Raw genomic sequence first — 72,089 nt, forward strand, 5'->3', positions numbered from 1 at the left:
GGGTGACCGAATGTAGCCCAATCCCTGGTTCTATCTACAGAACATGGCTCATTCATCCCCAAATAGTTACTGGTATTTGGGAGCTACAGAAAGCAAATTAATTACACTCCTGTGACATAAACATCAGCAACAAGGAGACATAAATAACACAGGGATTGAACCTGAAAAGGACTGGGGGTGGGAACCTGCGTAAAACATACTTGAGACAAAGAATCTGCACACAGATGAAATCTGATTGAAAGCTGGGAAAAACAAAAACTGGGTTCCAGTTGGAAGATCACAGGACTCCCCGGTCCCCCTTGCTATTAATGCAATTACAAGGTATGCTTGTACAATCATTGAAATAATAAAGCCTTGAGAGGGTGGGGCTTGTGGGGGTTTGGGCAGGTTAGGTTCCTATTGAGGATGCAGGGCCAGGGAATGTAATCCTGTCAGGGGCTCCAGGAGCCTCCTGCAGGGCTGCCTGGGAAGATGGGAGGGGGTGCTATTCTAGGGATCTGAGGTGTGCAGTTTTTAATCACCCTTCAGGGTCCTTGCAAGTTGAGAAGAGGAAGAAGAATGTGAAGGGAGCAGGTAGTGCCAAGCAAAACTGGAATTAAGACGAGATAAAGCACAAGCACAAAGTGAGGTCTATGGGAGTTTCACCCACAGAACTATGCTCCTGCTTTGAAAGTGTGATAAGAAATCAAGAAGCTTTCGCAGATATACATCATTAGAACTGAAGGACCAGCATTCAGCAAATATTTGTTGAGAGCTAAGGCCTAGTCCAGAATTCTCAAATTCTAGTATAAAAATACCCGCATGTTTGAAATCCAGATTCCTAGGTCCAGCCATAAAGACTCTGACTCACTTAGTTGCGGTCCAGCCATAAAGACTGTGAATTATGATCAGGCAGCTCCTGCGACTTTGGATGGGTGGCTCTTACACTGTCCTAATGGCTTTATAAAAACAAAATGTGGATTCTTCCAAAGTTAGCATCCAATCGGAGACTTGACAAATCAAAATAAAATGGAATATTCTTTTGCCACCTTTTGTTTGTTGTTTTTGCTGTCGTTCTGTTACACTCCTAATCTTATTCACCTCTGGCCTGTTTACTGGAGAGTAACATAACCCAAAATCACACACCTGTCAGAGCAACAGTAGATAGATTCTAAATCTGACTTCTCCAGTAATTTGTCATTACTTAGAGCAAAATCCTACTAGTAAGTGAGTCTCCTTGAAAGAGAGAAGGAGGGACAATTCAAGAGGGAGGTGATTTGCAAGTGATCATTTCCTTTCAAAATTTCCTTTCAAGATTTGAAGATTAAGGACCTTTCTTCTGAGGAACATATTGATGGAGCCCCACGGATTCAGAAGATTCATTAGGGCTATGCAGTAGCTTTAAAGTTTGTCCACGAACCCATCCTGAAAGTACATTTCAAGTCACAACCTATAAAATACACAACAAACACGCTACGTAGTATATGTATTTGTGTGTAGTGTATGTTTATGTGGGAATGTACGGACAAATGGAAACATTTTATAAGACACTACTTACCTTTACCATGTGAAATGCATTCTGATTCTTTCTACGCTCTGCCTTTTCTTCTCTCTCTCTCATGTTTCTTTCTCTCCCCCACCTTCTTTAATAATAGGACAGCATGAGTGATTTTGTCCTGCTGTTTGAAAACTGCTGAGGTAGCCTCTTGGAGTAGAAAAGAAGGGAGAGGAGTTGGAATTGGAAAAGAAGCTTGCTCACGAATTTGTCCTTCATTCTTCCTCAGGCAGTAACTCCCTTCGTCCATCCACTGTCTATCTTGGCTTAGATAGTATCCACATCCTGTAGAGACTTCAGTCTTAGAGTTGATATATCAAAGCAGGAAAAATGCTCAGGGGAATATACTGATAAGAAAAGGAGTCTTTACTTCCTACCAGGTTGGCCTCCTCTCTGTCTTGCATGTGGCAGTCTCATTTTTCTTTTATTGCCTAACCTGTAATTCTAGTTACCCACCGAACCATTCTCTTTGCCTATTCCTCTTCCCTTCAGGGCTGCCAGAGAGGTCCACACTTTTTTTCCTAGACCTTGAAAGCTACTGAAGGTACAGGGAGAACCCTCCATTCCTTAGTGTCCAGCTCAGGGCAGGTGCAATCCACTTCAAAGGAAAGAGAATCGATGTTCTTATTTATTTTCAGCTAAAGTTCTTATTTCCATCATGTGTAAATGAACTAAAGAGACTCAAATGACCCACGATCCCCACAATCAACTTTCTTTATCCAGGTAGCAAGCTTCATTTTCACTGCAGCCACTTTACTATGTGTAGTAAAAGCATTCACACTTTTCTCTGCTCTTGACTGTGTTTAGTCTTGAAAAATAAAAGAAGCCAATTTCATGAGTAATTTTTCATCACAGGAGGAAATAACTCACCCTAGCCCAGTCGTGGGCAAACTACGGCCCGCGGGCCGGATCCGGCCCGTTTGAAATGAATAAAACTAAAAAAATAAAAGACCGTACCCTTTTATGTAATGATGTTTACTTTGAATTTATATTAGTTCACACAAACACTCCATCCATGCTTTTGTTCCGGCCCTCCGGTCCAGTTTAAGAACCCATTGTGGCCCTCGAGTCAAAAAGTTTGCCCACCCCTGCCCTAGTCCCATCTTTGTTGTGACAGCTTTTTATCTCCATAAAGTAAAACAAAAATCCCTGACTGATTGGTTGGGTGTCATCCTGTGCACCAAAAGGTTGCTGGTTCTATTGCCAGTTAGGGCATATGTTGGGTTGGTGGCTCATCCCGGGTAGAGGGTGGCTGATAGATGTTCCCTTCTCACATTGATGTTTCTCTCTTTCCCTCTGCCTTTCTCTCTCACTAAAAATCAATAAAAATAACTAAAGAAAAACAACAATTCAACCCAGATTTCACTTGCTACCAGTTTCCTTCCCATACACATCTTATGAAAACATGTATTCAATGGCTTTTTAAAAACCATCAAGCATTTTGCAAATTAATTCTCTTCTAAGACAACTTCATTATAAATAGAATTTTTACATAAAATTATTAACCTTAAAGTTTCTATCCAGTTTTAGAGCAAAGAACTGATTTTATCCCAGTTCTTTTGAGTACATTGCCATCCACTGAAAGCAAAGAATCTATAAGCACTAGTTTGAAAAGGTTCTCATATTGGGGCAATATGAGCATAAAAAATAGCAATAATGGGAATAGGTTGAAATAGATCAAATATATAAAAATCCACAGGTTCCTTGAGATAGTATAAAAAAAGAAAGTCATTGACCACTTCTGGAGTTTGCTAGGATACCAATTATTCTGAAATTAACAAAGAAAAAAAAATCAAGCATTAAAATTACTTTATGATGTTGTTTTATACATATTTACAGCCTCTGTGTGACCAAAGTGGATTTGGTCATATTTACAGTATAAGGCTTCAATATACTTTCCTGTGATGGAAACTTTTGTCTTCTAATATAATTTTGAAACTAACCTTGCCTAATTTTGCTTTTCCTATAATTTCACATGAATGAAATTATTAGTATAGTCTTCTGTATTTGACTTCTTCCAGACAACATTTTGTTTTGACATTTATCCATGTAGGAAATTTTGTTCCTCTTTAGTGCTGAGTAGTATTTCATTGTATGTGTTTACCACACTTTGTTTACCCATTCAGTAGTGCTTTTCCTATAGCTCTTGAAATGATCATGCTGGCTTTTTCCTTTATCCTATTAATATGGTGAATCACATTAGACGATTTTCAGATGTTAAACCAACTTTGCATTCCCAGGATAAACCTCCCTGGTCATGATGTAGTATCCTTTTAAATGTTGTTGGGTTTGATATACTAAAGTTTTTGTTCAAGATTTTTATGTCTGTGTTTATAAAGGATATTGGTCTTAGCTCTCTTTTCTTTTTAAGAAAGAAATGGCCATGCAGTGGCTTTTGGTATCAGGGTAAAACTGATCTCATAAAATAAATTTGGAAGTGTTTTTGTAATGCCCATTTAATGCCTAGCAGATCTTTGAGATCAAACATCAAACTATGCATATTTAAATCATGTATATGGAAATATATGCTTCAAATATAAAAGAATCTGTTATGACCTTGTTCATTCTTTTTTAAATTTCCATTACCAATATATCCTATTTATTTTCAAGCCTAGTTTGAAATAGCCTGGATTAGTGAGTGATTTATCACAGATTTTTTTTTAATTGTTGACAGTATTTCAGATGTCCCCCATTTTCTCCCACCTTGTCCCCTTCCACCCGGCCCCCGCCTCTCCCCAGGCCTTCACCACACTATTGTCTGTGCCCATGGGCTATGCATATATGTTCTTGTAATCACAGATTTTAGGAAATAAGAGCTAAACAATTTTAGGGGTTAATGTCACTAGATATCTAGAGGCGAAAACCAAGACCCTTCAAGATTGCCAGACTTCCAGAACAGAGCACCTTCCCACACTTAGAGGTCTCCATCATATAACATTCCTTACAAGCCTTTATGAGTCGTAAACGTATAATGTGTCTGCTGTGTATATACTTACATTAAAAAGTTAATGTGTCCATCCTTAATATTTTTCCTCCCTAGGAAGGCCCGCCCACACTGGCACAGTCCAAAGAGGGAGCAGCAAAACAATGAAACTCCAGGATCCTGTGGCTTGGGGTTTACTAGTAGAACTGGGCATGCTCAGTCGCCAGGCAGATTTTTCCCCGTGAATTGGAAACTACAACAGCGCCTACTGAGCGCGCAGAGGTGGGCGTGCCCTCGTGGAATTTAGAACGTTGTCGCAGCCAATGGGGCCTCGCGGCCAGCTGCCGGCGCTTCTCATTGGAGGAGCGGGGAGGCCAGCGAGTAGAGGGCCCCCTGAGGGAGCAGTGGAGGTGCAGGTCGGAGAGGCCGTGCCCCGCGCGTGAGCAGCAGCAGCGGCGGCGGCAACATCCAGCGGCGGCACCAGCAGTTCCAGCCCGTGGCTTTACTTTTTAAGCTGCACGAACATAGTCATTATGCCGAAGAGAAAGGTAAGTCTTACAAAAAAAAAAAAAAGATTTCAAAGGCCTTCAAATTGTGCTTCCAGCAAACCTTGTCATTGCCATGGCTTGCGCGGAATGCGCCCGGTACTAAGTCGGCGATTGCAAATCTCTTCGCTCCCTACGCGTGTTTTCAGATGCTTGTTGTGGACATGGCTCTCCCTCCGCCCGTCCCCATCGGTCTCGGAATGTTACTTTCTGTCCGGCGACGCGGTTTCCCCCCTTTTTGAACTCATTCTCTGCGGAATGGTTTCTATTCTCCTGCAAGAAGCAAAAGCGGTTTACCTTCCCCTTTCCAGGAGGGGAGTCTCCTCTGCAAACTGCCCGGTTGTAGTTCGTGTGGAGGAAAAGCGGCGGGAGGGGGGAACGAGGACGCGCACGAGGAGATGGAAAAAGATAAGTCGGGCAGATGTTGGGGTTCTTCCCAAGGGGGCCGTGCCCGCGGCGGGTGCGCCGCGAGGGCTCCGGCGGCTCCGGCAGAGGGAAAGCCATGTTTAAAATAGCGCTCACCCCCCTGCTCGCTCCGCGGCAGACCCGTATGTACCAACTCCGGTGTCAATCAGGGCCGGGGACGCCGAGGCGGGGCCGCAGTTCGCGGAGAGCGCGGCGGAGTTGGCGCCGTGCACACGGGCGGCGCCTGGCCCCGGGTCACCCACCGCGGCCGCCAAGGGCAGAGGCCACCCGGTCCGTCCCGAGACCCAAACCCACCGTCGGGGAAGGCGGGGTCCGCCCTCTCCGGCCCCCCTCCGTGCGCAGAGGGAACTGGGGTCACCCTGGTCTCAGCCGCTGCTTGCCGACTATTATGTCCCCTTCCGCGCGGGCACCGGACACCAAGTATCTCGCACGCGGACGTCTCTTTCTCCCGAGTCCGCGCTGCGACTTGTCATTGTCCCGGGGAGGGATGGGAAGGCGTCCCTCCGCCCGGAGAAAACAGGTGTGTGGCGGCTTTGCGCCCTCCCACTGCCTGCGCCCATGTTCCCCACAGTGGCCGCCAGTGAGGGTACTACCTTGGAAGCATAATTACAAATAATATCCTGTTTGATCCGTTAAAGACTGTGGACTGATTTGTGTGTTTAAGTGAATGCATTCCTTAAAAATATTGAAGTTAAAAAAATACAGCAGCTTTTGCATTATCTGTCCTTATTGAAAATTTGATGAAAACTTGTCTCTACTCCTTTTTAAAAAATCATATTAATTAAACCAGTTTTTTTTAAAAATCTTAGTTTATTTTGCACATACTCTGTGCCTCTTACTGTGAGAATATTTGACTTGCATTATCTATCTCATTTAATCCTCAAACACCTTGAGGAGTGTTATCACCATTGTCCTGGGCATTAGAAACTTGAAGTACCCACTGTCTCACCAACCAATAGCTAGTACCAAAGATTTAATTAGATTCTGTAGGTCCAAATTTCTTACCTTCAGACATTATTTACTCATTCTCTTCATTTAGTGCTGGGTGGGTCTAGAGGAATTTAGGAAATCCAAGATACTTCAAGCCTAAGAAGATGGATGGCTTGTTGAGAGTGCTAATACTTGAGATTCATTATTTGAACTTAATTTTTATGGAAGTATTTTTTTCCAGCCCTGTTGTATTAAAATAAGGATATTAAAATGATTCACCATTTTCAGCATTTTATCTGAGCTTTAATGACAAGGCTTGGAATTCTAGTAGAGTCAAAGGAACTACTCATCAAGAAATGGGCTACAGGGTCAGTTGGTGCCATTTCCTTTCCTTAGAATTATTAACAAATTTAGATGAACAGTAGGTTAGATGTGCACAAACTCTTTATGTTTAATGGACCCTGACATAGTAGAATCCTTGTTCAAGAGTCAGAGTTGGTGAAACCATTATTTTTTCTTTCCCTCATTGTCCACCTCTCTTAAGGAAATAGAAGGAAAGGAAAGAAAAACAGTAGAGGAGCTGGCTTTTGATTATTGTTTTATTTCTCTGGAAGGCAGCGAACCCCTTGAAGAAGCTAGCCAGGCATTCTGGGACTAGGGACAGACCTCTGACAGGCACCTGTGTACCATCCCTCAGGACCTCAGAGTGTTCTTCAGAGATGACAAACTTCTCCTTGATTAGTAGGAAGGTCTTCATTTGCACCTAGAGCTCAGAGACCTGGAGAGGAGCAGCCACAAATTAAACATGGCTACTTGGCCATTCCATCCATCAGTTAAACTTTATAGCTGCCTCATGGAATCCTGGAGTTCACTGGAATGTATATTGGAAGCCATTGTCATTAGGTAAAGCCTGCCTAGATGCAAAGAAAAGAACTGGACATAATCTGTCCATAGCTTTTGGAGATCTGTAAAGCTGGAGTAACTGTCAAAACATTTACATACTCAGTGTTGTTGTTTTTACTAAAGGACTGCCTGTTCTACATTATAATAAGTTTTAAAAGTGCCCTCACAATACTTTCTGCCATCTTGACCTCTTTTTTAACCTGTTCCCAGAAATCAAGAAAAATTATTTAATGAGCACATGTTTAGGCTTCTGCAGAATAAGAAGAGGCATAAACTATCTGGAATAAAAGGATAATAAAATTTAACAATAATAAAAAAAACATCTGGAGTCCTTGCACTGCTTTAATGCCATGGGGATGCACAGGTTGTTCTCATGGAGCTTATATTTAATTCAATGAGGTGACGAGAGTGGCAGAATCAAAACAATTGAATAATATTAAGCCTATATATATGTTCTAGAATATGTAGTATAGATTCTAAAAGCTGTAGGATAGAAAAGGAAAGAAGGTTGAATTTGGGCTGGTCTTGAAAATGTGGGTAGAACTCATATACAAAGAAAAAAACAGTCATTCTCTGTTATCAGGCATTTGAATGCCTCTTCAGATTGTATCTGAACTTGATAAGGCCTCAGTCACACAACTCAAAGCCCATAATATTTACATTAATGTAAAACATTCTTACATTTTCTTACATTTCTTTTTTTAATTAAATATATTTTTATTGATTTCAGAGAGGAAGGGAGAGGAAGAGAGAAAGATAGAAACATCAATGATCAGAGAGAATCATAAACTGGCTGCCTCCTGCACATCCCACACTGGGGATCGAGCCTGAAACCCAGGCATATGCCCTGATTTAACCGGGAATCAAACTGTGACCTCATGGTTCATAGGTTGACACTCAACCACTGAGCCACGCCAGCTGGGCCTTACAAATCTTAATCATATATTTATTTTATCTGTATCTTTGCATGTGACGACTACATTAAACCAATTGGCTTTTTATTACTGCTGTAGTATTTTTTTTTTTAAGTAGTACATCACTCAACAGTGAAGAGTTCTTCAGTTACATTAAATCTCTTTCTGAGTTTGTGACATTTAAGTAAATAGACTTTCCCATATATTTATTACCTAATGGGTGGTGGCTCAATGGGTTACTACTCATTAATAGTGAGTGGAATGGCAGGGAAAATGACAATATTCGTGGACTAAGGTGGTGGTGGGATAGTGTGTGACTGAGTTCTAGACTGTTCTGGTCAGATGTCCATGAATGTCTGCAGTGGTCACGTTATTTGGTTATGATCTGATGTTAAGAGTATCAGCCAGGCAGGCCTAGAGTCCTGGCATGATTAGCAATAGCAAACACATTTTCACATCCTTCTTTTTCCCCCCCCAGTTCCTCATTGCTAGAATTATTAGAAACTAGAGGCCCAGTGCATGAAATTCGTGCATGGAAGGGAGGGTCCCTCAGCCTGGCCTGTGCCCTCTCGAAGCCTGGGATTACTCGGGGGGATGTCCGCCTGCCGGTTTTCTTCTACTGTTTTTAATATGTTCTCTGCCTTTGTTTTTTTTGTTTTGTTTTGTTTTGTTTTTTGTAGTTTCCCTCTAATGCACCCAGGTATTAATTTTCTTTCTCCTCGCAGTCCTCGCAGTCTGGGACTCCTTTGGGGGATGTAGCAGTGCACCAAGTGGCAGGTGGCCAGGAAGGAGCCTAAACTGGCGCTGGGCACCAGGCCACTCGCGCTCATCCTGGCCCATTGCACCTGCCACCGCCACTTGGTAGTACTGCCGTGGAATCAGGATGAGCTCCTGCCACCACAGCTGCACTCGCCAGCCATGGGCCCGGCTTCTGGCTGAGTGGCACTCCCCCTATGGGAGCTCACTGACCACCAGGGAGCAGTTCCTGCATTGAGTGTCTGCTCCCTGGTGGTCAGTGAGCATCATAGCAACCAGTTGTTCTGGTTGTTCTGCCGTAATAGTCACTTAGGCTTTTATATATATAGATGTCTAGTGTATCACATCAGAAATTCTGTCATGAGAAGATTTTCCATGAATTTGGGATGTAAACACTAGTGTTTCTTTATACTTAAATAAAGGGTTAAGGGGATGGGAGGAAGGCTGTCTGCCTCCTGTTTTGAAATATGAAATTAGGTTTGTTTTTCTTAAAATGGAAAGGCTCAGTAGTGCTGGGCTTGGCACAGGGGATGCTTAACTAATAATACTCAAGATTCCTGATTAATCTTTCATAATAATACCACAGTTTATAACACCAGAGACAGATATCAATGAAAATACAGATACATTTGACTATATGAAAAGGAATATTTTGATATGGCAAAAGAAGAACTGTTAAAATTTAAAAACTTTTGAAAAACTGGGTGAATTATTTGTTCCAGATATCACTGAAAAAAAGTTTGCTATTTTATTTTATTTTTAATAAAAAAATTTTTATTACATTTATTAGAGTGACATTGGTTAATATGATCATACAGGTTTCAGGTGTGGGTTTCTATGTTACAAGATCTGTATATTGCACTGTGTGCCACCACCCAAAGTCAAATCTTCTCCCATCACCATATAGTAGGGCCCTTTTATTCTCCATTCCCTTCCCTCTGGCACCACCACACTGCTGTTTGTGTTCACGAGTTTCAGTTTTATATCCCACATATGAGTGAAATCATATAGTTTTGAGTTTTTCTGACTGACTTATTTCACTTAGCAAAATATTCTCGAGGTCCATCCATGTTATTGTAAATGGCAGTATTTCATCCTTTCTTATAGCTGAGTAGTATTCCATTGTGTATATGTACCACATCTTTATCCAATCCTCTATCACAGGACACTTGTGTTGTTTCCATGTCTTGGCCACCATGACTAATGGTGCAGTGAACATAGGGGTGCATATATCTTTGCAAATACATGTTTTTGAGTTTTTCAAGTATTTACCCAGGAGAGGGATTGCTGGGTTGTATGGTAGCTCTATTCTTAATTTTTTGAGGAATCACCAGACTGTTTTCCATGGTGGTTGTACCAGTCTACAGTCCCACCAGCAGTGAATGAAAGTTCCCTTTTCTCCACAACCTCTACAACATTTGTTATTACTTGTCTTGTTGATAATAGCCACTCTAACAGGGGTGAGGTGGTATCTCATTGTAGTTTTGATTTTCATTTCTCTAATTGCTAGTGAGGTTGAACATCTTTTCATATATTGTACATCTATTGGCTGTTCGTATGTCTTCTTGGGAGAGGTGTCTGTTCAGGTTCTCTGCCCAATTTTTTTTATTGGGTTATTTGGTGAGTTTTATGAGTTCTTTATATATTTGGGAAATTAATTATTTGTCAGAACTACTGTTTGTAAATATCATCTCCCATTTGGTTGACCGCCTGTTGTCAGTTTCTTTTGCTGTGCAGAGACTTTTTAGTTTGATAGTCTCAAATGTCCTTATGGAAAAGATGTATATTCTTATAAGAAAATAACAGGCTCAAGTAGATGAAGATGTTTAGTTGTACTATAAATCAAAGAAATGTATATTATTAAGAATAATGAGATGCAGTTTTTAAAAAAGATTGAAAGTACCACTGCCCATGGCTGAGTGATATTGACACTCCATGCAACTCTCAAGCAATGTGTTTGGGAATATAATTTCCTTTAAAAAAATTTATCCAGCCAGTTGAACATCAAACTATGAACCAAGAGTTTGATTCCTGGTCAGGACACATGCCAGATTGCCTACTCGATCCCCAGTGGAGGCGTGCAGGAGGCAGCCGATCGATCAATGATTCTCTTCTCCCTCATCATTGATGTTTCTATCTCTCCTTCTCCATTCCTCTCTGAAATCAATAAAAAAAATATTTTTAAAGAAACTTTATTGAGCTATGATCTACTTACCATAAAGTTCAGTCATCTTTTCAGAGTATACAGATCAATGATTTTTAATAAATTTATAGAGTTGTATAACATTACCATAATTCAGTTTTAAACCATTTCTATCACTCCAAAAAAAGTCTCTTATGTTGTTTGCAGCCAATCCTTATTCCCACCCCAGTCCCAGGCAACCACTAATCTACTCTCCTTAAGGTTGCCTTTTCTGGAAATTTTATATAAAAGGAATCAAACAACATGTAGTCTTTTGTGTATGGTTTCTTTCATTCAGCATAATGTTTTTTAATTACAGCACATATAAATATTCATTCTTTTTTATTGCCCAATAATACTCCATTGGGTGGATTTACTACTTTTTGTTTATCTTTTCACAGTTTGATAGACATTTGGATTACTTCTATATAAGTATTTCATGGACATGTTTTCATTTCTCTAGGAAGCTTTCAAAAGGTAGAAATGGTGGTACCATGAAAGTGTCTTTAACATTTAAGAAACTTCTGCACTATTTTCCAAAGTGATTGTACCATCAGTGCATGAGAGTTCAAGCTTCTCTACATCCTTGCTCATACCTGGTATTGTTAGTATTTTTGCTAGAGCCATTCTGATTAATGTAATTTAGATTTCCTATAATAACTAATGATAATGAACATCTTTTCCTGTGCTTACTAGCACAGTGTATATCTTAGGTGAAATGTCTATTCAGATATTTTGCCCATTTTTGAATTGTATTGCTTATGTTACTATTGAGTTGTATGAATTCTTTATATTTTCTGGATGCAAATCCTTTATCAGATGTATGATTTATAGATATTTTCTTCCAGTCTGTGTCTTTAAAAAAAAACCCTGTCTTAATGATATATTTTAAAGAACAGAGTTTTAAATCTTTGCCTAATCCAAGGCCATAGGTATTTTCTTCTAGACTTTTTATCTCATATTTAGGTCTATGATCTATTTTGAGTTAATATTGGATATAGTGTGAGATAAAGGTTTAAATTTTTTGACATGTGGATATCCGTTTGGGCCAACACCAATTGTTGAAAAGATAATTCTTTCCCACTGGCTTGCCTAGGTACCTTTGTTGAAAATCAATTTATCATGATTGTAAAGGTTTATTTTTGGGCTCTAGGTGGTGTTCCATTCTCTCCATGACTATTCTTACATTAATACCACATTATCTGGGTTTTATAGTAAGATCTGAAATCTAATAATGTCAATTCTCCACTTTGTTCTTCTTTTTCAAAACTGTTTTGGCTATTACGTCCTTCACATTTCCATATAAATTTTAGGAGCAGCATGTAAATTTCTACAGAAATGCCTGTTGTGATTTTGATGGGAATTTAATTACATTTATAAATTAATTGGAGAGAATTGCCATCTTAGCTATATTGAGTTTCCTGGTCTGAATATGAAAGGGTCTGACCGATAGTATGCCATCCATAAGTGCTTACTGAATTTGAGTTAATACTGATATGGAGCCTATATTTGCGTAAAGACTCCCAAGGACTCCTTTGTTCATTTTGTTTATTTACGAGATGCCCAGTGCATGGATTTGTGCACCGGTGGGGCCCCTCAGCCTGCCCTGCGCCTTCTCTCAATCCAGGACCCCTCGGGGGGTGTAGCAGTGCACGAGGCAGCAGGTGGCCAGGGAGGAGCCCAAGCCTGAGCCGGGCACTGCTCCTGTTCATCCAGGCCCCGCTGTGTCTGCTGCTGCTGCAGCTTGGTAGTGCTGCCACAGAAGCAGCCACCACACTGCCCTCGCCAGCCATGATCCCGGCTTCTGGCTGAGCAGCGCTCCCACTGTGGGAATGCACTGACCACCGGGGGCAGCTCCTGCATTGAGCATTGGCCCCTGGTGGTCAGTGCACATCATAGCAACCGGTTGACCGGTCGTGCAGTCATTCGGTCATTCAGTCACTTAGGCTTTTGTATATATAGATTCACTCACTCCATGTTAAATATACATTTCTTGAGCATCATCTTTATGCAAGCACTTCAGGAAAGTTATTGTTTTTATCAATCCTTTTAAAGTAAATGAATAAATGCCCTATTTTAAAGATCTTTCAGTCTGACAGGGTAGGTTATATACATATGCAAGTATTTATAATTCATGACAAGAAGTGATAATAAGCCACAAGAAAAGCTATGAGCTATGGAGCATTTCAAGGATTGGCCAGAATACATGTCCAAAGGGAAAAAAACAAAAACAAAAAACTGACAAAAGTTGTTTGGTTTAAATGGTTGGGGGTTATAGCTTCTTTTTTTTTATTCTTAAGAGGATGAGTGCTAGTTTGTTACTACAGGTGATCTATCATTGGTCTTACTATGAAGTATTGCTTTCTTTGCTGTATAAGGAAGTTAAATTCAATGCCTGTTAGTACAGTTGAGATTGGATTGTGAACAGTAGCCATCCTTCTCATTAGTAGAGATTCAGTGACTTCTTGATCCCTATGCCTTTCTGTTAATGACCTTCTTGTGTTTTAAAGGTGGTTGTCTGGGACCACGTTTCTAAGTTGGCTCACCTTATTTGATTGATTACCTAATTTTGAATTAACTTTGTAATCCTAATTCCACTTTAGCATGAAGTCTTTGATGGCTCTGATCTTTTTTATTCCCATAGCTCCTAGCATAGGTACTGTAACTGTTTGTTGAATGAGTACATGAATGAATGGTTTTCAATAAGTATAAATGTAATTATACTTAAGTATAAATTTAATTATTTCATATACTTATTTGTGAGATTGTCCAATTTGGTCTGGCTTTACAGTTTACTAGATATATGATTTAGGGCAGGTTACTTCTTCCTAAGCTTCTAAGTTCCTAAATCTCTAAGACTCAGTTTCCTCATCTATAAAACCAGAATAGAATTATCTTTTACCTCATTGGGTTGTTGGAGGAATTAAATGACATAGTGAATGCAGAGTTCTTAGCACAGTACCTGGCACAGGTAAAACAGTAGAGATATTCGTTATGGGATAATGATATTTTTAATTATTAAGAGAACTACTGTGAAATAATAGGCTTGTAGTAAGCACCACCCTTCTATTTTGTAGGAGAACAAATGGCACACACAGTGGATAGGGAGTAAGCATCTCACCCTGGATGTCTAATTTACTGCAATTATAGGAGTAAATGTTCAGCAACCAAATGAAAATGTAGTACTTTTGAAAGAACATAAGCTTTAATCTGGTTCATTTTCTTACAGAAAAGAAATGTGTTTAAAAATATCTTCACATAACATTAAAATTCCCTTAGCAAATCAGTTATCAAGTGATCCTCTTCTCTTATATTTTCCTCCTAAAACATTGCTTTTGTTTACACCAAAATTAAATGTATTCCACTTTTCTTCAGGGTACAATTTGGAAATGATGACTGAAATAAATATCATTTAAATTGACTGCTTTCATAGTACCTAGTATGTTGAAATATGAGGTTAGTCTCCTGAGTAATTTAAAATTCAGTGTTGAAGATAACAAACCAAATCAAAATGTTGAATTCTTTTTTCACTGGCTGCTTATTTATTGTACATTTCATTTTCTTCTCAGAAAAATTCAGTCAAATCACGTATTCCTAGTCAGGATTTTTATAGAATCTAATATTCGTATATCTGTGGACATGTCCAGAAACAGCCATTTAAATATGCTCAAGGCAAATGCATATTAAGTCACCCATAAAGTAAATGATATGCATATTCACAAGTAAAGAATAGAGAAAACAACTTTAAATTTCAAAATTGGTTCTGAAATTTAATATTTGAAGAGAAATGAACATCAGTAACAACATATAAATACATTTTTTACTATTAAAATTTAAATAGCTACCATTTATTGAATGCCTGTATGTACCAGTCCTGAGCTATGGGCTTGATATACATTAGGCACCTTAGTTTTAATAAAAAAATATGTGAAGTTATAAAAATATATGTGGGAAGTATTAAGGTATAATTTCATATAACTTCATTTTACTCTCACAACAGTTCTGAGGTTGTCCTCGTCTCACAGATAATGATATGACAGTCACAATAAATAACAGTTAGGTAGCTTTCTATAGCTCAGGCACTGTTCTGAGCACTTTGCTTTAATGCACTAAATCCTCCCAGGAAAGTGTGTACTCTTCACACTGCCATTTTGCAGAAGGCCCCTGTGCTGGGGAATGGCCGAGCTGGGATTGTGAGGCTGGCAGCATGGCTCCAGAGCCTGTGCTCTTAACCACTGAGTCCTCGGTCTTTCTCATACACAGTAAGAATATTAGGATTTAGTGAGATTGAGGCATTTCTCCTGTGTCTCACAGCTAGGAAGTGATAGAATCAGGAATTCTAACCCAGCCCTCTTTTACTCAGGAATTTTGCTCTTAACCATTCCATAATACTACTCATAAATATTTATTTCTTTTTTAAAAATATTTTTCAATTGATTTTAGAGAGGAAGGGAGAGGGAAAGAGAGATAGAAACATCAATGATGAGAGAGAATCATTGATCAGCTGCCTCCTGCATGCCCCCTACTAGGTATCGAACCCAAAACCCAGGCATGTACCTGGAGTCAAACCCGGGACCCTTCAGTCCGCAGGCCGACATTCTATCCACTGAGCCAAATTGGCTAGGGCAAAAAAATGTTTTAATAGAAAACTATAGTACACCTGTTATCAGACTCTAGTTTTATTCATTATCTTGGAATGTTTTTTTTAATCTACCTGTAAGCCAGAGGATCACCACAATAGACCATGTATGGACAACCTTCATGCTTGTTGCATGGGCCACTCACCACACACCCAAGGGCATCATCAAAGACAGGCAAAGTACAAACCAGAAAATTCCATCAGGTTGAAACTGCTATTCTCATCCCACCATCTATAGATGCTTTGTACTCAAATCTAAATATTTCTCAATCAACTGCTCTCCAAACTCAGAAATTGAGTTTATAATTTACTCTATTAACCTTTGTTTTTCTTTTGTTTCCATAGAAATTTCTCTTATTAAATTACCTGATTGCTCACATGATTACAGGCTTAATCTAGGTGGAAGCTCACCTGCAACACCAAACATCAATGATGAGAGAGAAATGAAATGAAATAAAATGAAATATCCTCATGTTCATCTTGTCCTAAGTAATCATGAGTATATGCGATTGCTAATACATCATATTGTGCGATGTACATAACAGAAGAAATTGAAACCCAATTACCCATTATTCCCAAAAATGTAAACTGACTTAGAAGTGTAAAACCTGAATCTGATTATAACCCAGTTGATGTATTTAAATCTTGGCTCCTGGGAATCTTTGCTCTGGGAAATTTTTCACTCCTTGCCTATTATTCTCCTCATAGTTATCCTATTAACCTCCCTAGCAATTGTATCCTTGCAAGGCTTTTAAATTCCTTTCAGCAGCCACTCAAACATCAAGTGATTTCCAGCAAGATTAGACAACTCAAAGAATTCAATGATCAACCACACGTGAGATAGGAGACCGTATAGAATGCAGGCTTCTGACCTCAGTCAGGTGTTTCCTCCATAAGCTCATCCCATACAAAACCACAACACATGGAAAAAGATAACTCTCATGAAAGAGGCAACTCATAACAAAGAGTTGTGTAAAATATTTTGAGTTATTTATTTCATATTAACAATATACTCCCATTATTGAATTATGCATATTTATGCTAATAAAATTTTACTGAACCTAGTTGAATATGGCTTTTTCTTTACTTTCAATTATCTTTTAAAATGTGAGATATTTTTCCTAAAAGTATCCCTCAGAAAAGGGAGAGCTGCTGTTTATTTCCATTCATCCAAAGTCTTTTAAAGCAAAATTATTACCCAGTTACTTTTATCATAAACAACAAAATATTACTTTGGGAAGACACAAGGCTGATACGACTTCAAAGTACAGTTTGGGTTTATAGAAGTTGATGAAATCAATTGACATAAGCAAAGGAGGAAGTAGCAAACTTTTAGCATTTGTTTGATTATTACTCCTCTGCATATGATCTCTCAATTCCAGTATTGGATTTTTAAAGATTTATTTTAAAAAGCAGTATCGTGGAGGAAGAAGGAGGTAAGATATCAACCAAAGGACTTGTATGCATGCATATAAGTATAACCCATGGACACAGACAGTAGGGGGTGAGGGCAAATGCTCGGGGGTTGGGAACAACAGGGGAAAGGTCAATGGGGAAAAAAGGAGGCATATGTAATACTTTAAACAATAAAGAAATTTTTTTTAAAAGCAGTATAGTATTGGAAGGTCCCAAAATACACTTTTAGGGTGAATGAAAAACAGCCATACTAATGTAAAACAAGGGTACTGATGGCTTTGAATAAAACTTTTAGTGTCTATTTCATGTGTTATAGGAATATTTGAATTTAAGGGAACTGTTATTTGAAAAACCTCACAAGATTCCATGGACAATGTAGAGGGAAATTAACATTGCTTTATTCAAGTAGTTGAATTATGTGTTAATTTTAACAGACATGTTTCAGTCTTCTCTGGATTGGTTATTTGGATTTTTTGTCCTAGAATGGTTGTCCTTTGCTAACCAGTTCATTTTTTTCTCCAGCCTTGCATTTGTAATAAAAATTGTAAATTAACTTTAAAAGAAATTTCAAATAATAATTTTTAAAATATTAGCCAACAAATTAAAGACAAATCATCTCCAAGTAATACATTCCCAGGTTAAAAGAAGTGATCATTGGTTATATCTACTCCCAGCTTTTCCACATTAGCATGGATAACCCAATTGTTGAGACTGGATTTGTTCTATGGCTGCTGGCAAATGGTTATAATAATGCAACTAATTCACTTAAGTTATAAAGCAATAGCTTCTGTCGCTAAAAATTTAGAAGTAAAACTCTGAGAGCCTATACTTACCAGGAAAGACTTTGGGGAACTTTAATATCAGGTCCAGCACACGTTGCTGAGATTCCTGAACTCTCCTCTTTCTTGTGTGAGAATGAGAAACATGGCACCAGGGGTACTAGACTCACACTTCCCAGCTTCCTGCCACACCCTCAGTATATCTTCCTCTGCAAACCCACAGGCTATTGCCATGTGGAAGTGTTCCCGAGTAACTATTGAAAGGATTTTCTCATCTTCTCTGATCCCTTCCTGAATTTGGAGGGAGAAAATTGGGCTCATGACCCCCACAGTGCCCTCTGTAAAGTGGTATCTGCTGTTTATTGAAAGAGAAGCTCAGCATTTGGGTAATTTTTCCTGTTGATTCCATATGGATGATCTATAGCAGGGGTGGGGAACGTCCGGCCCAAGGGCCATATAAGGCCTGTGAAATCATTTGGTCTGGCCCTGCCAATGCATTAGGGGTGAGTTAACTAAATGTTTGACCAAATATAGCAGGCTAATTTTTAAGTTGATAATTTTGAATGGCCCACAACTGATGTTATAAATATCCAAATGGCCCTTGGCAGAAAAAAAGTTCCCCACCCCTAGTCTATAGAATAAAAATTCCAAAGTTCTTTTCTTGCTTTCCTGATAAGGACTGCTGGTCCTGTTGTAGTCTTAAGGAAAATATAGTTGTGTCCCCTTCAGTACACTACAGTGCCCTCAGATGCAGGACCCAGGCATCTCTGTGTAATGAAAGAAAGGGTACAGTACCATTGGCCAGCTGCTGAAGGAAACCATGCTCTCTCTGCCCCACTCTCCTCCCACACTAGTGCGAGAGGGAGAGTTTTGAATCAGTGTTCAGAGGCTTCTAGTATTGCCCGACTCCATTTCCTTCAGATCAGCACAGATGAAGCGATTATGAATTATGTGTCTTGAACAGAAAAAGAAGAGGCAGTGTATGAACCAGATTTATAAGCTATTGAAAAAACACAGAATATGCTATGAGTAAACCCAGTCATGGAATTTGTAGTAGAGAATAGATGTGGCACTGTTAAACTGGGCTTTACTTCTCGCCCAGTCCCCACAATATTGGTAATATTGTTTGAAAAAAATTAATACAGAAAAATCCAGGAAATAATATAATATTCCCATTTACCCACTGCTCAGAGTTTACAAAGTTGACTTATTTTTTTAGCATATTTGGTTCAGATATTTGTAATAAATAAAATGTTACCAATAAAGTTCAAGTTTGAAACACCCTTGTTTCCCTTCTCTTGTCAGCCTCCCTAGAGACAACCATTATGAATTTGGTGTGTATCCTTTCAGACCATGATTTTATGGATTTATGATATATATTATATATGACATATACAAATCCATAATATTGATTTGTTCATGTTTTAAAATTTGTGAAATTGGAATCACTTTCTTTTTTCCTTCCTTCTGTCACTTGACATTGTAATGATTTAGTATAACTTGCTTACTTATATTGTGATTATTGGACCTTTTCTAATGACTTATTTTGTGGTTTCTACTTATCATATATTTTTCCTTGCTTTGTTTTTTTCTTCCTTGCCTTTTATTTGTAAAATTTGCTTATTTTCACTTCTCCTGACTTGTAAGTTTATAGATCCTATTTCTTGTCTTAAAAATGTTAATGACTGTCTTTAAATTTTATTTTAACAAAGCCTAAAATTGTTCTGTCTTTATTGTCCTTGAGAACAAAACCAAGACCTTTGACTTCTGATCTTTTCTACTCTCCTCTTTTGTGGTGGTTATTGTCTAGAACTGTGCTGTCCATTATTGTAGCCAGTAGCTTTATGAGGCTATTAACCACATAAAAAAAATAAGCTCAGTTTTTAAAACTTTATTTTTAATCTATTTAAATTTAAAAAACTGATATTAGATTCAGTTATTGGAAATTGTAATATGTTTGAAACAACCTGGATATGTAAAATCACTATAAACTTTATGAACTTTAAATACATAAATAGGTGTTCCTGGTGAAAACTTAGCACTTGAATGAAGATGTGTTAGGAGTATAAAATACATGTCAGATTTTGAAGATTTAGTACAGAAAAGTTTGTGTAATATTTCAAAATTTGTATATTGATTACACATTGAAGTGATAAAATTTTAGATATATTTAGTTAAATAAAATATTGAATTAATTTCATCTACTTTTTATTTTTTCAATGTGGCTATTAGAAAATTCAGAATTATATATTGCACTGATCTAGGATTCTACTGAAACTTTTAAGTTGATGTCCTGACCTGCATTCATAGCACAGTACCACACTAATCCCAGGGTAAAGATCAGTTGGGTTGTTCCTGACTGTAAATTTGTTACCTGCTTGTTAGTACAGTGGTTCTCAACCTTCCTAATGCCGCGACCCTTTAATACAGTTCCTCATGTTGTGGTGACCCCCAACCATAAAATTATTTTCGTTGCTACTTCATAACTGTAATTTTGCTACTGTTACGAATCGTAATGTAAATATCTGATATGCAGGATGTATTTTCATTGTTACAAATTGAACATAATTAAAGCATAATGATTAATCACAAAAACAATATGTAATTATCTATGTGTTTTCCGATGGTCTTAGGCGACCCCTGTGAAAGGGTCGTTTGACCCCCAAAGGGGTCGCGACCCACAGGTTGAGAACCACTGTGTTAGTAGAAAGCACTTGTGGAGAGATTACCAGAGAAACCAGCTTTGCCTAGAGTTGTAGTTCTTCACATGTCTAGTCTTATGTTCATTCATCTGAAGGCATTAATATTTTCAATTACACCTGTTTTTTTAATGTGGCATCTTTTTAAGTTTCTCTTTTTCAGTAACTTACATCCAATTCAGGTCAGTGTTTAGAGAGTGATCTCTCAGTCACATTGCTGTCACAAATCTGCTTAGGAAAATATTGAAAATAATGTCATTTAATCATTTTTTGTTTTTTAATGTCATTTAACATCAATAGCTATGTGCTGCTTCTTTAAATGCCTATCAGTAACAGGTAGAAGTACCCCAGATTTAAATCTACCTAGTGGCCTGACAGGTATAGGGGCAGTCCAGCACTCCTTGACAACAGAGGGTCTGGTTTTTGACCAGAAGAGTCGAGTTTGTGAAGTGAGCTGAGGATGTGAGCATAGCTAAATAGCCATCTGGGGATTGTCTTCATGTGTTCGGACTTGCCCTCCCTAACTCGGCTGACTGATGTAACACTAGATCTGTGAACCAGACAATCCTGTGCAAGAGAGTGGAGAACAGAAAAGGGAGGCTCAGTTTCCCTTTATGATAGAGGAGGTCCCTTGGAGGAGGGGAAAAAGTTCATTGATTTGGGAAACAGAAGAGAACTCCATAGGTCTACGGAGCTCTAGAGAGAGGTTGAACTACTGGGTAACAGGAAACCCTAGGAAGAAAGAAGATTTACTAGGTCCTTTGACTTGAAGAAAAGCTTTTGTCTTTTTCAAAGACTTTATATACTTCTGACCTATGTTTTATACAGTATTTTGTGTTTAAATTTAGCATTATTTTATGTGTTCTTTCTATGTAGTCACATAGTCTAAATATTTTAATCTCATTGCATTCATAGTTACATAGTGTATTTAAACATTTCCAGTAAGTCGTTTCCAGTTATCCCATATTAGAAAAAATACAAATAAAACCATATTTTTTTCAGAGTCTTTCTTTGAGTCCTGGTTCTAAAATTGGAATTATTGGGTTATTATATGATTAGTTGTATGTATCTTTTTCATATTCCCAGTTGTTCTTTGAAAATATTATATTAATTTACAGTGTCTCCTGCCCCACCAAACAGTGGGTTTTATGATCTTATTTTTTCCCCCTCATATTAGATAAGGCATTAGCTGCTTTATTTTGCTAAGCCAAACGTTGTGCCAAACATTGGTTTGCTATTTGTATTTTTTTCTAATGGGAACTCTATTCATATCTTAAATAGTTTAATTTTCTGATTGTTTTAATCTTATTGTCTTAGCCAATAAAAATATATTGGGGTATATAAAAATATATTGGGGTAGTTCGTATGTCATGTAAATCTAAATATACTTTCCCCGTTGTATGCAAGCCTATAAAAGAAGCAGGTTTTAACTGTCACAAGAGTGGGTAGGTGCTGCACAGGGCTGGATTAAAATCAGGGAACAAATCAGCTCGGGTGGCAGGGCTCTTGGCTGTCCTGTGAAGCTGGGAATGTGGTAGAGATGCTGGAGTTGATAATGGAAAAATAGTAACCTTTTTTAAAATTTATTTTTATTGATTTCAGAGAAGGAAAGGAGAGGGAGAGAGAGATAGAAACATCAATGATGAGAGAGAGTCATTAATCAGCTGCCTCCTGCAGGCCCCCTCCTGGGGATGGAGACCGCAACCCAGGCATGTGCCCTGACTGGACTAGAACCTGGGACCTTTCAGTCCGCAGGCCAACGCTCTATCCACTGAGCCAAACCGGCTAGGGCAAAAAATAGTAATATTCTATAAAAATAATGAGTATCAAGTCAAGTGATATCAAGAAATGGGCTAGAAATCAAAGCGAGACATCCTGCCCTCATCTCAGAGAATCAAAGCAACTGGAACATGCAGGTGGATCGCAGGCACCCCTGCTACTGACTACTGGGTTTCTGTTCTTTAACTCACAAGAATGAAAATTGCTTAGTATGAATGTACATTGAGAACAGGGACTCATATCAATTCTTGCATCACTCCTCATTTAAAAATGAGAGCAGTTTTGCAGTGTGTGTGTGTGTGTATGTGTGTGTGTGTGTGTGTGTAAACAACATATTCTCTTATAAACTTACTTTTTCCCCCCACAAGATCTCTGTTGGTATATGTGGTCCAGAGAAATTAAATAGCTTAAAAAAAAAAACCTCCCTCTGATGTGTGTTTCCCAATTTAAATACAATTTACTGAAATATTTTCTTTCTAGTCTCCAGAGAATACAGAGGGCAAGGATGGATCCAAAATAACTAAACAGGAGGTAAGTGTATCTTTGACATCCTGTATTCAGTTATGTAACTGGAATTTTTAATATTGTTATGATTGTCTGCATCTGAATGAATACTATTCCTGTACAAGCTTGTTGAGACTACATAAGCCAGAGAGTGTCACTGTGTAGTCTCCCTTGGCCTAGGTATATTTCAGTCGGGTTCACAGATGAGTCATTTTCCACTTACTGTGTTGCTTATGTTTCTACCTGTGGGTCCTGCTGTCTTATTAAAGCAGATACTGAGAATTCCTTCTGGGCAAAAATCAAGATAATAGGTAAATTCATCTAGGAGAACAAAGTCTGCCTTTCACAGCAAGGAAATCAAAGACTGTTGATTTAATAAATTCTCTGCTCCAGTGAGTGAATTATATATTACTTTTTAGGTTCTGAAATTTGCCTAAGGAGTCATGTCTAAAACCAGAAGCTATGGAAGGATACACAAGATGTCAAAATACTAAAGTTGGGTTTTTTAAATCAGAAAAAGTCTTAGGGCTTAGGATAGTTAATTAGGCAATAATTCAAAGAAGCTCTGTATTAATATACAGAAACCTCCAAACAGCTAGGATCTTGGAAGAGATGCTTGCATTTGACCCGCTGTGGTAATATCATGAACTTCTAAAGGAGATGGATGAAAAAGTAGCAAGTGAGATGGTAACTATGGTGACAGTCATTCATTTTTGCACAGAGTTTGCAGTGAACTTATAAACTAAAATGGGTCGTGAGATAGATAAAAACAATGTCTAGTTACAGATTCTTTGATTGGGTGGTTCATATTGAGGATAATAATCCAGAAGAGTTTATCGTGGTAGTAAAATTCCTACAGAGCATTTGTACAAAGAAATTCATTCTGCCAAGTGGAAACCCTTTAACAGAATCTATAAAGAAATAATTTAAAAGCAAAACAAAACTGCCTATAACCACATCCCCACCATCCACCTACCGGGCATTTAGTCTAACAGTTTGAGAGGTGAAGTTTGTGATCCAAAATCAAGTTACTATACTAATGTTAGAACCAACCAAAAATTATGAATGTTTGAATTTTCTTGAAAGTATAATTTGTAAGACAGTTGGCTACGTGTAACGAACGTTAATGTTTTCAGATTTGGGCATGAAATGCATTTGGGTTTCTCCCTAGGGATTGCTATTGAAATTGATCTGTCAGTCAGAAAATCTAGAAAGCACTGCACACAATAGATCTTGGATAGTGAAAACAGTCTTTCCGATCCTTCTTCACTAAAAGCAATAGAGCTGCTTAGAATATATGTAAAAGAATTTTGCTTCTACAGCTGTCTCAGACATCTTGTTTTGGCCCTGGAATTTTTATTATTTATATTACAGGCACACCTCATTTTGTGACTCACTTTATTGTGCTTTTCAGATCTTGCATATTTTACAAATTGAAGGTTTATGGTAACTGTTGAAGGCTCAGACGGTATTAGGCATCTTTTAGCAGTAAAGTATTTTTATTGAAATATGTACATTGTTTTTCTAGCATAATGTTATTGCACACTTAATAGACTGTAAACACAGCTATATATGGGCTGGGAAATCAAAAATTTGTGCAACTCGCTTTACTGAGATATTTACTTTATTGAAATATTCTGAGAGGTATGCCTATATTATTATTTTTTTAATTATTATTTTTTTTAATATTCTATTTTATATATTTATATGTATTATAGTATTGTTAACCAAAATATTTCCTAGGCAAGACTACTTGTCATTTAAACTAAAACCAAATTAAAACTCATGATATTCCTTCAAGACATCAACACAATTGTTTGAAAAGTGAAAAGGTCAGTGGGTTAGCTAGTGATTTAGGGTTTAGGATAAGAACTGTCAGACAGTTATTGATTGATTTTACCCTCACTGAATTGTTTAGATTTTCTAGTTAGGCCATTGAGTGTGCTCAGCCCTGACTATAGCGAAGGTACGAAGGATTTAAAGAGCTTCTATTCCTTCCGTGATATTTGCAGGGTGTGGTGCAGTTGAGTATTTGGACAATAAGTGACCAAAACAATATATTACAGTCATTACACTTGGCCGTTTACAAAGCCCTTTTGCATACATTCTTTTTTTCTGAACCTTACAATAACCCTGAAATGTGAGCAAAACAGATTCATTCCTTGAAAGAAATGTATTGAGCACCCTTATGCACCAGGTGCTGTCCTAGGCTCTGCAAGAGTCCTCAGTGAACAAAAGAAGCAAAAATCTCTGCCTTCATGGAGCTTCCATTTTAGCAGGGGAGAGAGTAAAATAAAACAATTGGATATTTGCTATAAAGAAAAATATAACAAGGCAAGCGAATAGCGAATGTCAGAGAAGTGCTGTTTGATAATAGGCAATGTTATTGTCTTCATTTTCACAAATGCAAACAGTGTCCTCAGAGACATATATGGTTTTCCCCACGTGTCGCAACCTGTGAATTCCAGAACCAGGAAAGGTAGCTGCATGTCCTGCTTCAGAGTCCTCAGTCCTCGTGCCCCTTTTGTGGTAATCATAAAACTCTGATCGTCCAGTGCTTTTTCTCTGCCAAGGCTCTGATTTACATCTTTCCCTACCTCCCAGTTTTGCAAAGGTCATTTCTATTTAGTTCCTCGTTTGTTTGGGGCAATTAAAAGCAGCTTGAATTTTGGTTTTGTTTGAAAATACCTGGTCAGACTCAGGAGCATGAAGAAATCTCATAAAAAATAAACATGTTTACAAATTCCAGTGGAATGACCCATATACTTCAAGCAGTATTCAGCAAAGTCCAAAGATTCTACGTAAATCTAGCTATCTCTAGCCCAGTGAACTTTGTAATAACAAGGTTAGACTTCCATGTTGCTTTTGCCTCTAGGACATAAAAGTAAAAGAATCCATGTCTTTCAGAGTAGCCTTCACCAGAATTGTCTCCAACCCAGGGAATGATAAGCTAGTTAGTAATTGCATACTGAATAATTCCATTGTGACCAGCACCTATATACCACAGTGACAAATCCTCACATTTTTCTGTAGCTCTCTTGGTGACCTATCACTCTGAAAGTCTTCCTTCCTTCTTTGAGGACCATTCTTTTGGCCACTTTTCCTGAGGATTCACAATCAACAAATCAAGAGAAATTCTCACTATATTTATTGTCATAGTGGTCCTGCCCAATAACCTGAGTCTCAAGTGAATACTTCAAATTCAAGAGTTTCAAAGAGGAAAGAAATAGCAGTCTAGTCTATTTTATGTCCAATAAATATAGTCCAATCATTTACAGATTTTAAGGCTATGAACGCTGATAGAACTCTCCAGGAAGGTGTACACCAAGCATGTCAAACTCGCACATGTACCCAGTTCTGCTGGTTAAGTGAAAGGTTCCTCTCAGCCTCCACTGTTTTCAGTAAAGAGAAAATCTCTTCTGATGGTTCCCAGAAAGGAAAATTTCAGAAAATTCTTTTTTTTAATAGCATAGAAAGAAGAGCTGGTAAATTGTCGGCAGGCAGTCATAAAGTGATTTTACAGTAAAAGATGTGCTTTTTAGAAATTAGTTACTTCAGACAGCCCAGAGAAAAAACTTTGTTTTTGCCTTAATTTCCTGACCTAGGCTTTTGATTTTCCAGCTCTGGTACTGGGCCTGGATTATAAAAGGGCAGGGAGCCTTTGCATCAGAGCAGCTTCCAGGCCCCGCAGAGCAGTGCTTCAGCTGGAATGTCTCTCTGGAAATCCCACAGGGCTCTCGGACGTCACCCCGCCTCTTCGGGTGTTTGGGTGTTCACATTGGGAGGAAAGGAGCGATAGCAAATGTGGGAGAATTTTTTATGTGCTTTGGCCTCACTTCAGTGATTATCAGGACAGCTAGTTGGCGGTTAGGGAGGCAGTTATGAGTAATGCTTAACATTTAGTCCCTTTCAGGCCCTGCACTGAATAGGGCCTGGCTGAGTGCAGGCATACATCAGAGATATTGCAGGTTTGGTTCTAGACCAGCCATGGGCAAACTACGGCCCGCGGGCCGGATCCGGCCCGTTTGAAATGAATAAAACTATTGAAAAAAAAGACCGTACCCTTTTATGTAATGATGTTTACTTTGAATTTATATTAGTTCACACAAACACTCCATCCATGCTTTTGTTCTGGCCCTCCGGTCCAGTTTAAGAACCCATTGTGGCCCTAGAGTCAAAAAGTTTGCCCACCCCTGTTCTAGACCATAAAGCAAATATCATAATAAAGCAAGTATATGAGTTTTTTTGTTTTCCAGTGCATATAAAAGTTATACTTACACCCTGGCCGGGTGGCTCATGATTGGAGTGTTGTCCCATGCACCAAAAGGTAGTGTGTTCGATTCTTGGTCATGGCACACACGTAGGTTGCTGGTTCAATTCCCGGTCAGGGCTTATACGGGAGGCAACTGATCAATGTTTCTCTCTCTCTAAAAATCAAAATATATCCTCAGGCGAGGATTTTTTTTAAAGTTATATTTACACTATACTGTAATGTATTAAGTGTGCAAGAGCATTATGCATAAAACACAATGTACATACCTTAATTTAAAAGACTTTATTGCCAAAAATGCTAGCCATCACTGGAGCCTTCAGGGAGTCATAATCTTTGTGCCGGTAAAGGGTCTTGCCTTGCTGTTCATGACAACGATCGTCTGCAAAGTGCAGTAAGATGAGGTGGTGACCGTAGCACCCCTCCCCAGTTCACACTGCTGCACATTTCTAATGTTCACCTCCACATTTATTGAGGGCCCAGTAGGCACGGGAGCTACTGTTAGAGAGGAAGGTCCTGTGCAGAAGGGGCACAGATGTGAGACAGACGAGGCGAACAGTGAGGTGAGGCCAGTGTGGTACACAAGTGGAGAGGGATCCGCAAGGTCCGTTCACCCCTCTTTAATGTAGAGGCTGCCACTTTCCCTCTCCTAGGCTATTTCTAAGCACTTTCATGCTGACTGGGCCTTACTGTGAGACAGTGTGAGTAGTTCTTGAGGCCACACAGAAGCATCAAAGCTGAGCTCTGTTTGGTAATTGCCGGGTGCTCATTGCTCCTCCATGCTCTGACTCTGCATTGAAGAACAACTCACCACGTGCTGCCTGGTTTAACTGATAATGTTGCCTTTTCTTCCATCATACCAATTTATGCAACTCCCCTCCCGGGAAAGGCATCACAGATTTTGGGTTCTGGTTCCAGTGCAACATGGTGCATTGTCATGATAATCCTAACAGACACGGTGGTATTCCCCATGGAGCATCTGACACAGGCAGTCCCCCCGTGCTGTTAGGATGCCCAGCGGTACATCCTCTTTCCCTATCACAGCCACCAGTTAACCTGCACAGGCCCCTAGTCCCGGCACATTCTGCTGGCCGCCTGAAGTCCAGTTCTGATCTTTCCTTGAGATCCCAGGGTTAAAACTATTCATGAAGGCTCTGGTCCTTCATTTTTTTTCTGTAGTTTAAAGAAAGATGAGTTTAGCTTCCTGTGGCTATTTTCAGCAAGAAATTTCTTAGATCTAGAGATGGCAAGAAATAGTTCTTCCAGTTTGGCCTGACAAGATGACCTAGACTGACCTAAGCACAGCTTCAAGAATTTCATGATTCTTTGCACTTATGGCACGGGCTGCTACTGATCATTTTTGCTAAGCCCTTAAAGAATTATTTGAAACATTTAAGCTATTGGAATGAGGCAAAGTCTGCATAAGGCAGCAAGAATTAGGAAAAAGCTTGAGTTCATTTTTTGACCAAATGTTATTGAGCATCTACAATATGTTAAGTGGCGTATTGTTCTACTAGAGTTAGAGCAGGGAATAAAACAGACAAAAAATGTGGAGTGTTTATTTCTAGGACACATAAAGAAAGGCAGTTGTACTTGTAGAATGTGAAATCCCTTGGGGAGCCATCTTTTGCTGGTGGTAAATGGAATATCAATTCTGTGTGCTTATTTCTGAAATGCCTGGAAGAGTTCTGTTATTTTAAATTTTCTTTGCCATCTCATTTGCTAACTTGCACCATCACTGAAGAAAAGATTTCCTGAAACACATCATTCTCAGCACGGTTTCTCTCTAAATTCTATAAACTTCCAAATTAAAGGAAAATATTAGAGAAACTATTTAAATCTTTAAACATATACATTTACTAGAGACATAAATGTGTTTATTTTGTTTCAGTTTAAAGCAGCGGTTCTCAACCTATGTGTCGCGACCCCTTTGGGGGTCGAATGACCCTTTCACAGGGGTCGCTTAAGACCATTGGAAAACACATATATAATTATATATTGTCTTTGTGATTAATCACTAGGCTTTAATTATGTTCAATTTGTAACAATGAAAATACATCCTGCATATCAGATATTTACATTACGATTCATAACAGTAGCAACATTACAGTTATGAAGTAGCAACGAAAATAATTTTATGGTTGGGGGTCACTACAACATGAGGAACTGTATTAAAGGATCCGGCATTAGGAAGGTTGAGAACCACTGGTTTAGAGGAAACATTTCTCATTAACTGCCTAAAACTTGTTGTCATTCTCTTTTCTAACATATAACAAGGCCGAGTCCTATTATTTTGATTTCTACACAATTATGTAAGTCTCTTGTATTAACTTAAAAGTTTTAGTTCCATTTGTAAGGAACAAGAGTCACACTGGAAGCTAGTTCTTAAATAGCACCTCAATGTTCCCACTGTCAATTTTATCACAAAAGTAGAGATTATGAAAAGTAGAGCTTATGGTTTGGAGCCTAAACTCATCTTCCTTTTCTTTCCTTAGTCGCCACACCCTTAGTGAAATTATTAAATGGGAGAGGCCATTTCTTTGAACAGTGTGCCCACACCCTTCAGAAACTTCCTCTTGAGCTTTAGGGTGCCCAGGGTGATTGAACTCACCTGGAGAGGGTGATGGGAGCCATACATTACATTCTTTGCACAAATATAAGACATCAAGAAAGAATTTTTTAAAATCAACTTGGTTGTGTATAATTGTTAAAGGAGGATTTACTAGGCCAGATTTCCCACTCATGAATGGGAATGAGGTTCTTGGGGTACTGCTGAAATATGCATTTTCAGAAGCCCCCAGGAGAGGATGGGATGTGGAAAAGGCCTTATTTGCATGAAGTTACTTTTCTTGGGTTCCAAAGTCCCCTGCCCTTAAGCCAGTCCTGGGAAAGGTGCAGCTGGGAGTTCAGCAAAGCCAAAAGTAAGGCCAGTGTCCAGAGCTTTCGTTCCATGTTGCTACTGGGTGTAGTTCAGCATCCAAGCTAATTAAACTCCAGGTTCAGTCCATTGTGTAGTCCAAGATGGCCATGAGAGAGCGCATCATCCCCTGCCACAGGAGAGCTCAGAACCCTGTGCACCAGAGAGAAAGAGAGTGAACTTCCTTTGGTTGGAATATTCAGGTTTTTCCGCACTGGCAGTGGCCACGCCCATCTGGCCACTGACTAGATTCCAGGTGTGACTGACAGGCAAGTGCCTTCCCACGTCACTCAGACCTTACTGGGCATGTGTCTGTCCGGTCTTCCCTTTCCTCCTTTCCTGTTAAATAATAACCAGGTTATCACAATGGCATCATAATCATCAAAAACATCTTTTTCCATTTCCTTTGTAGCCCACAAGACGGTCTGCCAGATTGTCAGCGGTGAGTACTCTAGAACTCCCTGGTATTAGTTCCTCTGAGTTCATGTTCCCCGTGTCCAGAGCAGAGCAGCAGAAGGAAGATTGTTTTCCTTGAGTGTTTTATTTGCTTTTTGGAAATTATGTGGGTCACAATAGATATCAAATTCAACCATTGTTGCCAAGCAATTCCCTTGATCAGATGTGTCCGTGAAAAACAGTGCCCATCCCCATTACCAAGAATATAAAGCACAGGAAGTTGTTTGACATTGCTAGATTTCTGAAACAAAGGAAATATATTAAGCAAAATCGTAGCCTATGATTTGCTAAAGTGGACAAGAATTCTGATTCTCTGTTTACAATGCATACTTTAGTCAAAATGTTCTGAAAGTTATGACTCCGTATGCTTTAGCCTCATTTCAGAACTAGAGAATCTTTGAAAAAGTAATGATTCCACTTTGCCACTTGGAGTCTGTCTTTGTGGGCCAGGCCCAGGGAAGAGGTGAGGGTTAGATCATTAAAGCAGGGATGGCAGGTATGCCAGGCCCGGTGATGTGCACTCCCGCTCTTCTCACCATGCTGGGCTCCTCGCTGGCTCTTGTGCTCCTCCTTGTTGCTGCTGATTGGTGTCTGGTCTTCATTCTGCGAAGACAGGTCAGCCTGGCTCTCTGGTGGAGGATTTGGGTTAAAATACCAGCAGCCCACACTGCCCGCTGAGATGTAGGGGAAAGGCATTGACCTCAGCTGACAGCTTATATCCCCATATTAGATCTTACAGGAGCTGCAAGCTCCTTTGACCTTTGAGGAAGCATGGAATTCATTCTCCGCCAATACCCATGCCTGGCAAAGGTTAAGAAATCAAAGCAGAAATGTATATTAGGACCGGTCACAAATTCAGAAGTGTAACTGGGTTTGAGTTGAGTGAGCCAGTGTTTCACACGAGTCCCAGCCTAAGGAAGTGCTATCAGAGGGAGAGCTGGGAGGTGCGGTTGTGTGTGTACATACTTATTCCAGATTCTCCCGAAACCCCTCAAAGATGGTGTGCTCTATCTCAGAGTAACTTTCAGCGAGGCTCAAAAGTGAGTTTAAACGCTCTTTAGCTTAACTATAGATTTTACTGAAAACCATTGTATTCCATGGATCTCTAGCCCATTAAGGGGTTGTAAGTCACATAATACCCAAATCTTAAAACAAGGCTTTTCCTGAGCACCAGGAACCGGCAATATAAGCACCTGCCACTGAGATCATCGCTGCGGGTGCTGACGCAGAGCCTCGTCAGAGGCCAGTGGGGTTACAGACTGAAACCTCGTCATTTCCTGTCCCATCAAAACACGTGAATGCTGAGTCGGGGGGGAGGTGTCTTACAGAAATACTAGAAAGGGAAATTCTTTGCTGTAAATTGAGAAAACAAGTGTATATTAATACAATATATCAAAGCTAAAAATAAAACTTAAAATCATGACAGTTTGGGGGCCAGGCAAGCCGCTGTATTTGGGGAACAGACACAGATTTAGAGTGGTAAGAAGATGAATAAAAACATTCCTGACTTTTCAAGCTCAGTTTTCTTTTTTCATTGGAAAGGTCATGTCTAACAGCCAGCCTTCAGGAATTTAACTGTCTACAATTTTACTTTATGCCCTTGATGAAAAGGGCCAGATTCAATATGAACCTGAAGCACCTAGAGGCCTTGGGGAGGAACATGTATTTTTCTCCACAGGGAGAGACCCTGGCCCGTGTTTTCTATTAAAAAACCATTCCCCCTAGTGCCAGGAGAGATGCACATGCATTTTTTCTAGCTGAATGAGAGAAATACTTTTCCTAAAATAGCTATAGAAAACTAGAGGTCTGAACTGGTTATTTTCCCCAGTGTCCTCATGTGCCACCCATTCTCAGGGCCCTGGAAAGCAGGGCGAGGCGGAAGCCCTGTGTGGAGGGGACCATGGCCACAGGGCACGCCAGCACTGCTCACAGGAATGGGAAGGAGAACCATACGAGGCAACAGAAAAATAGTTGCCTCGTGGGCTCTCTGGTTAATACGATCTGTGAAAAATCTTAAACTTTGGGGGCTAACAGTAGACATTTCGTCATTACAATCGTGTTCTTAATAGAAAGCTTCAGAGGCAAAATGAGCCAGCGTCTGGGTGGGCAAGAGATTCTGTTCACCTTGAGCTGGCATTGGAGACGATGAAAGTAAGAAGGTGCTTGGCTCCAGAACTTGAAATCTACATCAGGGGTGAAAGGATTTGGAAATGATTTTGAAATACTTCCCAGGCAGCAGTCTTCATTACCGGATGGGCTTTGCCTGTGATTATGCTGTGACTTCTAGACTGTTGGGAAGGCTAGTGTGACTGAATTCATTGAGTCATTTGGACGAGAGCCTGAGTCATTCCTCCTGCTGCTGTGCTGTGATAAAAGGAAGTACCAGACATCAGAGATAGAAGCTTAACCTGTTCCCGGAGAAGAGCTATTCTGGACTCGGGAATAATGAGTCGGCTTTTAAATCTCACCTGCCGTTCACTTGAGGACCCAGATGAAAGTAGTTATGAAATTGCAGAGAGCTTTATGCTGTTAGCTGATGCTGAAAATAGAACGAAATATTTTTTAAATGAACAAAATCATAGTCAAAATGCACTGTTGCCTTTTGTAGCCTTTTTGTGTTTTTCTAGTTTAGTTTTTTTGGGGGCGGGGAGAGGGGAGGGTTGTACTGAGGGTTGCCTTTGTCAGTATTGGCATAATTTAATTTATCTTTGCAGAAACCCGCTCCACCAAAACCTGAACCTAAAGCAAGAAAAACATCTGCTAAGGTAAGAGGTGCTCCCACTCCCACTTGATTTTTAAACAATGAATAAATTATAATTTCATATCCAAAAGTCATCCAAGGAAAGATCACATTTAATGCTTCAGGCTAAATGTACTGACTAAAAACCTGTTACCCCTGCTACAGGCTTTCTCAACAGGCATAAAGCACAGTTTAATGCTTTTACCAAGGATGTGTTTTCTATCTGGTCAGTAAAGCGAAGGAAGTCAGCGAACGATGCTCTGAGAAGCCTCATGTCCGTGTGGGTTTGGTACTTCCTCAGGAGCGTGCTGTTCACACGGTGCTCAGAAGGGTGGGCCTGGCCGTGGGCAGTACTACTGCTGAGAGCGGAGGACCTCGGGAAAGGGCTTCTGACTTCACATCACTGGTCTTAGTCGGCCAGTCTAACTCCTAATAATCACATGCTAACTAATACTAGCAAATAACTAACACCAGCAAACATTTATATGGCCCTTATACTAAGCCAGACCCTGTTCTGACTGCTTTTCTCATGTAACCCTCACATCAGTCCTACTGAGGTAGGTGCAAATAGCCCGTGTTGCCAATGAGGAAACTAACGCACAGAAACTGACCCAAAGTGGCTTTTCTCTACTCTACTCTGCCCTTCAGAGCCTTGTCCCTTCTTGTGAATTGTTTTAAACTGTGTGCTGTGGTGTGAGTAGGTGATGCTGAAGCAGCACTCACTTCTGTGGCTTGGTCTTAAAACTAGGATCTGGGTCTTCATTTTCAAGTTCTCTCTCAGCTTTGTAGTCACTCAAGCCCATGTCCCCACGTGAGGTGTTTCATGTGCTGGGTTCTTCCCTGGCTTTGCCTCATCCTTCACCAGCTGCTGCTGTTCTCTCCATGCCAGAACCACCTCCCACTCCATCAGGAGAGGAGGGCCACCAAACAAATACATGACGGGAATCATCATGTTTTCGCAGAAGGGAAGGAGGTCCAGTGGGCTCGAAGCAGCCTGTTACATGTTCAGAGACTCCGCAGAACTCAGTTGGTGCCCAGAAAAACTGGGTTCCCATTTTCCCCCAAAAGCTACCAAGTTGGCCATGGTTGTGCTTTATCTTGTGTTTGGACGGAGACTGACTGACGTTAGCTGACAGCACACCGTGTCTAACATACTCTGTGCTTTGATTCTCTGTTAGAAAGAACCTGGAACAAAGATTAACAAAGGTGCTAAAGGGAAGAAGGAGGAGAAGCAGGAAGCTGGAAAGGAAGGTACTGCACCATCTGAAAATGGTGAAACTAAAGTTGAAGAGGTACTTTGCATAAATACCTCCCACTGATTGAATCAGTGTCTTGAGAAATTGCTGGATCCTTCAGCTGCTGGTAGCATGTTCTTAATGTCTCTTTTCATTGCCTGTAATGTTATTGCAGATCCACATCTATCGCTCAACTGTTAGTGTCTCAACCTCCAGAGGTACCCCACCCAGCACACTGTCAGGAAAGGGGCAGATTGAAACAGTGAGAGTTAAGGGTACAGTAGAAAATTCTGCATGTGTGCAGTGACTAGAATTAGATAGTGGTGTGGTGCTGTTTCTTCGGAGCCGTGGGAGCTTGTAGGGAAAGCTTCTGCGGTCGTTGGAAAAGCAGAAAGCAATAAATGCAGCAAAGTGTTTGCGTAATATATTCCTGCTTTGTCTGTCTCACACCCAGAGTTGAAATAGGTTTTGGGGTAGAGCTGCTAAAAAACAGATGTTCTAAAGTGTGTGTGTTGGCGGGGTGGACTTTTATTTGGCTTATAGTAGTTTTAATAGTAACTTTGTTTTTTTTCCCTTTTTTCCCCCACAGGCACAGAAAACTGAATCTGTAGATAACGAGGGAGAATGAATTGTCATGAAAAATTGGGGTTGATTTTGTGTACCTCTTGGGACAACTTTTAAAAGCTATTTTTACCAAGTTTTTGTAAATGCTAATTTTTTAGAACTCAACTAGTTGGCATACAAAAATATATAAGGATGGACATTTTACCTTCTTATAATACATCTTTTTGGAGATTTCCATCATCCTCAAGTCAAATAAATTTAATATTGGAAGCTGTGTGTAAAATTGATTCAGCATTCCATGCATTCGCTTTAAAAACTTAGTCCTGTGCATACTGTGGTGTTTTTACTGTGCATATTTGAATTTTTCATGCAGTTTTTCTAGAGCAATAATCAGTGGTGCTTTTGTACCTAGGTCTATGTGATTTTAATGAAACATGGGTAGTTGTGGCCACCTGCTGACTATTTGTGGTTTAAAATAAAAAGGTGTTCTTGCCTGCAAAATACCTGCTTCTTAGTGTTTTCACTAAATTTAGGCAGTGTTTCATTTTTGCAGAAGATGTAAAGAATTTCTATAGTCTATGCCCTGAGAGTATCTTTAATAAGTCAGGTAGGATTGTTTCTTAATTTTCTGGCATTTAAAAATGCCACTATTTTAATAAAGTCATCTGTGAGTGCCAGTGTGGAATCACATCTAAAACACTTCATACCAGAAGTGGCCTGCAATGATTACCGTATATAAAACAATAAGACACCGCTTTTTTTGAAGTCCTTATAAACAGATAGTGTTCTGCTAAACCACAACTTGTGAAAAACCATAAACTCAGGATCATCCTTGAAAAGTCCCCACTTTCAAAATAATACTGAGTCACATTCTTTGAGGACTTCGCAGCTTTGAAAACACTTTACCCAGCGTGACCACATTTCAGCCTTGGAGCAGCCTGAGAAAGGAGTTGGCATAGGTATTATTAGAGCTCCTTTCTAGGCTAAGAAATAGGGACATGGAGAGTATGTGACTTACTTCAGGCCCATGGGAAGAAGAAAAGACAGAACTTGAACCTGGTCTTTTGAATTATATACGTAGTGTCTATTTTAGTCTGTTCAAGCTGCTATAACAAAATATCACAGACTGGGTAGCTTATATACAACAGAAATTTCTCTCTCACAGTTGTGGAGGCTGTAAGTCGAGATCAGTGTGCCATTCAGTAGGGTGAGGGTCCTCTTCCAGATCGCAGACTTCTCATTGTATCCTCGGGTGGCAGAAGGGGCCAGGGAGCCTCTGGGACCTCTTTCATAAGGCCACTAATCCCACTCACGAGAGTTCCACCCTCGTGACTTAGGCATCTCCCAAAGCCCCGCTTCTACTACCATCATCTTTGAGTGGTAAGATTTCAGCATGAACTTTGGAGGGACACAAACATTCAGACCATAGCGATGTCCTTTTGTATCTGGAAGTCCATGGCTGTGTTGGGAACAGAGGAGCTATTTTATTACTGTAAATTTTTTTGTTCTCTTACATTTCCTGAGAAGTTTAGTAACTGCATGAGCACTCGGGGAAGCTGAATTCTGGGCATTCCTCTTAGATGAAGACCTCCTGAATTTTTAGGATGTGAATAGTGCCTGTGCTGCTCAGGGACTCTTGCCAAAAGGCTGTTGTTCCTCAGAGCCTCAGATGCTTTTCTGTTGTGGTTATCAACAAACACAAGCCCCTCCATCATGCTTGTATTTTGTGTCATTGTCCCTAATCTATAATTTACTGCAGATAACAACCTTAGTACACAGAGTAATCTCATTCGAAGTTTCCTTTGCTTCTGATTAGGCAATGTACCTTAATTCATGAGTGTTATATGTACTGAAAACCACTTTTACCCCCAAGAAAAAAGAGCTGGTATCCTGTGAGCACTTCATAAAAATATTTTCAATAATTTTTGGTACATTGCTGGCTAGCTTCCAATTCAGAAGTGGAATATAAACTCCATAGACTTATTTTTTAAAAATTATAAAGGTGCTACAGGTAGTTTTTTAAAATATCAGACATTACAATAATAAATAAAGGGAAAAGTCAAAGTTTTCCTTTCCCCCATTCGTGAGTTCCAGAGGTAATCCCTGCACACCATTTTCTCTATGACTGTGCATATGTGTGTATGCAGGTATGCGCATACATAAACATGTACACATGATTTTTAAAGGAAGGAAATATACATCCTATCTAGAATTATTCAACCATTAAATTGTAATTGGAGACAGATTTCAAATATTGCAATGCTGCCATTGAGACTGCAATAAACATTCTTGTGCACAAAGCTTTGCGTATTTATATATTTCTACTCAAATAAGTTCCTAGAAGTGGAATGTCTGAAGCGAAATGTCAACGGGAAGGTACATTTGACTGTTGCCAAAAGCATTGTGCCCATCCACTCTGTCAACAGCATGCAAATGACATCTCTTCTTACCTTATTTTAGTCTCATAAATGAAAAATAATGCCTTACTATTTTAATTTTAAATTTATTTTACCACAAGTAAAATGAGTTTTTCATATGTTTAATGGTCATTTGAATTTCTTCTGTGAATTATGATTTTTCCCCCTATTTTTTTTTACTGGGAAGTCACTGTTTTAAATTATTATTTACAGTGTCCATTGATGCCATTACTTTTATTTCAAACATGGGTTCTGCAGGCCATGGATGTGTGTCTATTAAAATGTATGGGTATTATTACCACATTGACAAAACAAGGGACTACTATAAAGCAGACAGCTACCAAAATAACCCAGAACTTGAAAACTTGATGGATGTACTTACTGCAAACACATAGAAGGTGGGAGGTACCCATTACTGCCACACTGCTACCCTTCAGTGGATTTATGCAGGCTAGGAAAAGGATCCCCTTCTCCAAACATGTGTGTTTATTTGCTGGAAAATTGTAATAGCCCTTTGCATCTATAATGACTTTGAGTTACATGGCACCCCTATAGTTAAGCAATGAACTGCTTGTACAATCATAGGTGATGTCCTCAAATCCTTCCTGGAGACTGCCCCACAGATTGTGGTGGAATAAGAGGGGCTTTGAGAGGCAAATGCCCTGAAATTCCTATTTTTAAATTCTGTGAAAAGATAATCTGAACCAAAAGTCAAGACCCTTGGTCCAACTTTAGTGAACTGTCCCATAAAATTTTGAATGTACATTTACATAGTTAAGGAGTTTGAAACAGGTCATGGAAAAAAGATTTTTCCTTGTCCTCAATTTTTAGAGGACTTCACTCTTTTTTAAAAAAAATATATTTTTATTGATTTCAAGGAGGAAGGGAGAGGGAGAGAGAGATAGAAACATCAATGATGAGAGAGCATGATTGATCGGCTGCCCCCTGCACACCCCATACTGGGGATTGAGACTGCCACCTGGGCATGTGCTCTGACCAGGAATCGTACTGTGACCTCCTGGTTCATAGGTCAATGCTCAACCACTGGGCCACACTGGCTAGGCAAGGACTTCACTCTTGATTAGAGGTACAGTGCTGTTCCCTTAGGTTGCCAATCCTAGCAGGCATGGGAGGTTGTCTCAACTTCTCAAATGTGTAAGAGCCATTACTAAAGCCTGACCTCTTCCACAGTAAATCCTTCTTGTACCTCTAATGGAGTCCATTTTAGAAAGATGTTAGCCACAAACGCACAAGAAACTAAATAACTTAACTTATTGAATGGCTTTTTAAGTATTATTCACTTGGTTGTTATAGAGTACCAACAAATGACAGTTTGGACTTGGTATAAGGAAAGTTTAGTTGTACTTCCAGGAAATAATTGGTCCTGAGTATTTCTTGTGGCTCTTACACAGCTGTCTTTTTTCCAGTCTGTCACAAAATGACCTGTGGAATTTGAATGACTTGGCAGGTAAAACAGAATTTGAGGGGAGTAGAGGATGGGAGGAAGGGGGTCTCAGAGTTGGGAATCACAGAACTGGGATAGACCTTTTTGAGTATCTGATGTCCTTTCCTTCTTAGAGGCGAGTCTCCTTTGAATTCCAAAAGATTTGTTTTTTTCCCCTGAGAAATTTTCAAAGTCTTCTAATAGTAGGCTCTAAATCAGGATAAGGTGATTTGAAAATATGCATTCACTCTTTTTGATGGAATTCAATTTGAGAAATGGGTAATGACTACTCTTAAAAACTGGTTTGTTCAGCACATACTAAGTCCCACAAGCTGCATTTAACTAGCGACTGTTAAGCAGCTACTGTGTTCTGAGAACTTTACTGGAGAAGTAATAGCAACCCCAAGAAGAGATGTCATTTTTGGCTTTGTTCTTATGAGATAAGACAGGCCTTTGGCCATATGCACTTCCAGATTTTTTAAATAGAAAGTTTAATACTGATTCATCAAAACTGAGACAGTAAAATCCTTGAGTGTCTACATTGTTCCCCATCGTGGAGAGAAGCAAATGAGAATTTCACTGATCTTCTCTGACACAATGAGTTGCTTTCCTCTTGCATTCACACAGCACTTTTCTTGGCCTAAATTTTGTACTTATTTCATTCTGTCCGATTCTGTAAAACAATGTTTCTTTTTTATTTCCTCAAGTAGAACTTGAGCCTCTTCAGGCAGGGAGTTTTTCTTCCTTATAATCTTCAATGTACTTACCTGGTGCCTGGTACTTAGTAGTTACTCAATGAATGTTTATGGAATGTTTAGATGAACTAATTGTAAGTCCACATTGTTCTCCCAACTTTCAAAGTATTACTGATCTCTGAGGGAGGCAAAACTAAAATATATTAAAAAAAGGAACAGAAGACTCCAAGGTACAAAATTAAGTGTTAAATGTGTTAAGTTCAGACAAAAGACTCTAGGAGACCAGAGAAGAGAACCATCTTGAGCAGCAGGGGAGAGATTGAATGGTGGTGAAAGCATAGTACTCCCGTTTTTGAAGGAGGTATGAGTGAGTCAGAAAGGAGCTGAAGGATCCTTCAGACAAGGTAACGGCCTTTATAAAGCCTGGAGGAAGTATGTGGAGTGAAACATTCCTGGAGTAGAACCGTGTTTTAAATACCTGAGCAAATCCATTCACTGTCTCCTGTTTCCATTTCTTTTGTAAAATGATTGGGTTGGATTTTGATAATGGCTTATTGAAACCATTGTTTTTAAAGCAGTAGGATACCAGTCATTCTTTCTTGGTGGGGCCTTCAGGGTGTGGATGACACACTTTGTTGGCCATGACCTCACCCTTTGAGGCCGTTCCTAAGGCTCATTGGCTGGACCAACAGAACACAATGTGAAGGCCAGTGAATCAGGGGATATCTAAAGGCCTGAGTGGCATGATGACTCTGCCCAACCATCAATGTGCACAGTTTGTGCAGAAAGACAGGGACACGGTGGCTGGAGTAGAAAGTTGATGGTGGGAAGCAGGGGAATGGACTGGGAACATCCAACACTCAGGACCATGCCTAGCACAGTAAGCACTGGAGAACGTCATGTAAACGCATGTGGGAGTGTGATGTAGGCTAGGAATGGGAGAGCCACGTGCTCAGGAAGCCTTGAGTGCTGGTCACCAGTATTTGTACTTAACTCGGCAAGAAACATGGAGCCTCCCTAGATTTTTTCCCCAGGGAAGAGGCAGGATGAGCATGATGTCTAGGGAAGAGGAGCCTGGCAGCTAACTGGATCCCCCAATCAACCTATATTTTCCCTTTAATTAGAATATAGTCTGGATATTGCATATTAGAGAACTATTGTTAGTTTTTCTAAGATGTAATTATGGTTATTTTTAGGAAATGTGTGCTGAAGTTTTTTTTAGGAGTGAAGGGTTTTGATAGCTGGAACTTACTTTCAAATAATTATATACATAACTTATATATGCAACATATGTGCACATATACCATCTGCATAGATAAAATATGGCAAAATGTTAATTGTTAGATCTTGTGGTAGGTATACAAGCGTTCCTTATACTTTTCTGTATGCTTGCATATTTTCATAAGAAAAGGTTAGAAAAGAAGTGGGGGAAATGTTTGTTCTTTAATCCTCTTATTAGAGCAAGAGGACAATTAATGATGATAGTCACACACATCAGGATCGTACTTTCCCTGTGCCAGGCTGTGTAGTAAAGAATTTGGCCTGACCCAGGCTTTGTCCCTAGCTCAGTGATGGCGAACCTATGACACCTCTGACACGCGAACTCATTTTTTTGGTTGATTTTTCTTTGTTAAGTGGCATTTAAATATATAAAATAAATATCAAAAATATAAATCTTTGTTTTACTATGGTTGCAAATATCAAAAAATTTCTATATGTGACACGGCACCAGAGTTAAGTTAGGGTTTTTCAAAATGCTGACACGCCAAGCTCAAAAGGTTTGCCATCACTGCCCTAGCTCCTGAAAAGTAATCTTTAAACCCTTGGAATTTCCCAAGTGATAAGTGTCTTTGTTATTCATGTTATTCAATTCTGGACAGAGGTGGAATGTGGGGGTTGTGGGGATGTACTGGAGACTTGTTCAAACCCCTAGGTAATCACTCAATTAATCATGCCTATGTAATGAAGGCCCAGTAAAAAAAACTCTGGACTCCAAAACTCTGATGCACATCCCAGGTTGGCAGTAGTCCATGTGTATTGTCACACATCCCTACCAGAAGGATGACTCGTCCTGAGGACAATGGAAGTTTTCCTTTGGAACCCTCCTAGACTCTGCTCCACGTCTCTCTTCCTTTAGCATGTTCTAATATGTATCCTTTCCCCGTACTTACCCACACGTGTAATAGCTTTCAGTGAGGTCTGTGACTCCTTCCAATTTTATGGCAGCATCAAACCTGGGGTTGGTTTTGAGAACTCCCTGAACTTGCGAATAATGTCAGAAATGATGACAGTCTTGGGGACTGTGCCCTTAGACTTTGCAGTTGGCTCACACCAAGCATGGCATTCTCCTTTTGCATGAATATTTAATACTCATGAGTTGGATGGGACCTACCATTTTGCCTGTTTTACAGATAAGGAAACTCCAGAACAGATAGATAGTGAACTTGCCCAAGGTGATACAGTGAGTAGAATTTAAATGCTGGCAGACTGCCCCAGAGCTTGTGCATCTTGCTGATAAGAAAACCAGCTTGTATCAGGGATATACAATGAAAAGAATCCCAGGGTAAGTGGGTTCAGGGAGCAGTGTAGTCTGAGTCTTGTCTCCTTCATTCTCTAACTGCAGTTCTGCACAATAATAATAAACCTTCCGAATCAAGACACTGAGGCAAAAGAAGACACAGTGCCCTGAAAGATTCAGTGATGTTGGGTACTCCACACTTTGTTTTCTTTTTTTAATTTGTAAAAATCTTTATTGTTGAAAGTTTTACATAGGTCCTCCTTTTCACACTGCATTTTCTAAGGCCATTAAGTGGACTAATTAATTTTATAAAGAAGTCCAAGAGTTCTGACAGAAAGGGCTTTCTCATCAACTTTTCCCTTATCCAAGTAACAAGACCGCCACATCCCCTGTTAATAGGAGGCTGCTGTGCAGTTCCAGTGGCACGGAAAAAATGCTTTCAGAGAGAGAGAGCAGTCCCACACCTCTCTCCACTAATTGATAATTGACAATAATCCAAATCTAAATAACATGTGCTTCAGAATTCTAAAATAAAACTGGTGAAAATCTCAATACCCTAAAGAAATTATTTAAGGGGAGATCTGTGTAACAAGGGCTGCTTCTCTATACTCGCCTTTTGCAAAATTCAAAATGCTCATAGAGGAAAGTTCTAATTTTAACAGGCCACTAATTTCAAGATTTTGCAAGCACTTTGGTAATTTTCTAAACCAATTAGCTGAATATACATTAAATTTTAATCAAAACATCACAAAAGCTTCCAGATAAATGGCACTGTATAAGTGCAAGCAAAATGTGAATGGCGTTCTGCGGCAGTCACCAAATTTGGGCACTTGCTCTTTGAGTGTGTGCATTGAGGTGTGAGCAATGCCCTTACACAGGTAGTGAGGATGCTATTCTTTTCTTGCCACTCCCCAAAAGCCTGGAGGTGAGCAATTGGGGGGGGGGGGGCATTGTGAGGGATAGGCAATGCCAAGAGCATATAAAAACAAGAGAAACCTAAGAGATTAAACCTCTGCTTTATTTAGCTGCTTTATTCTGCTAAATTAAGCCTAATGGCCAAAAGGATCTCTAAGAGGTATTATTTATGTCATTCTATGGACTTCCCTAAGTGGCTTATATTTCACCTAAAACACAACTCCAAACATTGTGTCTTGAGATTATGCTTTCTTCTGATCTCTACTGTAGTCATTTTCTGATTTTTTTCAATCATTAAAAGTGTTTCTGAAACATAATTATGCACTCTCCTAGGACCTTATGTAGAAAGAGAGACAAAGAAAAGGGGAGGGGATGGGAGGGGAGGGGAGAAGAGGGGAGGGGAGGGGAGGGGAGGGGAGGGGAGGGGAGAGAAGGGAAGGGAAGGGAAGGGAAGGGAAGGGAAGGGAAGGGAAGGGAAGGGAAGGGAAGGGAAGGGAAGGGAAGGGAACCAAATAAAATAAAACAAAGGGGAAAAACCACCACTCAAGGAAAATAGGCAACAGTGTTTGCTCAGTTCCTCATCTGTGAAATAAAAATAAGAAAAGTGTCTCTCAAGGTTGTTATGAGAATTAAATGAATTAATATTTTAAAGTGCTTAGAACAGTGTCTGGCACAGAGTAAGCTATAGCTTTGTTTTAACAATTTTTTTTTAAACACAAGTAAAAAACAAAACAAAAAACGTTGCAGGTCCAAGTGAAATGAAGCAAGTAAGCATTAGAAAACCTGCCTTTGTCCTCCTTACAAGTAATTAAGTACCATGAGGCAGTCTGGAGGCAGAGAGAATTGAGGTATGGTGGGAGAAAAGTGTTTTCAGCAAGTCTCAGCTAAGTGTGTTATCCCTTGGTTTATTTTCATTAGATGAGGGTTTTTTTTGGGTCCTGCATACTTTGAAGTTTGCCTCAAGGGAAAAGGTTGAATTGGGAGTCTTTGTGACTAGAATCTTTGGCCTGGAAGGTTGGCGCCTTCAACTGTTTTTCATGCCAAGCCTTTGAGATTCTGTCCCCGTTCCAAAAGCAGACAGGAGCTTCCTTGCAAGTTTTTCTGAAAGAAATGAATGAGACTAAACTCCAACAGATTTCTGCCTTTATGGACCTTTAGCCTAATTAGTTTGGTGAATTAGTGTGACGGCTGGAATGCAGAGTGCAGCAGGCCCCAGTTCTGGGGGTAGAGACACACGAGGCCCCACAGATCCTGAAGCAGGACCAGTCCTACAGCTGGGCAGGGGCACTCGAGTGGCCACAGTGAAAAGACTGCAGAAGAGCTGCTGCCATCTTTTGGCTGATTCCATGGGACTGTAGATTTTAACTTTGAGCCATGCAAAATTATACTTATAGCCAGAAAGGCTTTGGAATACCAAACCTGGTGAGCTCAAGATATCACATCATTTACACTTGGGACTTGAAAAGATGAAGAAAATGTTAAGGTGGTCTGAATAGCTCTTTTCTGTCTGCAAAGAAAAGGGGGAAATAAAAACTACATTTTTGCAGCGACAGGAGGGATCCAGGTCAAAGAAAAACTTCCAGGCCTTAAAATAGTTGTACTGGACCCCATCAGATTCACCCACCTTGTATAACAAATATTTGTTACCATCCCTTTTACTTTCCTGAACTAAAGCTCATAGATAGTTTCAAAAATTCAACATACTGTTCTAACTGCAAAATGAATAATTTTTTAAAAGTAATTTATAACAAACTATTTCAACGTGTGAATGTTTGGGCGTGACTTTACAAGAAGACATAATGGAGTGGATAGATGCACAAAATAAGTTTAGATTTAAGAAAAATAAGACATTCGGTGAATTATCAACATTCTTTATACTTTAAACTTTAAAATAGGGGATAAATATGTTTATAGGTTTGCATGGAACCACTGTGACCAACAGCCATAGCTGTAGGGAAGGCTCAAAGACTATAGACGACACTGTGGCTGGTGATGTGACTTTCTGAAATGGAGCACAACACTTGTTAAAGTTGCAAAGTAAGCACAATATTTAAAACTGCGCAAAAAGTATTCCGAGTATTCAGTGTATACATGTTAAAACAGAATTAGACTCTAGGCTTAGAAATGTATAAATAGGATTTCTGAAAAATCTGCATGATTTTTCACCAATGGGACAGGTGAAAACCCTGAGAGAAGTAAGGCAATGCTACACTGTGTGGGACTGTTCACACACTGCAGGATGTCTAGCATCCCGCTTTCTGCCCAGGAAAAACCATTAATCACTGCCAGACCTTCCTCACCCACCTCCCCGCTTCTGGTCATTTTGACAACTAATGACTCCACAGAAAACCAGAACAGCCTCTGAGGGCCTAGTGCAACCCCCATTAAGAAATATCACTTTAGCCCGACCAGCATGGCTCATTGGTTGAGTGTTGACCTATGAACCAGGAGGTCATGGTTGGATTCCCTGTCACGGCACATGCCCAGGTTGTGGGCTCCATCCTCAGTTTGGGGCGTGCAGGAGGCAGCCGATCAATGATTCTCTGTCATCATTTATATGAAACGTGGGGTTCAGGGTACAGGCTTTTCTTCTCATGGGTCCTTGTCTGGCGAAGTTGAAGAATAAATTTGTGGACTAAAAGATTTCTTTAGTAAAAATGTAGAAGTTAATTGTAAGCATATACAAACTCTCCCTGGGGAGGGATCCCCAAAGACAACCCCCTGGGAGCCCCCCCCCCCAAAAAATGGGAAAAGCCTGCTCTCTCTCTAATGGGGAAAAAAATACAAAATCTGTCTCTTGTCCCTTTGTCTCGGGTTTATATAGGCTGTAGCTCTTTGTCTGAAGATGACCCTTTCTAATTGGACCCTTCCTTGATTTAGGACCCCTGTGCTTTCCTCATTGGTCACTCTGCTACATAGTATCAGTTTCAAAGTCCAAAGCTCACATGGTGCCCCTATCTTTCTCTCCCCTCATCTTGCAACATTCCCCTATCCTCTGTGAAAATATGTTTCCTTCTTTCTGGCATCCTGTGACTTTTCTTTATATCTCTGTGAAAGCATAAAAGTGTCTTGGAGCTATTCCTGCCTTCCACATATGCATTCCTCTCCCATGGAACCTCTTTATTTCCTGACTGCCTGTCCTATCTCTAAAATTCCTTTCATATGTTTCCCTCTCTCCCCCTCCCTTTCTCTCTGAAACCAATATAAATGTATTTTTTAAATATATTTTAAAAACAAACAAACATGGGAAATAGGAACATAGATAAGTAATGTGCATAAGAACACATGATTATAAAATAGCAAAGACAGGATTCAAGTCTATAATATTTGTTCTGAAAATACTTTTTTCAATCTTGCTTCAATAACAAATGTATCTATGGGACTATTCACGATGAAATGTAAGTTGTTCTCTTCGTGCTGCCTGAAGTTGGATCGTGAGCTGATTCATTAAAGCCCTGGCTGGGCTCTACTTTCTCTTTCTATCTCTAGAGCCTGCAGGTCATCAGGCACATGGAAGGTGCTAGTCATCCAGGACAGTGAAGAGGCATCTTTGTGCTGGGACCTGTGCTAAGTGCTGGGGGTGCACAGGCTACTAGACAGAACACATTCCCTGCTGTCCAAGCTTCCTGTTTGGTAACCACGAGCATGCATGAGTGCTACTCTCTGAAGTGGGTAGAGGAGCAATGATTTCAGGAGGATAGCTACACAGAGACCAAAGTCCTCTCAGATTTGCCTTGCTTTGCACCTTAAAACTTAAAAGATTAGCCGGAATAGACTGAAACAGATACACATGGAAGACAAAATAGATCCATAAGGTAATGGAGATCTTGAGAGGGGAATGGAGTTAACAAAAGAGAAGGCCAGTACAGGTATGTTCTGACAAGAACAAAGATGGAAAATTATTTTCAGTAGATGGAAGTGACTTATGAGTAAGGCCAACAGCAGTTTATATTAATGGGGATGGGGAAATTGTAAATGTGTGGATTGATATTTTATCTGGAAGAATATTGAATAGCTTAACAACAGAGAAACTATTTCTGGTTTTCTAGGTGGCCGAGGAGAAAAAGAGAGACAATGTGAAGAGATAAGCCTTCAGCAGCAATATGGTAAGAGAAAGAGTAGGATTTAGCAATAAATTAGTAATGGATATGAAGTTGAAGGGAGTGTGTGGGGAAGCACGGGACTTGGTTGGAATGTCTGGAAGGAGGATTCTCTGAAAGGCTGGGGGCCTCTGAGGAGCCCTTGCCAAAGGCGGCAGCCCCTACTTTTGACTTTTCCAAACAAGTCTGATCCCCCTGGGTGTTTTGCTAGAATCTCTATATGTTTAGTCTTTAAAGACCTGACCTTGTAGAAGCAAGTGCTTTCTCAAGGATACTTACCCTGCTAATTGTATCTAGAGCTTAATTTTAGTTCAAGCTGTTATGACAATAAAAACCTAAGTAGGCAGGCGAACAGGGCTACTTGGCGGCGATAGCCCAGTAGTGCCTTAGCCCTCTCTTTCACAGAAACGTGTGTTAGAGTAATCATTCATCCATCGTTCAGGGTCTGCTGGTCAGCCCTGGCAGGAGTTTATGAAGTTATCAAATAAAGTGCTATTGAAAAATTATGAAGAAAAAGAAAGAGTAGGCAGTTTTGTTTTGATTTGATTTGTTTTGTTTTTTTGGGGGGGGGGGGAACAATTACATTGTCTAGTTGAGGAAGAAGTAATGGCAATGAACTCCTATTAGAAATTATATCCATAAATACCATCAAAACATATTTGAATGGCCAGTCTTGCATTTCTTTTCTTTTTTAACCTAAGAAGGAAAAAACCATCATCAACTCTGGTAAATAGCCACAATTATAAATAAATACATAAACATAATATATAATAATAATCACCTTTATAAATAAATAACTGAGAAGTGGTAGCCTATTCTTGAAAACCAAGAACTATGTTCTTGGTTTTATCACTTGCCACACAGACACCTTCCAAAAGTTATATGTACCTCCTCCCAGCACCTCTTTCTCATAAGGAGACTAGATTTGATATCTATTATTGGATTAAAAATTTCAAGAGAAGTAAAACTGTCTTCATTCATAGACAACAAGATCCTGTATATAGAAAAGCTTAAGAACCACATGCAAAAACTATTAGAACTAAAAATAAAAAATTCAGCAAGATCTTAGGATATAGGACCAATATACAAAAATATATTGTATTTCTATATACTAGCAATGAACAGTCCTAAATGTTCTAAAACCGGATTTTAGCGATGGTTGCAAAACTTGGTAAATTTATTTAAAAATCATTGAATTGTACACTTAAAATGAGACTGTTTCTTGATATGTAAGTTATATCTCAATGAAGTTTTTTTTAATTGGGAAATGTCAAAAGGCAAAGAGGACATTTTTTTTTTTTCAACAAAAGGAGGATTTTGTTTATTATTTATTCCTAACTCCTATGTTGTAATCTCCAGCATCAAATACTCTAATCCTGAGGGGGAGAGCCCTAGTTGGGGAATTCCTAGGCTCTTTCTGGAGTAAAAGTTGAGATGTATGGCTACCAGTGTCTTAAATCTCAGCAATGACAGCAGAGGGCAGAACTTTGACATTCAGCTTGTACTGCCATTTATCTGGAAGAGCACTGAAGAGCCTGGTCACAAAGAAACAGAGTAAGGTAAAGTGAAAAGTCAAGTCAGGTAGTCAAGGACAGTTCTGGGGGAGTCAGGATCCCTATTCCCCAGGATTAGGTGGGTCACACCCTAATGGGATAAGAGTCACTTTGGAAGGAAACTCTACCTCTTTGACTTCCAAGAACCAGTCACCTCCTTGGGCCAGAAGGAGGTCCTGGCTTTAATAACCCTAAATAAATAGAACATATAGAACTCTCAACACTGAACTTTCAACAACTCTCAACGTCTTTGAAGACAAAGATAAAAACACAATCATTGCAGGAATTCCAATGGCTCATTTACATCGATGGCCCTCTGCCTTTGGCTTTTCAAAGCCCTACCCACATATAATTCAAATCACATTTGTAAACATAAAACATTCTCAGTATCAACTATAAGAATATTTCATACTTGCATGAATAATTTGTATTTCCTGTCTTGAAATATAAAAACCATCAGTGGAGTGAATTCAAATTCTGGGCTCAGAAGCAAAGTTTTCAGATAGATTTCCCCATGCTTTTGTGATTGAAATAAACAGGTGCTCAACAGGAAAAATAAGTTTCCTTTTTTTTTTAAATGCAACAATGAAACTCATGAACTGATTCTAGAGCATTTTGCCTATAACGGTTTTTATTTCCATTTTGATTTGTTATTTTTTTAATTATTATTTTTGAGAAATATTGATAGACTTGTGAAGAATACAGCACTCCTTTGTTATCCATCATATTTTGGGACTACTGGGCTAACCAAATACTCCAGTGCAAAGAGAGTTGACTGTTTGTAAAGAATAATAATAATGGGTATAATAATAGCTACATAACATATACTATTACACAAACTTAACACAAACCTGTCCTAATTTTCTGCAAAGAAGTTTTAGTGAGGAAACTACAGCAACTTGTCTGTGATCACATGGGGCAGCTCGATAGATTTGCAGTGCTAGAAACAGTGCTAAGCATTTTACACACACTATAACCTTTATTCTTCGTAATGCCTCTGAGAAGAAACTATAATTCTAATTTCATAGATGAAAAAACAGGGAGTTAGGAAAAATTCTTATCTCAAATTTGTATTTAAAGTTGTACCAAAGAATCTCATCAGACACTACCTGGCTTCTCTCTTCTATGTGGCATCCAGCACATCTTGGATGATAGAGAATACATATCAAGCTCTGCAAGGATGTCAATGTGAAAATGAATTATTATAATTTCCAGGAAAAGCTGGTTAAATAAACTGACTTTTGTCACACACAAAAAAAATCATTGTCATCGTTGGTAACAAACATCTGCCATTCCCAAAAAGAAGCCACCCAATTTTCATTAGTGACGCTGAGTTGTGACAATTCCTCATAGCTGGCAAGTTAATGGCTAGATTCAAAATACAGACTCAATAAGAGGGGAACAGCAGAAGGAGGCAATTCTTGCGGCTTCGATGCAAAGCATGCATTAAAAAGGTAATTTATAAGAAAGGTAGACTGAATAAATTTGAGGATGAAATAACAAATGTTAAATTAGGCTTTAAAATTAAATTAAGGAAGTTTCAGAGTGACCAAATACAATTTTTTGTTTCAAATTTTCTTCTTTTGGGTTAGCATTTGTTTTAGAATAGCCAGTTATTCATCTTTACTGGCTTCTGAAATTAAATATATCGAGTTAAAAAAAACACACAGCTTTAATAAAATACTCCTGTTCTTGATGCATGTGTGTCTCCATCCACAATGTTTCTTCACAGGGTCCAAGAGCTAAAGAGCAATTTGGGGTTGTGGCCTTTCAGAGCCAGGCAAATTATCACTGTAATGGGGTCAGCAGAGGGCCAAATTGCTTTTCCTGAATTAGCATGTGAAAGGAATGTGGGCAAATTAACTGTGTCTGACTAAACTCTACTTTACTTGCTATGAGGTGACATATTGCTAAAGCCAGATTGGTCTCCCAAAATGGAACTCTTCGGGGATCCTGTGCAGGTTCATTTCACTTTCTGGTCATTGGTCTGCATAATAATAAGACTCACAGGTATTTAGTACTCACTACATACCAGACTTTAGTGCTTTATAGCTCTTACTTTGTTCTCAAAATAAGCCTAGGAGATAATTGATTCATCAAGATGCATTACAGAACAAAAGGAACCAATCTAAGTATTTTAAGCAAGGGTGGAATTTAATATAGGGAATTCGGTGTTTACAACATTGTTAGCCGGGCTGGAGGGATAAGTTCTAGACCCAATATCCAGAAGTAATTCCCAGAGAAATACAGAACTAGCCCACTAAGAGAGCAACTTTCATGAAGGGCACCGAAGCTTGTAAATTCACCAACATGTCCCAGAACAGGAAGCTGACTTCAAGAAGCTGCTTCTATTGCCACAGCCTTTGACACCCAGGAAGCTGGAGAAAGGATAGTGGAACCCTGCTGAGAATAAAATCTCACATCTCCAGGATCTTTGCATGCCAGTGAAAAACCGGCCAAGTGAGATGCCAGGACGGCCTCATGTTTGCCTTCCAAATTTCAAACAAATCCATCTAAATGACAAGACCCAAATCACATCCACACCCCTAGCTGCAAAGGGATTTGAGAAGTGCAGATTTTTAGTTTTTCAACCTCTACAAGAGAGAAAGAATCCAAGGAGGGAGGTGGAATGTAAGATAAGCTAAGCAATCCACAGTGTTTATCCCAGGTTCATACTATATTACAATCCTCATGATCCCTTTAATAGATCAGGAAACAGAGGCACAGAGAATTAAGTAAATGGTCCAAGGTCACACCAAGGTGGTCTTCTCTAGAACCTGTGCTCTTAACCACAGGACTTTACTCGTTCCCTACAGCCAGGTTGTGGTCCCTTGTCCACATAGGCTAAAAGAAAATCCCAGCAGCATTGTTCACCAAGGTGAAACATGTTTCAATGATAAAAAATTCCAACAAGGTAAATCAGGAAAGTAGCCAAAACCATAGTATACTACTGTATTCTTCATACCTTTATAATACTAACACAATTCCATTCAACCACCTAGATCTAGCAAAGCTCTTAAATTTTACTCTTTCATAATCTCTGACTATTGATTCAGGTACTATGAGATGCTACTGAGAAGGTGTTTCAGCCTAGAGAACCAGGAATATCCAGGGATCCAATCCCAGATAAATCCCCATTATTCACTAAATTTAAACCCAAATCTTAGAATTTACTACTAAAATGTGAGGAGGAGCCTCTCCCAGAGAGATGAAATCAGAGCTCCAGAAAACAATAGAAATGTCTTTCGTTCCCTAGCCCAGAGCTGATGTGGCAGAGACAATGCCAAGGGTTCACCAAGTCCATTTTACTGTCTCCTTTGCAGCTAGGTTGGAGCTGTGTGAGTTCTGGGCAGTGGAAGCTGGGAAGCAGTGATACACAGTACTTGCAGGCCTGGCCATCCCTTCTTGATGGCCACGCTGCGAGTGCGCACAGGTGGTGTCACCAGATAGAAGGAGCCTGAGCTCCTCCTGAATGATTGCCAACCACATTAGACTGTGATGTGAGCAAGCAATACATTTTTCTTGAATTGAGCCATAGAGGTCTGGATCTGTTTGTTGCAGCAGTTAGGCTGACTAATACAGCTGACCTGAACCTTCTGCTACATATCTTCTTAACAAAGGCAGGCCAAGTCGGATTTATAAGGGAGTATGAAAAAAAGGCATTACTCTCTGGATAGCCTCAATTTCATGACATTTTACGTACCTCTCATCAACATCAGACTCTTTATACAGAAGTTCATTCACAAGTTGCCATCCCCTTTGCTTTGCCTCTACTTCTCAGACCAGGCAAAGCTGGACACAGTCCTGGAGAAGAGGGAAAAAAAAAGAGCTAAACGGAGTCAGAGAGAAAGGGGACTCTACCTGAAGTTGCTGGACCTTTAAACTCCTTTGATAGTTCCATCCCTGGAAAACAGTAGCCCCTTCCATTCACTGAAATCAGATCACTGGGATCAGCCCTCTTCCGCCTGGGGTGGGAGCAAGCAGCATAGAAGGACAGCAGGGAGAGAGGGGGTTTGTGCGGACTCTTCTGGGGACCAGTGGTAACCACTGAGACAGCCTGCACTGGTGAGGGCTCCTTCCTGTGCACTGAAAACACGAAGAGGCTAAATCAGATTTCACCCCCCTAAGGAGAAAACCAAAGATCTTTAAGAGTACCATTTATATACGATAGCAAGTATGTTCATTGTAGATCACTTTTAGCTGTTCATTAGACCAAATCCCCTGGGGATCTTTTATGTCAATGCTTTGGAAATTAGTCCTTGTTACTTTATGTAATTAAAAACAATAAAGCTAAGTGCCTGTTCTACTCTTTTGTAATTTGAAACAGGGACTCCCAACCTCAGGTCCTATCTCCAGGCCCCTCCATGGCCTCAGAGGTAATGATAGGAATCTATGCAATATTTTCATCATATCAGAAAACCTTAGAGAAACAGGACATTTAACTTAAAGCTGAATGAGCTAACCAAAATGTCAAGTTTCTGTTTTTTGACTGAGATCACATCAGCTTAGTATAATAATTATCTCAGAGGATAATTGATTGATAATTATCTCATGCTATTTGGACACTCAGAATAACAGTCATTTAATGTGTTTGATTAATATAAATGGGTTAATGACTCAATAAGACTTTTATAAAGAAAAACTTTTAGGAAATAAGTTCCATGAAGGAGGCTATTCTTAGAAGTTTAGGAATCTAGCCAAAAAATGGAAACAACCCAAGTGTCTCTCAACTAATAAGTGGATAAATAAAATGTGGTATAACCATACAATGACATATTATTTAGCCATAAAAAGAATGAAGTACTTATACATATCACAACACGATGAGCCTCAAAAACCATCATACTTAGTGAAAGAAGCCAGTCATAAAAGAGCATATAATATATGATTTCATATATGTGAAATGTCCATTAGACACAAATCTGTAGAGACAGAAGTTGATTAGTGGTTACAGAGTGCTGAGATGGAGAATGAAGAGTGATTGTTAACAGATATGAGATTTCATTTTGGAGTGATGAAAATTAGGTTGTGGTGATTGCTGTACAACTCCGTATATATACTAAAAACCATTGAATTGTACATTTAAGCAGGTGAATTTTATGGTATGTAAATTGTGTTTTTGTAAGCTGTTAACGTTTTTCAGAATCATAAATTGAACTCCATAATTTTCCATTTGACTTGATCCCAAATTTGCCTGAATTCATGGAATCTTACAGCCTGGGAGTAAAGTTGGGTTCTGGAGCAACAAAAGCAAACAATAACTATGTCGTCTCTCAGAGGAAAATGCTAGAACTTCAGCCCTCTCTCCCCACTTGCATTGAGTCCTCCCATATTCCCAGCAGGAAGCTGTGAGATGGACTGTGGCGCAGGAGAAGCTCTGTCCTCATACAGGACCCGGGCCTCAGACATACATTTATTTATTTAAAATTTATATTTATTGTTGAAAGTATTACAGATGTCCCCTTTTCTTCCCACATTGAGTTCCTCCACCCTGCTCCCGCCCCCTCCCCAGGTTATGCATATTATATGTGGAATCTAATGAACAAATAAACTGATGAACAAAATAGACCCAGAGACATTGAAGCACACAATAGAAGCGCCTTTTCAATTCCATGCAGAGAGTAAGGCCTGTGGCCCTTCAACCACACCAAGGCCAATCGTCCTTCTTGGCAGTTTCCCCTTTTCCCTTTGCTGCCAGTTTTACCTGGCACCACATCTGCACACATGGCATGCTTTCCTTTTCCCCTTTGAGGCATTTAACAAATTTTTACCAACCTCATCAAAAAGCACAAAAGCATTCTCCTAATTAAATTGTAAGTCAATTGTGAAAATTTCAGAAAATATAAAAAAGTAAAAGGAAGAAAATAAAACTACCATCTAATAATAACCCTTGTTAACATTTTGGCATAGTTCTTTCTAAAATGTAATATACATATGTATATACATATTTTTTAACCAGTTGATATCATACCGTAAATTCATTTTTGTAGACTATAGAATCATTTAACTAGTCTCCTTATTGTCACAAGCTGCTAAAATGCCTAGAATCAAAAGCACAAAGCTTACAACATACATGTTCTGGAGAAAACTCACTCCTAGCTTAATTTTATGTTTTTTTATTCAGATTTCTTCTGTCCTACTTTTCATATTTTTATTTCTATATTTAATCTTGTTTTATTATATGAATTTCTATAAACTATTTTAAAGGCTTTCCAAAGTCATTTTTTTTCATCATAACCATTTTTAAGTATATAGTTCAGTATTATTAAGTATATTCACACTAAAGGCCTGGTGCACAAAATTCAGGCCTAAACCAGCAGTCGGACATCCCTTTAGCAATCCGGATGCTGCATGCACCAGTGACCATACTTTTCATACGGGTGAAAAGCATCTTGCTGTTGTATGGGCAGCTACATTTTTTTGCCCTGATTATAAAAAGTAGTACATAACATGATTTTTCGGAGGCAGTAGTACCATTTTCCCCATCTTGTGAGTGGAAAAACTGAAGCAGAGAGAAGTTAAGTAATTGGCTTTGTCACACAGTTATAAGTGTCAGAATCAGGGCTGACCACAAAATGTGCACGCCAGAGTCCATGTATGTCATCGCTGCATCATCTTGTTCTTTCAGTGTTAGGGTAGTCTTGCCAGGTTTTAATTTTTAAATTAAAGAGGCTGTCCCCAATATATATGGTAGGGTCCCTAGGCCTGGCTGGCGGTCAGGGCCTATTTGTGGGGCAACCAGCAGGCAGGGTGATTGGGGGCCCCCCTGCTGGCACCCGCCTTGGCTGTCAGCTTGGTACAGCCCACTGGCCAGCACCCTCCCCCGATCGCCGCCGCTGGTTGCCTCCCTCTTGGGGAGGGAGGGGGGAAGATGCTCAACAGTGGAGCTGCCCCCAGTCAGGGGCAGCTCCTGCATTGAGCGTGTGGTCAGTGGGTGTCATAGCGGCCAGTCGTTCCACGTTCGGTCGATTTGCATATACCATTTGTATACCATTTTTAAAGAAATGATTATTCACATCTTTTGCCTATTTTTGTTTTTATGTTGTTGAGGTGTAGGAGTTCTTTATATATTTTGGATATTAACCCCTTATCAGATTATCTGATTTGTAAATAATTTTTACAAAATGGGTTGCCTTTTCATTCCAGTGATGTGTCCTATGATACAAAGAAGTTTATAAGTTGGATGCAGTCCCATTTCTCTCTCTTTTTTTTTATTGCTGGTGCTTTTGGTGTCATAACCAAAAAATCAAAAGCAAATCCAATGTCTTGAAGCTTTTTCTCTATTTTCTGCTAGGAGTTTTATAGTTTGGGATCTTATGTTTAGAGGTTTAATTTATTTTGAGTTAATTTTGTATATGGTATATGACATAAGGGTTTAACTTCACTCATTTGCATGGGGATATTAAGTTTCCCAATATCATTTGTTAAAGAGACTGTTCTTTTCCCTTTGAATGGTCTTGGCATCCTTGTCAAAGATCATTTATTTAATCATATACAGAAGGGTTTATGTCTGTCGTCATGCCAGTACCACACTGTTTTGATAGCTGTAACTTTATAATATGTTTTGAAATCAGAATGTATGATACCTCTACCTATGTTCTTTTTCAAGATTGTTTTGGTTATTTGGAGTCCCTTGAGATTCCATAGAAATTTTAGGATGAATTTTTTTCTATTTCTGCAAAAAAAAAAAAAAAGCCATTGGGATTTTGATAGGGATAGCATTAATTCTGTAGATCACTTTGAGTAGTATTGACAACTTAATAATATTGTCTTCCAATCCATGAACACAATATGTCTTTCCATTTATTTACCCCTTCCTTAATGTCTTTCATCAGAGTTTTGAAGTTTTCAGTGTATATGTCTTTCACCTCTTAGGTTTGGTCTATTCCTGAGTATTTTATTATTTTTGATGTTATTGTATTTGAAATTATTTTCTTAATTTATTTTCAGACTATTTATTGTTAATGTATACAAACATAACTGTTTAAATGTTGATTTTTCTATCTTGAAACTTTCCTGAATTTGTTCACTAGTTCTAACAATTATTTTTGTTTAATCTTTAAGTTTTTAATGTATAATATAATTTCATTTTCAAATAAAGATAAGTTAATTTATTTGGGTGCAATAAACAGTTTTTTAAATAGTAAATTATTTCCTGTTTTATTAAGGCATAATTGACATAAAATATTGTATTCATTACAGGCATATAACATAATCATTTGATATATGTATACTAGTACTAGGTATACCAGTTAATAATGGTGGATTTTGTAATAAAAAAACATGATAATTTCAAGAGAAACATCAAAAGTGCTTTATTCAAAGTAATGTCCACCGCTAGCTACACATTTCCCCATCTTTCAGGTAATTTGTGGATACCGTCCCAATAGAACTTTTCTTGTTTTGAGGCAAACCATTCAGAGACCCAATTTTCCACTTCTTTGCATGTTTTGAAGTGCTGCTCAGAAAGTGCGTGTGCCATCGATCGAAACAAGTGGTAATCTGAAGGAGCAAGGTCTGGTGAATACAGCGGGTGGGTTAATACTTCCCAGGCAAGATCTTTTAACATGTCTTTAACTGGTTTGGAAGTGTGTGATGGTGCGTCATCATGAAGCAAAATTACTTTGCCATGTCTTCTGGCATATTCAGGTCATTTCACAATCAAAGTGTATTCAAATTGATTATTTGTTGTTGGTAGCGATCAGTATTAACATTTCACCTGGTTTTAGAAGCTCATAATAAATACACCACACCTTCCTGATCCCACCAAACACAGAGCATTGTCTTCTTTCCAAAGCGATTCGGCCTTGCAGTAGATGATGATGGTTGACTTGGATCAACCCATGATTTTGTGCGTTTGAGATTCTCAAAATAAATCCGCTTTTCATTGCCAGTCACAATTCGATGCAAAAAAGTCTTTCTTTCGTGCCATTGAAGCAACATTTTACTGATGACTTTTCAGTTTTCCATTTGTCTTTTGTTCAGTTGATGTGGCACCCATTTTCCTTCCTTTAAAATCTTTCCCATTGATTGTAAACGATCAGAAATGTTTTGCTGAGCAACGTTTAATCTTTCTGCAAGTTGTTTTTGAGTTTGACATGCATCTTCATCCAATAATGCTTGTAATTGTTGGTCTTCAAACTTTTTCGGTTGACCTGGACGTTCTTTGTCTTTCACATCGAAATCATCACTTTTAAAATGTTTAAACCAACATTCACAAGTATCTTGAGATAGAGCATGTTCACCATAAGTTTCCCGAAGTATACGATAACTTTTTCTTCAAAATAAAGTAATGAATTAAAACTTCTCGCAAATGCTATTTTTTTTGGCACGAAATTCGACATTTTTAAGCTTAAAAATATCTATGATGTTAACACCTTCAGCAAATTTGACATATGACGTTTTGAAGCTTGTTGTCAATACAACAAAATAGCATACATATCAAATGGCATCTATATCAACATGTGTAACTCCATCTATTGAAAAAAAACCCATATTATTAACTGGTACACCTAGTATATTGTGAAATGTATTTACTAAAGTAAGTTTAGTTAACATACATAACTTCATATACTTAGAATTCTTTTTCTTTAGATGAGAACTTTAAAAATTTACTCTCTTAACAAGTTTTAAATATACAATACAGTATTGCCAACTATAGTCACCATGTTGTACATTATATCCCCAGAACTTATCTACCTTATAACTGGAAGTTTGTACCTTTTGATCACCTTCAACCATTTTCTCCAACACCCTTCCCTGCCCCCCACCACCTCTGGCAACTACCAATCTATTTTCTTTATCTATGAGTTTGGTTTTTTGAGATTTCATATATGAAGTCATATACCATATTATTGTTTACTGTTTGACTTATTTTACTTAGCATAATGCCCCTAAGGTTCATCCATGTTGTCTAAATAGCAGGATTTCCTTCCATATGACTGAACAATAGTTTATTGTGTATGTATACATATATATATATATATCATATTTAAATTTTGTTATTATTTCTTAATCCTCACCTGGGTACATGCTTAGAGAGAGGAAGAGGGGAGACAGAGAGATGGAGAGGGAGAGAGAGAGAGGAGAGAGAGAGAGATGAAGAGGGAGAGAGAGAGAGCGAGAGAGAGAGAGAGAGAGAGAGAAAAGAGAAAGAAACATGATTGGCTGCCTTGTCTAAGTGACCCAACCGGGAAACGAACTAACAACCTTTTGATGCTCAGAGCGACATTCAATCAACTGAGCCACTCCAGCCAGGCACATATTTTTAAATCCATTCCTACATTAATGGATACTTGGATTGTTTCCATGTGTTGGATATTGTAAATAATGCTTCAATGAATATGTAGGTACAGTTTTTTTTTCAAGATAGTGATTTTTTTTTCTTTTGGACAGATACCTTAAAGTGGAATTCTCAGATAATATGTTAGTTCTATTTTTTTTTAAAATACATTTTTATTGATTTTTTACAGAGAGGAAGGGAGAGAGATAGAGAGCCAGAAACATCGATGAGAGAGAAACATCAATCAGCCGCCTCCTGCACATCTCCTACTGGGGATGTGCTGGCAACCCAGGCACATGCCCTTGACCGGAATCGAACCTGGGACCCTTCAGTCCGCAGGCCGACACTCTCCACTGAGCCAAACTGGTTTCGGCTGTTAGTTCTATTTTTAACTTGAGGAACTTTACAATGTTTTCCATAGTAGCTACCAGTACACCAATTTACATTCCCACCAACAGTGGACAAGAGTTCCCTTTTCTCTACATTCTCACTAACATTGTCTTTTTAATAATAGCCCTTCTAACAGGTGTGAGATGCTATCTCCTTGTGGCTTTGATTTGCATTTCCCTGATAACTAATGATGCTGAGCACCTGTACACAAGCCTGTGGTCCATTGCATGCTTTCTTTGGAAAAATATCTGTTCACTTTTTCTACTCAGAATAAATTTCATATACCAATTTTTACCATCAAGAGAATTTCCTACATTGTTAAAATATTTGTAAACATGATTTTAAATCATTGTATATTACTCCATCATTTAGATGTGCTGTAATTTACAAGACCATTCCTCAGTCCTTTGTTGTTGAACATTTAGGTTGTTTTAAATTTGTATTATGATGAACAATATTCCAAAGCATATCTCTGTGTATTTTTTTCATCACGTTTAAGACTATATATATATATATATATATATATATATATATATATATAATAGATTCCTAGAACTGGCTCCACTAAGCTAAAGAGTATGAATACTAAGGCTTTGACACTTTTTTTTTTTAATTTAGAAAAGCATAACTTTTTAAAAAAATATTGATTGAACATAATTTGTGATATGTCATATCTATCTTCTGAATATTTACATTACATCTTACATGTTTAGATGGCTTGAAATATACCTTATATGTAGCTTTAAATACACAAATAGTAAATGAATTTTATTTTTTATAACATTGAGCTCTTTTGTTAACTTTAAAATTTATTTCCCAATTCTGCTCCTGCTCCTCCTTTTGGGGATGCTCAACAACCAATACCCAAAAGTGGATTTTGAGAGGCCAGGATGGGGTGGGGAGCCTATTTTGGGATATACTAAGTAGGAAGCAATCATGGGGCCTGTTTTAGACAAAGCTTTTAAGGACAGAGGGTGAGACTGAGAGTCATTTTCTGAGGAAATACAGGAAAGCCTGACGGTCCTGAAGTAGATTGGTCTTAGAGTGCAGACCTGTGGTTTAAATGAGGCTAGTATCACAGCTGGGGGGTGATTGGCGAGGCAGGAGATTTGGGGTGGTCACAATGATTGGGAGGGTACCTGGCATCCAGGGAGCAGGGTGAGAAATGCTAGAGACATTGCATGGCTTGAAACTATTTCCTAAAATAATTTTCCAGCCCCTAAAGTCAATATATCTCCCACCAGCACACACTGGGCTAGTTTTATGTTGATGCATGTAGACTCCAAGGGCTACCCTGTATTCTGTCCCTTTAACCATTAAGGGCCATTGAAATGTGGACATTCAGTGAGTGAATAACTTTAAAGTTCCTAAATGTGGACCATTGAGTGTTGAAGCGCTGTAAAAATGTGCACGCCAATACTAATGGGTTGAGAATAAAAAGAGAAAATTTATATCTATTAAAAACCTCTTATTATACCACCAACTTTGTATATTAGTTTCCTGTGGCTGCTATAACAAATTATCACAAACTGGGTGGCTTAAAACAGGACTTTATTCCTCCCAGTCCTAGAGGCCAGGCATCTGAGATCAAGATGCCAGCATTCAAAAGGGCCACATTCCTTCCAAAGACTTGATCATTCCCTGCCTCTTCCTGTTTCTGATAGCTGCAGACACTCCTTGACTGTGGCTACTGCCCTCCAAACTCTGCCCTCAATGACTTTCTCCTCTTCTGTCACTCTATAGTCCCTTTACCTCTCTCTCTCTCTCTCTCTCTCTCTCTCTATATATATATATATATATATATATGCATTTTTTATTGAGAGGAAGGGAGAAACATCAATGATGAGAGAGAATCAATGATCAGCTGCCTCCTACACACCCCACACTGGGGATGGAGCCCATAACCCAGGCATGTGCCCTGATCGGGAATCCAACAGTGACCTCCTGGTTCATAGGTTGACGCTCAACCACTGAGCCATGCCAACTGGGCCCTCTGCCTCACTCTTATAAGGACACTTCTCATTGGATTTAGGGCCCACTTGGCCAAACCAGGATGATCTCCTCATCTCAAGATTCTTAATTTAATTATATAACCAAAGGGTTGTTGTTTTTCCAAATAAGGGAACATTCACAGACTCTGGGGATTGGGACATGCATCTATTTGGCGTGGGGATGGGGGTGAACGCACACCATTCAGCCACTACACTTTACTTGCAGAATCTTGTCCAATTTTACACTAATCTTGCCCAATCTTGTGACAGGGGCATCAGTATCCCTTGTTTACAAGTGAAGAAATGGAAATTTAGAAAAAATAAGTAGTTGGCTGAAGTGTCCTGATGCATTCCAGGGCTAAGATTCACTGCGAGGCTCCCTGAGGCCTGGATTCAGCATTGAGAAGCTCTGCTCTGTGCTGGGCAGTTACATGGCATTGTCCTCACCAATGCAGACGCCAGCTTTAGACAACAGTGCTCACAGGTGACCTGGTACACTCTGCTGGTCTCAACCTAAAGAAAGTAAACATTCTCTTTGGTAAAAGAGCATTCAGTCTAATACAAGAAAACATGTAGTCAAGCCATTAAACGTGCCCGTTTCACAATCAATTATAAATAGGTACCAACCTAACCTAAATTTAGGTAATCGTGAAATGTTCCAAAAATGCCTTTTTCCATTTCCTTAGCCCCTGAAAAAAAAGTCTCTTTTTTTTCTTTTTAGCTCAGTCTAATTTATTCTCTCAACATTTGTTGAGTACCTGCTATAATTTACGGCATAACCTCCCTTGAAATCTTTTTTCCCCTATTGTGGACAATTTATTTTAGATACATTTGAACTCACAAAAAATAAAAAGGTATAAAAACCTATTCTAGCATTCTCTATATCCTGAATTATTTTTTGAACTGAATATACTGAATATTTACTTTTTGTTTTACTCTTTTCCTCTGCTTAAATTTAAGATGAATTAAATAGCATCAAGATTTTACATAACTGTAACTGGCTACTTCTAAAAATGTATTTTTTTTAAATAAAGCTTTTTTCACAATTCAGATTTAGGAGTGGTTTGAAACAGGGCCAGGGGTGTACTCTCAGTCAGACCCATCAAAGCAATTATGAAATAAAAGGAATATCATGCTGCTTTTCAAAGCTAGCTCATCCTTCTACCCAGGACGCCTTTTCAACAGATATATATTACTATGTCTCAAGAGTGGTACATCTCACATAGCTTAAAAAGTTGATAGTTTAGAATCATAGCACCTTTTAGGGAAGGGATAGATTTCTTGATAATCTTGTGTGTTTAAGGCAATAATATCTTTAAGAAACCCCCACACACAAATAACATCTTATCACTGATTGGGGAAATTTAGTGGAAATGCAGAAATTAAAACGACATTAATATGGTCACATTGCAGAGGATCTGAAGAAGAGACTCATGTTTAGATGCTTTAAAATGTAAATAGTGCCAGCAGGGGACAAAGCCTCGCTTCACATAATGGGTTTTAGATAAACAAGTAGGGGAAATTTGCACTAATTCTATAGGGGCATAATTAAAAATAATTAGGAAAAATACTCCACATATTTTATAAAATAACTCCAAGAAAACAGACAGAGATGGATTTTGCATTTTCAGAAAATGGTGAGCATGTAGCACAGGGTTGGGATCTGAAGTCCCCAGTGATGCAAGCTTCCTTCCTTGTGTATATACATGCCAATTTACTTGGAAAAAAATAAAGAGAAAAAAATACAAAAGACTGTCTCCAGGAAAGAGGAGTTACATGCTTAATGACTTGCTGGCAACCATCAATAAGTATGCTAGTTAAAGCAACCGAAGAATGTAATATACATACTGCATATTCAGGAAAATACTAAAAGGGATAGATATAGATAGATAGATAGATAGATAGATAGATAGATAGATAATAGATAGATAGATGATAACCTATGGTGAAATAAAAAAGTAGGCAGAATGACAATCACTCTGGTTTTTGCTACAGTAACAAATAGTGGCCAAATCTCAACGCATTTACAAACATTTATTTCTTGCTCACATTATATGAAGGCTATAGGTCAACTGCTCTCATGCTGAGCGTGGCTGGGCTCTATGAATCTTATTCTGGGACCCAGGCTGAAGCAGCAGCCCATTATTTGGGGCATGCAATACTCATCTTTAACAATTTCAGTGTCTTTATTGTCTATGTTCAAGTGTGTGTTTCTTCTGTGGTCATGATTTTTGTGTTCTTGATGTTCAAATGCAGTCCTGCTTCGGCACTTTCTTCTTGAATTTCAACTGAAGTTGTTTTAAAACATTGCTGCTTTCTGCCAGTAAGATGGTGTCACTTACCTATCTTAATTTATTGATATTTCTTCCCCTAACTTTCACTCCTCCTTTCTCTGAGTTGAGCCCTGTTTTTTGTATGCAATGTAGTATACTTCTCATCAGCTCACAGATTAAACAAATAGAGGGATAAAATGCACCCTTGTCTGACAACCTTGCCTATAGGAAACCATTCTGTCTCTCCATATTCGGTCCTGACAGTGGCTTCCTGTCCACAATACAGGGTACGCAGCAGGACAAATCAGGTGCTGAGGGACACCCATTTCTTTCAGATCAACCCGTAGCTTTCATGATCAATGCAGTCAAAGGCTTCACGGTCCTGTCATCTATAAAACATAGACCATCCTTCTTCTGAAATTCTTCGGAGCACTCCCTATTCAGTGAACGATTGTGATTTAAAAAATGAGAAATTTAGCCTGGCCAGTGTGGCTCAGTGATTAAACGTGGACCCATAAACCAGGAGGTCATGGTTCAATTTCCAATCAGGGCACATGCCCAGTTTGCAGGCTCGATCTCAGTAGGGGGCATGCAGGAGGCAGCCGATAGATGATTCTCCCTCGTCATTGATGTTTCTATCTCTCTCTTTCCCTCTCCCTTCTTCTCTCTGTAAAATCATTAAAAACCTTATTGAAAATATTAAAAAATGACAAATTTAAGCTGTCCTACTTACTTCGAGCACATCATGAGAAGGCAGGGTTTTTGGAAAATAATAGTAATGCTGGAAAAAAAGAAGGCAGCAGGAAAAGAGGAAGACCAAATGTGAAATGGATTGACTCCATAAAAAAAGCCACAGGCCTGAGTCTACAGGAGCTGAGCAGGAGTGTGGCCTGAGCAGCATTGTGGCCAGTCTTTCATAGAGTGGCCACTCACTCATAGAGTGGCCAAGACTAGGAGCCAACTCAATGGCATGTAACACAGTACTCACAGTGGACAGCAGAAGTTGAAGGACAGAGCCAAATCACACAAGGGCATTGTGATTTTCTGCTGGGACGCAGCATACTTCTCGATGGCTCACATTCCATTGGCCAAAGCAAGTCCAAAGTCAGTAGGGTAAGGAAACATGGCAAAGATTGAGAGGAATAAAAATTTGTGGACAAATAAAATAGCCTATCACACCTAAGAATTAGAAAACTCCAGGCCTGTTTAGCTCAATGGTTAGAGTGTCCTCCCTCGGACCAAAGGGTTCCCCATCAAGGGCATGTATCTTTAGGTTTCAGGCTCCATACTTGGCCCCAGTTAGGGTGGGAACTGGAAGCAAACAATCAATGTTTCTCACCCCACCACTCCACTCTCTCTAGAAAAATAATAATAATAATCAGAAAACAAATGTATATATTTTAATGAAAATATTGTGATTATTAAACACTTAAGCAATCTAAACAGAAAAGTTTAGATTGCTCTTCCAGTCAGTGGTGGACCCAAATTTTATTTGTTCTCAAACTTACGCAATTTTTGTGATTATTTTTAGGAAAATATGATCAAATACTACTATTACAAAATTAGGGCTCTTTGAAGCTTAAACTTAATTGCCTTCAGTTTACGTAATGTAAAAAAATCTAATGCGGATCATCAACAAAATTGTAGTAAAAACATATAGCCACCATTTCAAAAGATATATTGGTACAGTTCTTTAAAAATAAAATACCATAATTTGTAATAGGCAAGTGATTATTTATTCATTTGGACCTAAAAATACAGTAAGATGATCTTCTGTCCTCCTGAGACCGCCTCGGTCATACACTAAAAGGGAGGTGGGAATTCCCTGGAGGGCCTCCTATGAAAAAACCCATAGATTCACATTTTTATTTACTCAAAGAATCCAAATTGGCTGCCATTGTCTAATGTATTATGTACCTCTTCATGGTGCTGTTGTGATGAGTACATTATTTTGGAAAAAAACATTTGCTCCCCTTATCCCAGAAAATAGGTGATTTATAGATGCCAGGTGTTTACTAAGAAGTACACATTGTTTTTAGTTTAAAAAGTAATTCATTTCTTATACATTTTCTATATGACTAGATGTTATTGAAGATAATGGGGGAAATGGTAGATCGTATCATCTTTAAGCCAGGCGAGCTCAAACTAAACAATAAGAGTGTTATATTGGGGTGTATGGCGGTAGACCCAGATCCAGTCAACAAGTTAAGACACAAGAATAAGTTGAAAGGTGGAGGCCAGAAAGTCTTTACATTCTACCCTTCACTTGGTAGGGTAGGCAGAATAATGGCCCCCAAAGAAACCCATTTCCTAATCCCCTAAACCTGTGAACATGTTACTTTACACAACAAAAGGGGCTTTGTAGATATGATTAAGGTTACAGATCTTGAGATGGGAAATTATCCTGAAATGTCCACATGGACCCCCTCAAATCACACGAATCCTTAAAAGCAGAGACTATTTTCTGTGGTCAGAGATGATGTCAGTATGACTGGGAAGAAAGACTCGACCTGATATGCTGGCCTCCAAAAGTGAACACAGCCCTGATGACACATCGATTTAATCTGGTGAGATCCTCACTGGACTTTTGACCTACAGAACTGCAAGATAATAAGTTTGTGTTGCTTTAAGCCACTAGGTTTGTGGCAATTTGTTGAGGCAGCAATAAAAAACGAATACACTTGGTGAAGCAGGGAATGCGTCACCTGATGACTTATGCAGATGGGTTCTTAATTCCCCAGTGTGAGTGCTCCAGGAAGATTAAATTCCCTGAACCTCATCTTTTGACTCTCACCCAAGTTTCTGAGGCTCTCCCAGGTCCAAACACTGCCACGCTGTCACGGCCCACCAGGCAGTATTTCCAAACCCAGAAATCTCTTCTAGTTTATTTTTTCCAGTTTCCTCAATTTGTGTTTGTGAAGTGATATTTCAGATCCTCTTAGTTGAATTATTCTGCATGAGGTAAAGTGGGAAAATACACTTTGGCAACCCCGTGGGTCACATTCTCCAGTGTGATTAAGCTGTTTGCAATGATCGGGGAAATGATTTTGGAAGTACGTTAATTTTCTACTGGTACAGTGTTTAACAATGTGGTTTGTTGGTGTTGCTGAAACTGAGAGCCTATAATGTTTAGTTCTTCAGTGGTCCTTGAAATACGGACATATTTGAACTATTAAACCGCATTCTGTTGAAATCCACCTAAACATTGTTGCAACGAAAGCATGCCTGTATTTTTGTTCTTGGCTGGACATACTGCTGTGCAAAACAAGTGTCTGTCTAGCTCCAAAGGGGATACTCAGGAAGAAGCCATAAGAGGAAGCTTTAATTAAAAACAAAGGCAAAAGTGAGTCATTGGGGAAAGTTAGAAAAAGATAGAGACTATATGCAAAGGCAAGGGATGGACTAATTCCAAAATGCTGTTTAAAATAGTTTGAATGGAAATGGTCTTTGACTGGAGGTGAGAAACGGTCACACAAAAGCTATAATGAATGGTTTTCTTTGCACATAAAATAGACTGGAAAATGGATTCAAGCAGCAATGAAGGCGTGATAAATAAATGGATTAAATCTACTGAGGGAAAACAGAAGTCCTCCTGGAGAAAGACACTGTGAAACAATAAAGCCACTTGTCAAATAATGGACCAGAATGATGACCTTTGAATTAATTGACATTGTCGAGTTATTATATACTATTTTATTACACTTTAATATGTATTCTTTTTTTAACATCAAAGGACTTAATAATGTCCAGAAGAGTGTTTAGCATCCTCGCTGAGTTTAATTTCTGGATTTCAGCTATGCATCACCACACTAACAGATGTAATATTAATGGAGCATTACTTTGCAAGGAATATTGGCTATCTATAATATACACTAGTTAAAAAGAAGCATCAGTTTGCTAATAAGATTTAAATATTGGAGGTTGGCAAAAGAGAAGGCTGTGTAACTAAACTGGAGATATTTATTCATGCCGACTTTCTTCCCACTATAATCCAAGCAGAAGCCACAAGAATGTATTCTGTACTTCCCCTTGAGAGACAGCTAAGTGCAGCAAAGAGCACTGAACTTGGTGCCCCAACACCTGGGTTCCAGTCCTCATGCCTCTGCCTCTGGCACCAACAACGCTAGGAGGCCTCCCAGAGCCTGTTCTCTACCTGGAAAACAGAGATAATGTTACCTATTTTTGTCTGATTCACAAATGAGGTAACATGATATACTACAATAGGAAGGTGCATTGTAAATTTTAAAGGGTACTATATATTAGGGACTTTACATTGGGCTTAAAAGATAGATAGATAGATAGATAGATAGATAGATAGATATCATTGAAACACCAATTCAGTACAAATATAGTTATAATGTTTGGTTTAATTTTATCAAAATTTAATCTAATGATAGTTTGCAATGTGGTTCTTATCGTCTTAGGCTGTATGTGTTTATAGTGGATACTCATTGCACATGAATATTTGGAAAATAAATGTTGCCTTCTCCACAGTGCTGCCTAGAGCTAGCCTTTTGCCTTTGTTTTTGAGTTCCTTATATTGTTTGTTTACAGCCAGATTATGCCTTCATTAAAGTACAGAACAAATGTTAAGTTCACTGATTTATTGACCAGAAAGTACTAACCACTTATTATGTGGCTAGCATTATACAAGGTATTATTTTGTAAACTCAGCAAAATGAGTGGTTTGTTCCCCCCGGCACTACCACCACCCCTTCTAAACTAGCTCTTTGTCTGAATTAATCAAATCAACCAGTAAGTTTTTGGCTTTCTGTAGACACAGCTTAAATGTCACTTTCTATCTCCAAGCTGCCATTTTGAGAATTGGTGATGTGTAGGTGAAAAACACTTTACTATTTAGAAATAGAGTACTACACAGTAAGGCTTATTAGACAGTTATTTTCACTTTGTAGTTTTTATTTCATTTAACCTTTTATTTTAAAATATATTTTTATTGATTTCAGAGAGGAAGGGAGAGGGGGAGAGAGATGGAAACATCAATGATGAGAGAGAATCATTGATCAGCTGCCTCCTGCACATCCCCTACTGGGGATCGAGCCCGCAACCCAGGCATATGCTCTTGACTGGAATTGAACCTGAGACCCTTCAGTCCACAGGCCAATGCTCTATCCACTGAGTCAAACTAGTCAGGACTCATTTAACTTTTTATTATGGAAGATTATAAATATGTACATAAGCATATGGGATAATATAAGGAATCCCCCATACGCCTAACCCAGCTTCAACAATTAACTCGTGATCAATTTTGCTTCATCTGTACCCCCACCTACACCTTTAGTTAGCAAACATCAGAAATTATATAATTTAATACTAAAATACTTCAATGTGTACCTCTAAAAGATAGATATTTTTTTTTAAATAACCACAATAAGACCTAGCCGATTAGGCTCAGTTGATATAGTGTCAGCCTGCAGACCAAAAGGTCGGGTTCCAATCTGGTCAAGGGCATGTACCTTGGTTGCAGGCCCCTCCCTGGTCCAGGCCCTGGTCAGGGTGCATGCAGGAGGCAACCAATCGATGTGCTTCTCTCACATCGATATTTCTCTCTGTCTTTCTCTCTCTCTTCCAGTCTCTCTTAAGAAAAAAAAAAAAAAAAAAAAAAACAGGAAAAATATCCTCAGGTGAGGATTAACAACAACAAAAAAAATAATAATAACCACAATAACACACCCGAAACAAAATTAACAGTGATTCCTTAATGTCATCACATATTTAGTATGTGTTCAAATTTCCAACTGTTTTATATTATACTTTTTGCTGTGTGTTTCAATCAATATTCAAAAAGGTCCACATATTGTGATTGGTTGAGCTGTCTCTTAAGTCTATTTTAACCTTCAACTCTCTCTTCTTTCCCCTTGCAACTCATTTGTTGAAGAAACTGGGTCATCTGTTCTGTCATCTTTCCTGTAGCCTAGATTTTGCTGACTGCATTCTGTGATATAGTTTAATATGTTTTTCAGTCTTACGTGTTTCCTGAATATTACTATATGGATATAGAACTGTGCTGCCCAATATAATATGCATATGTAGTTTTTTAAAAAATAAACTTCTTATTTTAGAATAGTTTGATTTACTGAAAAATGTGAAGACAGAGAGTTTACACCCAGTTTCCCCTGTATTGAATATTAAGCATTTTCTTTCAAGCAGGTAATTTACATACATATATTATTTCTATATATTTTACTATTAAATCAAGAGTCTGAAATTTTGAATTTTTCTACATTGTGCCAATTCAATCAGTTCAAGTGGCTATTTGGTTAAGTGATGCTAACTAAGTGTCTGTGTGACCTTTGACTATTTTTTTTAAATTTTTAGAGAATTGACTAAATATTTTGACATCTTGTAATTACAAAATACCTAGAGAAAGTGAATAAAATGGCAAGTATCATAAGGAGAGATTAAGTTTAGTTCTGTGGAAATCATACCGTAAAAATTTAAGGCAAATCCTTTAAGGTAGACTTTCTGAATAGCTAGATAAACCAGTAGTTAAAATTTCCATTGTAAAATTTATGAATTACTTGTTATGAAAATACACAATGGTATTTTAAAAATCTAATACTAGAGGAATAACACATTATCAAAGATTGTCATTTCTATACAAAATATACTAATTGGATTTTTCATCTATCTGTTAAGGTTATTTTCATAGAATTTATTTTTTAAAGATTTAGTTTCATGAAAGTTATCCATCAGGATTTCAAAGCCAGGCAAACAGAGCAAAACAACTTACCAACTATTTGACACTGGGCAAGTCAATCTTTCAGCATTGTTTCCTCCTCTGTAAAATCTGTTTTAAGACAAATTGATTCCTATATGTGAAGTACTTAATACATATCTACATGTATGTGTAACATGTATGTATATCTACATATATTAACATATGTGCTATATACATATATTAATATATATACACATGAAAAAATTATCTAGAGTCCAGTCCATCTTAATGTTCAATTATAGTTGTCCCTTTCTTACTTTTAATACTTTATTTTCCTTCTAAATACTTTAATATTACTCTTCTTTAGTAATATTCAGAAGTTAAACATTTTGCTAATCTAACTTCATCATTCAATTCAAATTAGTAGAATTTTGTTCTAGTTTATGTTTTCTTTATACCAACACTATAATAGGAATGTGTATATATATACACATATATATGTATGTACACACACACACATATATATGTACACACACACACACACACACACACATTTTTATCTTTTGTATTTTTTAGTGTGTAACCTTTGCTCATTCTTCCCAAGGCATTAGGATTATATTATAAGTAGAATGCAAAAATAAAAAGGGTTTCAATATTCAGCTTTTAATATTCTAAGCAGGAGTTTGAGTTTGCAGCAAGAAAACACTCCTGAAATCCAGGCTTTGTCAAAAGATTCCAAAAATTTCTCTGTTGACTTTGTCCATTGAAGTTATCAAATGCCAGAGACAGAGGCCCTGGCCAGGCTGCTCAGCTGCTGGAGTGTTGTCCTGTTCACCAGAAGGTTGCGGGTTTGATCCCTGGTCAGGCCCTTACGGGAGGCAACCGATCAATGCTTCTCACATTGTTGTTTCTCTCTCCCTTCCTTCTCTCTCTAAAATACATAAAAGCATATCCTCAGGTGAGGGTAAAAACAAACCAAAAAAAAAAACCCAAAAAACAAAAAACAGCGAAGGATAGACAGAATTCAGGATAAGACCTGAGGGAAGACCTTGTAACTTGGGAAGATCATGGATAAAGATAAGGAGAAATTAGGTTATCTATTTTGGCCTAGGACAGATTTATAGGAAAGAGAATAGAGACAGAAGTAGGAAGTAAGATTCAGCCTGACCATTCCTTTGCAGGCAGAAGCCCCTATGGAAGGGGTAGTGCCTTTAATATATTGGAGAACCCTGAAAGTGAGGGTTTTTGCTTTGCTCTCTTTGTGGAACCATGGGAGGAGACATGGGTGAGTAGCCCAGCAATGGCACTTGGTAGAAAGAAATTGTCTAGGACCAAGAGTCTGGTCTCCTGGCTCTCCTGGCCTATGTGCTATGAGCCGGGGATCCAGAGTGCCTGTGTGTCTTGGTGGGAAAAGCAAAGATCCAGAAAGGCCCGGTGGATTGACAAGATCCAGGGGTGAGGCAAACAGGCCAATGGTCCAATAGTGGGTGTCCACACAATGCCTCACAGCGCAAATGGGACCGTGAGCAACCAGCAGTCACAATTTCAGGAACCAGACCAGGCACTCAATTGCAGAGACCAATGAGGGTCCACTGAAGTCACCATCTGAATGCAAATCCCCTTCTCACCACCGCTCTCTCCACCCCTTCTCCCCTCAGATAATGTCATGACAGTGTCTTGGAGCTAAGTGGAAGGAGAGAAAAATTTTATATAATTAGCGT

At 38.8% G+C, this 72,089-nt stretch overlaps 1 protein-coding gene across 8 annotated transcripts; it reads left to right on the forward strand.

The window, feature by feature from the left end:
• Positions 1-4,841: 4,841 nt before the first annotated feature.
• HMGN3 (high mobility group nucleosomal binding domain 3) lies at positions 4,842-35,612 on the forward strand. Of its 8 annotated transcripts, none has more exons than XM_070418199.1 (7): positions 4,842-5,005; positions 22,906-22,956; positions 30,529-30,558; positions 33,287-33,337; positions 34,491-34,604; positions 34,723-34,815; positions 35,137-35,612. In XM_070418199.1, exons 1-7 carry the CDS (start codon positions 4,991-4,993, stop codon positions 35,173-35,175), a joined length of 393 nt encoding a protein of 130 aa, XP_070274300.1. In that variant the 5' UTR covers positions 4,842-4,990; the 3' UTR covers positions 35,176-35,612. The 8 variants fall into 8 exon arrangements, 6 of the variants coding, with proteins under 6 accessions (XP_070274300.1, XP_070274306.1, XP_070274302.1 ...); XM_070418205.1 differs by having other exon boundaries at positions 34,491-34,563; positions 34,723-34,765; XR_011471855.1 differs by having other exon boundaries at positions 4,843-5,005; positions 34,491-34,563; positions 34,723-34,822.
• The last annotated feature ends 36,477 nt before the right edge of the window (positions 35,613-72,089 follow it).

Source organism: Myotis yumanensis, unplaced genomic scaffold (assembly GCF_028538775.1).
Source record: "Myotis yumanensis isolate MYYU_CA2020_CCGP unplaced genomic scaffold, mMyoYum1.0.hap1 SCAF_6, whole genome shotgun sequence".
NCBI classification, from domain to species: domain Eukaryota; kingdom Metazoa; phylum Chordata; class Mammalia; order Chiroptera; family Vespertilionidae; genus Myotis; species Myotis yumanensis.

Coding starts and splice junctions, on each gene's coding strand:
- HMGN3 (XM_070418199.1), top strand. Junction 30,559..33,286: donor GGTCTGCCAGATTGTCAGCG/GTGAGTACTCTA, acceptor TTATCTTTGCAG/AAACCCGCTCCACCAAAACC. Junction 34,816..35,136: donor GGCAGATTGAAACAGTGAGA/GTTAAGGGTACA, acceptor TTTCCCCCACAG/GCACAGAAAACTGAATCTGT.